Raw genomic sequence first — 70,645 nt, forward strand, 5'->3', positions numbered from 1 at the left:
CACTCACTGTGTCACCTACTCCACCCTAACGGCCTTCAGTCGCCTTTTCCTCTCCAGTTTCTGAAGCAGCAGCTCACTGGGTAGAGGCCGGAAGCTGTGCTGTGGTTTCTTTGAAACCTGTTAAAGTTTCACGTGGCCCTGCTGACTTACTCCTACAGGCAACATTGCCCCCTTCATCCATCATCTTATCTTTGTCCCTCTGTCCCTTCCAAGTTTCCTCCGTCTGTCTTCACAGCCATGTGGGTCCTATCTTTATGTTGGGTACTGTGGAAATGATGGTAGTTTCACACGGGACAGTTTGAAAATCTGCCTGGCACTCACTTTCCCAGGACCTTTATAATCTAAATATCAAGAAAAAAATAGAGATTGTTTTATTTCATGGGTATGAGTGTTTTGCCCGCATGTATGTCTGTGTCTGAGAAACAGACTCAATCATCTACGAGAGTACTCTTAACTTCTGAGCAGTTCCTCCAGCCCATCTACAGACCTTTTCCTGACTCAGCAAAGGTCCCCTCAAGAGCAGGTTTTGTTTACATTTAGTGTCTCCATTGAGGTAGAGTGGGGCCAGCAGTCTAAAGAGAGAAGAACCAGGTCTTACTGTGAAATTTAGTCAAAAGAAACGAAGAAACCACAAGTTCAGCTGTTGAGATAATTGGCTGCTGATCGTGATCCCTGAATCTGGATGTCTCCATCCTTCAAAAAAGAACACAGCTCCCAGGGTAGGGGGTGTCCTCTGTGAGATGGGAGCAAGGAAATGCAATGGAACAAACCACCTGGCTCACACAGGAAGGAGATTCAGCTCGCCTATGGCTCTGTTCCAAAGTCCTGGAATGATACTAAACTTGGCCAAGCTCCATTCTGCCCACCTACCCTGGGCCTCCTGGGCTTTGAAAGAACTAGTTCTTCTAAATAAGGTGGGTTTTTTTTTTTTTATCTTCCTAGCCTGGAAAGTGCCATTTTCCTCAGTGAGGAAGAAAGATCATTCTTCAGAAGTGAGGGCTACTTCTCAGACGAGGATGCCCGGCGGCTCCTGAGCAGGACATCGGGCACAGATGTGTGCACCACATGCAGCCTGGGTAGGTATAGGGGGTGTGGCACCTCTAGGCTCTCTGTGAGCTGTAGAGACAAGATTGTGCTGGCAAAGTCATTTTAACCTAGAGTCTTCCCTGGGCAGACTCCTGGAAGAGCAGAAACTGGGATGAAGGATGTGGGCCAAATGCTTTGCAACTAGGTAGAGTCCAGTGGGCTGGTGAAGGCCACACGCGACTGTCAGACTGCCCTCCTTGCCAGCACTGGTTTGATATACTACTGCCTTAGTCCCAAGAGTGTTGGATGCTGGTTAGATGCTTCTTTCCAAGCTCCCCAGGAACCCTCTCTTCCCCTCCCTTTCCAACTATGCAGTCTCCCTCAGGCCATCCCCCCAAAGAAGCAGTGAAAGCCCCACCAGGGATCAGGGAAAGGCAAGCCACAAGTGTGTCCTCAGCATCCGGTGCAGACAACCAGGCTCAGAATCCAAAGACATCAGGGATTGGTGACTCGAGAAAGTAATTCTGAGGCCCTGGGTGTGGAATGGGCCTATCTCCTGTCACCAAGCACCAGATGTAGATACACTGGGCTCTCAGCTTCTGTGGATAGAAAGACCTGCAGCCCTATTGTGAACTGATAGCACCCTTACCAGAACTGAGGCTGGTCCTTCTGCCTGTGCTGGTCAGATTCACTTCTCCCAACCCCAGACAGAACCAGCTCCATGGCTGTTGGTTGGCCTCTAGAATTCCAGGACCAAGAACTTCCAAAGGCGGTGGTGCAATTCATCTCCTGACAGCACACCTCAAAACTTTGTCTACTGTTGGTAACTTCCTGTTCTTTACATGTCTGCTTAGGCTCCTTTCCTCATTCGGTTGCTATGGCAACCCAGCAGGCAGTTAGTACTCACCCAAGTAAGTGGGAATGAGGTTCAAGAGGCACCCTGGCTGAAGAGCAACCCACAAAAGTAACTCAAACCCACTTTGTTCTGTGCCTCTGCTTGCCATGAAGCTGACAAGGGTCACGGGCATCCTCAGTAGGAGTGTGGGGGGCACCAGAGGTAGACATGTGCTCCATCCTTGCCTGGAGACATCTGAGAACATGGGTTCTCTGCCCTGGTCATCGTAGGTGCTAGTGACTAACAGAGCTTGCAGTCACCTGGCCACATGAGGCAAGAGACGGGTAACAAGTAGAAGTGACCATTTCCCTTTTCCCTTTCCTAGACTGCTTAGAAGAAGCTGAGGCTGAACAGCTGGAACAACAAGGTAGGTGTGGCCCTGCGGCTCAGGTCCTCTTCTCGAGTCCCGGGTATGAACTGAGGTTCACTATGTGAACACAAGACAGAGGCAGGAGCATTGGAAGCCACGGTTACTGGCAATTGAATGCCACACCTCTGCAGGGTATAAAGGATGAGTGGCCTGGAGCTGCTCTATTGCAACTGTTGAAAGGTTTGGGAACCTAGACCCCCTCCTTAACAGGACCTCCCAAGAAGGCAGAGTCCCTTCCCCTGCACGCTGCTGTGTGCTCCTTTTTAAGACAGATGTAACTATCCAGATTTCCCACACTAGGCCTGACTACACTACTAGGGGAGTGTAGCAGCTGGATTTAGGACTTGGAGAGAGAGCCCCTTACCCTAACTTAATCTTTGAGGTCCCTCCCGCTTAGGCTCCATTCCAGAATACCCTTTCCATCTTCCTCTGCAGCTGTCTCCTTCCCCAGAGGGTCTAAACAGGGGATCTGAAAATGTAAGCCCCTGAGAGGACTGGGATAATCCCTGGGAATACACCCATTTAAGTTTAACCGGGATTCAAGAAAGAGGGCCAGGAGGAGGCTGGCATGGCTGGGAAGGGTCCCAGCCTCCTGATCTGGGTGTAATGAACAGAGGAAGATGAGGATGGAATGGCTTTCTCCTGGGTGGCCCATCCTCTGCCCAGGTCCTGACAGAGGCCCCAGGGTTCCTCCATCTGTCCAGTCAGGAAGGCCTTTGTGGCTGGGGATTTCTGGACCAGTCTAATAGGCTCAGGTCTGTTGTAAGGCTTTACAGAATAATAAATAGTAAAGATAGATTTTTTTTAAAAAATTAGACCCTGGATGGCCTCAAACATGCCAGGTAGTGAGGGAGGGTCCTGAACATTTGATTTACCTTATGCTTCTCATGTGCTGGGACCATAAGTGTGTGACCCTACATCTGGCTTCAGATTGTCTGAAGCATTTTTATTTATTTATTTTTATTCTATATGTATATCTGCCCACTGTCTATGGAGGCCTGAAGAGGGCATTGGATCTGCAGTGGAACTGGGTGTGAGATACTAAGAGTTCAAGGAATCAAGCTTATATCCTCTGGAAGAGCAAATTTTAACACTCACACTTCAGACAAAGAGGCTGTTTGATCCCAAAGAATGATTATTCAGAGCCCTTCTCAGTTAGGCCTGTGTTGTCCCATGGGAAATACATGTCTGCTTACTCTGCCCTCATGAAGGAGTTTGGCTTTGCGTCTGCATCTGTCTGAGGCCAAGGTCCCATTAGCATGTAGTGATAGTTGGTGCTCAATGGCCAATCTATAAACCGCCCCTGAGATCACTCCCCAAGGAAACTACTACAACTTTCCCATGATATGGCTGAGGCCAATGACTACAACAAACATCCCTGTCATTATCTGTCTGCCTTCTGCCTTCATTTTGTTTCTCTCTCTCTCTCTCTCTCTCTCTCTCTCTGTGTGTGTGTGTGTGTGTTGCTGAGTGCACACTAGGTACCTTTTCTGTCACTGAGCTATGCTCCCCATATGTCTGGCCTCCACAGACACCAGGCACACAGGTCATGCAGATAAACATGATGCTTAACTTTGTTTTATGTGGCAGCCTTTGAGCCCATGCTGACTAGTTGTGCCAACCAGCTGTTGGTAATTTCCTGGTTTCTAGAGTCTGAGGGGCCTGTGGAGTCACACGGACTGTCACTGTGAGCCAGATGGTTAAGTGGCTTTCAGTTCTTTCTAAAGAGAAACTGTCAGCAAGCCATCCCGTTGCTCCAACATTCGGGGTCTCTGGAAACTCTGGGCAGGAAGGTTGACAAGAGAAATCAGGACTGACTGATTCAGATTCTAGTGTTGTGGAATCAGAAAGTATCATCCAGAAAGTGGGGGAGCAGGAACATGCAGCTAGTGGAACAGTGGGTGGGGGACAGTGGTGGGGGACACGACACAGATCAAGTTGGGACTCAGGTCCACAGCTGATCCAACCTTTTCTTCTGTGACTTCTAGAAATGTCCCCGCCTCTCCTGAACCCAGAACCACATGAGAGTTTGCACATGGTAAAGAACATCTTGGAAAAGTGCAAGGCCTGCCCTGACCACCCCGAAGTATCCTGGAGCCTTAGAGCAGTGTCCAACAGAGTGAGTTCACCAGGCCTTGAGGAGCCTCCCTTCTGCCTGGATCCTGAGGATGACTGGACAGACCCCGAGCCTTTGGACTCACTGCTGCAGGTCCTGAATGCCCCTGGTTATGCCGCCCAGTTCGGGAGTCTATACGATATCTCACTTCCCTGGCTGAACACTGTACTCTGTGGCTTTGATGATGAAGAGGAATTGGCCGAACGCTTGGCACAGGCCCGAGGAGTTGCCAAGAAAGTCGATTTGGGCATGGCCCTGGCCAGGCTCTGCCTCCTGCTGGGGCGGCTGTGTGCCCGAAAGCTCAAACTATCCCAGGCCCGGGTGTACTTTGAAGAGGCACTGGGGGCTCTGGAGGGGAGTTTTGGGGACCTCTCCCTGGTAGCTGCAGTGTATACCAGCCTGGCTACTGTGTATCTGAAGCAGAAGAACGGGGAGAAGTGTGTGCAGGTAGCACCCAAAGCTGCAGCGCTGCTCCTGGGAACACCCGGCCATGCCTGCAGCACAGATGCGGAGCTCCTGAAGTATGCACTGCGCAGGGTCATCTGTGGCCTCAGCCCACAGGCCGAAGCCCGGGCCTGCTTTCTGCTGGCCAGGCACTACACCCACCTTAAACAGCCCGAGGAGGCACTGCCGTATTTGGAGAGACTGCTTCGCCTCAACAGGGATGTGGGGACCCCGCAGGCCTCATGGTCTGAAGACTGTTACCTGCTTCTGGCAGACATCTATGGCCGAAAGTGCCTGCCCCACCTGGCGTTGAGCTGCCTCAGGGTGTCCTCACTGTGGACTAGGTGCTCTCTGGCTGGCTCTTTGAGGAGTGTGGATCTGGTACTTCAGAATGCTCCTGGGCCAAACAGCCAAAGGAGGACAGGTCATAGCCTTCCCTCCCAGATTGCTTTCTACCTCAGACAGGCATTGGCCTCTCTGGCTCCGGGCATGGGACAGACACTGCGAGGGCCGCTCTATGCCAGCCTGGCTCACCTGTACAGTCACCACCAGCAGTACAGCCAGGCCATTGCTTTCATGTCTCAGGCTGCAGAAGCTGACACTGCAGTCGGGGTCCACCCTGTCGTGGACCGCTTGGTGGCGCTCGCCTGGCTGCACATGCTTTGTGGGAGAAGCTTAGTAGCCATGGACATCCTCAAGTGCATCTCAGACGCAGCTGTGGCCAACAAGGACCAGGAATGTGTTATGATGAACATGGTGGCCATTGGCCTGAAGAGGATGGGCAGGACCCGGCAGGCTGCTGAAGGCTACTTCCGGGCTCTGCACATGGCCTACAGCCAGGGCCACCTGCAGAGCCAGGCAGTGGTCCTGGCTAACTTTGGGGCCTTGTGCCTGCAAGCTGGTGCACGCAGCTTGGCCCAGCACTACCTGCGTGAGGCTGTGGGGCTCTTCTCCCAGCTGCCCAGTGGTGTGTGTGGCCGGGACTTCACCCAGGTGCTCCTGTGGTTGGGCCAACTGTGCACCCGCCGGGCCCTCTCCCAGCAGGCCAAGTGCTACTACGAGTGGGCCTTTCTGGTGGCTGTGGAGACAGACCATCTGGAGAGTAAGTACTGAGCTTGTTCCCCCTCCACTCCTCCTCCTGGGGTCTGCATGTGTCATGCCGGCTTCTGAGAAAGCATATCATTCCCTTCCCAGAACACCCTGGCTGGGAGGCAGAGGGCAGAGACTGCCCACTGAGTAGTGGAAACCTTTTTCCACCTCTTCCTGTGCTGGGCTAGATATGAGGTGGAGGATGTGCTGAGGGTACCTAGCTGTAGGACAGTGGTTCTCAACCTGTGGATCTCGACCCTGAAAGGAAAAGATGACGGGGCACCAATGAAAGGAAAAGTCACTGAAAGGAAAAGTCACAGGGCACCAATGTTGTGAAAAGATGATGTCCTGGGTTTTAGCACCAATGTTAGGGGAAGGATGAAGAGAGTGGGGGGGGGGGGGCATATGGCCCATGGAGGTGTGGCAAGGCCTGGGGGCAAGGGAAATGCCTCTGAGGGGCCCATGTTGGGAATCCCTTCCCTGAGGGACCAGCCGCAGAACGGTATAGTTCAGAATAGAGTTTATTCAGGTCATGGGAGAGTTAAGAGGGTGGTAGAGGCAGAGAGGGAGGTATAGAGGAGTAGAGGAATAGAGAAGAGGCCGGCCATAAGCATGTGGAAGGAGAAGGGGAAGGGAAAGGGAAGAGGAAGGGTAAGGGTGGGAGAGCAAGAGAGCCAGGAGGCAAGAGAGAGAGGAGGGGGCAAGCAGCCCCTTTTATAGTGTCAGGTCACTGGGGTGGAACATACCTGGCTACCGCCAGGTAATTGAGGGGTGGGGTTTACAGAATCCCAACAGACCCCCTTGGGGAGGGGTGGAATGACCCTTTCACAGGTGTCGCCTAAGACCATCACAAAACAGATATTTATGTTACAATTCACAACAGTAGCAAAATACAGTTCGGAAATAGCAACAAAAATAATTTTGTGGTGGTGGGGGGGTCACCAAGACATGGAGAAGTCTTTTAAAAGGTCACATCATTAGGAAGGTTGAGAACCACTGTTCTAAGGACTTCACAACCCCTCCTAACTGCCCCATACTGAGATGGAGTCATCCTAGTAACACTGAGATTTGGGGTCCCACTGAGCTAACGCAAAACTCTGAGGTTGATCTCTAGTTCTGACTTCTGCATCCCTGACCACCTCACATGGCCTGTTCATAGGAGTCATCATTAGGAACCCTAGCCTCTGGTTTACCCCTTTTCCCAAGAGGACTGGAGACCCATCAAGTCTATAGGGCACCCGCTCACTGTGGCTGTGGAGATGGAGAAGAGGTGGGTCTGGTTGGAGTCTGGTCTCCAGCAGAGAACCTAACACACACTTGAGGTTTCATGATGTGGACGGAGCCAGGGTGGAAATCCCTCAAGGACTGTGTGCTGGGTCCAGCAGGAACGGTCTTGGCAGGATAGACTCTGGCATGAAAGGAACCCAGGAAGCCTCAGGTTACATCCTGACTCCGAGGACCGGACTTTTACAGCCTCAGCAACCTGACCACATAGCTGCCAGCCCATCCCTCCCCGGATGCAAAGCTTCAGACAGAATCAGCCAAGGACCTAGCTATACGTGTCTCCCCTCCACTGGGGAGACTGAGGGATGACCCCAGGGCCACAGGCCAGCTCACCAGTGAGTTTGGTGCAGTGTGTGATTCTGGAAAGTGTTCTGATGTGTTGATGGGCAATCAATCGTTCATGGTCATTTCCATGGGACTTCCAGCAACACACCCCCTCTCTTCTGGTTTTAGAAGTTCACAGCCTCTTTCTCCTGGTCAGGCTGGTGGAAGGTTTATAGTTCTGTAAGTGTTTTCAAAGCCCCAGACCTGACCTTTGTGGGTTTCCTCTTCAGCCATTTTATTGCCTCTCATCAGCATCACAGTTGATCCTTTGTAGTTCAGTAAGACAGAAGTTGAGGTCTGGGGGTTTTCTTCCTCCCTTCCCCTCCTCCCATCTCCTACCTACCTCCCCCAACACTACTCTCCCATTTCTCCTGTCTCACCTCCTTTCCTCCCTCTCTCCTCCTCCCTCCCATGTTCATCAAAAGGTATCAGTTTCCTCCTCAGTCCTGCTCTTCAGCATCCCTTAAATTTCTATTACCATCATCTTGTGTATGCGAGTGTTTTGCCTTAGTGTAGACTTGTGTACCACATGTGTGCCTGGTGCCAGCCTAGGTGTCAGGTCCCCACTTCAGGTGCCCTAGGCCTGGGGTTACAAGCGGTTGTGAGCTGCCATGTGGGTGCTAGGAATCAAACCCAGGTCTTCTGCAAGAGAAGCCAGTGCTCTTGGCCTTTGAGTCATGTCTCTAACCTGGTTAACCCTTAAACGTCTATGCTCTGTTTCCTCTGTGTGTCTTCCTTTAGCCTCTGGCTATTCAGAAATGGGCAGCTTAACTTTCATATACCTGTGAACTTAGCAAATTTTCTACTGTTCCTGATTTCTGTTTATCCATCTGTTTGGTTAGCAGGAGTAAACAAACCATCCTAGGGCAGTACACGTGCCAGACATAAATGGCTCTGTAACCTTTTCTGTATTCCCAGTCTTTGAGATAAGACCTTGCTAGTTGTACTACCTGGCCCTGAACTCATTCCGTAGTTCTGTTTTGCTGCCTTGTAGCCAAAGAACTCGTTCCCTATGACTTCCATCATTTTGCATTCCCTGAGACTTGCTCAGTGGCCTGGGGTGTGTCTTTAGAGACTTCCCTATGGGCCCTTGAGAAGACCTGAACCCTCGAGATCTTATGGCATGGCTAAGCCTTCTACCTTTGTGTTGATTTCCAAATTGTCATCACATTTGGGGATGCCTCCTGGCTCCCAGCCCTCTGGCTTTTGGGATAGTTCAGTGAGCCATGGTTTGGAGGCTTGCCTCCTGGTTGGGGCACAGGCTTATGGGTGGAGCACAGCCTGAAGTAGGCTGAATCCGTTGTCCTATGTGGCAGGCGCCAGGAAAGATGCTGGCTATGGACTGTCTGTGTGCCCAACTATATTGAGCTGCCATTTCCTTGGCCATCAAGACCGGGGTGGAGATAAGGAAAGCATGTTAAGACAGAAACAAAAAGTGTAGACAGGGCAAAAGCCTGGGCAGGACCCTCCCCTGGTCCCACTGATCATCACTATCTATAAGCTTCCTTGGTTTGTCCGTCGATGGTAATCTCAGGTTGTGCTACTCTACAGACCACAGAGCCTGGCTCTGCGCTTGGGATGTCCTTTTGTTGAGGACCCCACGTGGAAGTGAAGAAGAGGGAGTCATACAGTGGGGCCTTCAACCCTTCTACATGGAGGCATTGGGGTGCCTCCAAGGTGATTGAAATCAGGAGGGTGACACATCCTCCCTCTGTCCCCACCCAGGTCAGTTACAGGCTGTGCAAAAACTGTGCCACTTCTACAGCAAGGTCATGCCCAACGAGGTTCGATGTGTCATCTACCATGAGTTCCAGCTGGCACTGGCACGCAAGACCGCTGACAAGGTGCTGGAGGGGCAGCTCCTGGAGGCCATCAGCCAGCTTTACCTGTCACTGGGCACTGAGCGGTAAGGGCAGCAGCGTAGGGAGAGGACACAGAAACCCTTGGGAGCCCCTCTCTCAGGAACCAGCCAAGCCCCAATTCTCCAGGGCTTAGGGTCATTGCATTCACTGTTCATGACATAGGAGTCCCAGCATGGCCCCTGCTCTGATGTGGGAGCCATGTTTTTTTGGTTAAACAGTGGTCATCACTGTGGCCATTTCAAACTACCCATGCCATGGTTGCTGTTGTGAGATGACCTCCTACCTGCCCCTGTCTTTAGTTATCAGCCAGTTGGGTGTCCTTTACCTGCCTGATGGTGGCCACGTGTTCTCAGGCTTCTCACCACAGAGGACAAAGCCAACTACCCCGGAGCCGGGTCTCAGGGTCATGTTTGAGGTGTGACCCTCATTGAAGCTCTGGCTAGCCTGCCAGTTGGCAAAATCCTCAACATGACACCCCTCCGGGAGCAGGGAAGATCCTGTTAGGAAACAGGAGAGACCCCTGTCCTAGCACAGAACTCACAGCAGGAACAGTGGCTTGGAGTCAGGCTTCTTGGATATGTCCCTGGGCTGCTGTCCATCTCTCTTGGAAATGTGTTGAAGGTGCTCAGCCCTACCCAGGCCTCAGGGACAGCCGCTGCTGAGAGAAGTCCATGGTAACACTGCAAGTATATACAAGTTTCAGAAGTCCTAGCTTACACTCTGAATTCAGCCATATGCCAGAGCCTCGTCTCCCGGACTGTGTATTAGTTAGGGTTTCTACACCATGACCAGAAATAACTTGAGGGAAGAGAGGGTTTGTTTTCATCTCCATTTTCACATCATGGGTCATCACTGAGAAAAGTAAGGGTGGGAACTCAAAGCACAGCAGGAAGCTGGAAGCAGGGGCTGATGTGGAGGCCATGGAGGAATGCTGCTTACCGGCTTGCTCAGCCTGCTTTCTTATTGTGCCCAGGACCACTAGACTAGACGTATCTCTGCTTACAGTAAGCTGGCCCTAATGTCAACTAAGAAAACACACTGTGGGCTTGCCCCCAGGCCAGTCTGGTGGAGACATTTTCTCAAATGAGATCCCCCTTTCCCAAATGACTCTAGCGTATGTCAAGTTGACATACAACTAGCCATTACTGTCTGGATTCAGCATGCTAGGGTTTGATAGCACGCGGAGGGCTCCTTACACGTAGCTGCCTGTCTTCCCTCTGAAGAACTGTCTTTGTCTTTCCATGCTGTGACGGGGTGCCTGGGGCAGTACATGATGATGTCCACAGAGGATTCCTTCAGGTCCTGACCTTCCAGACCATTCTGTAGGCAGATCCTCCTCTGATGTCTGTGTCTGACCCCAGGGCCTACAAGTCGGCTCTAGATTACACTAAACGGAGCCTGGGAATCTTCATCGACCTGCAGCAGAAGGAGAAGGAGGCGCGTGCCTGGCTGCAGGCCGGGAAGATCTACTACATCCTGCGCCAGAATGAACTGGTGGACCTGTACATCCAGGTGCGTTCAGAGCTGGCAGGGTGCACTGGCTCCCCACCACCACTCAGCCCACCTATCTACCTACCCACTGCCCTGTCTGTGCCCACCTGCCCATCCTCCTCACTTACCCTACCTACCCAACTACCCACTCACCCATTTATCTGCCCTCTCGCCTAGCCATCCATCTACCCATCCATCCATCCTTTCAGCCGCCTACCCACCCATCCATTTACTACATCTCCCTGTTCACTCACACGTTCATTTGTCCACCCACCCACCTGTGCACCCCCCCCAGTCCACCCATCTATCCACCCACTTGTTCTCGCCCATCCATCACTGCCAAGTACCGCTGTTGAGTATCTTCCCACTCTGGCTCCCTCAATTTCCCTCCACGCCCAGCCTCTCTGATAACCATCTGAGCTCCCTGGGCAGAAGGTGGACCCCGCATAGTACCCACCTCTTGTTAGTACATAGCAAGCGCTCAGTGTATGTGGGAATGCTGTGTCTATTCAGTGTGCACACAGAAGAAACGTGGTATGTTTACTTCCAAACATGTTTATCTACCGCAGGAGCGGTGATGCTTCCCAAACACGGTGAGATCTAGACAGATGAGGAGCACAGGAATGGTGGACTGAGGATCTAGGGTCCAGGAGCCCAGGGCTCAAAGAGCATGGGGAAGGCCAGTTGAGTCTGAAATCAAGCAGCTTTGAGTCAGGGTGGGGAGCTAGCGCCACCTGCTGGAAGAGAACATCAAGGTCCAGCCTAGAACCTGGAGTGTGGTTGTATTTATTTTATTATCTCATTACTGAACAGATGTTGTTGGGCACCTACCATATACCAGGCAGGGATCCCTGGACACAGCAGAGAAGCCACAGCCTCGGGCCCTGTCTTTGGTACTAATGGAAGAAAAGTGGGTATGGATGGGACAGGACGGAATAGGGTATGGTGCAGCCAGCCGTGATTAGAATATAGCAGGCAGGTCGGAAGCCAGGCCCAGGTTCTTCCCTGCTTACCCAGGCAGCCCACACCTACTCAGCTCCAGGAAAGCAGATGGACTGACACTTCCTAGCTCTCTGGTCCTGAAAGCTCCTCTCCTTGGAACCACAAACTCACAGGAACAGAAGAGAAGTTGGTGTCTCCAAGTGTGAGACCACACTTCTTAGAGACATAGCCTCTCTGGGAGGTACAGTCACCAGAGAACTTCTGGTTCTTGCAGGTGGCACAGAATGCAGCCCTGTATACTGGGGACCCCAAGCTGGGGCTGGAACTGTTTGAGGCAGCTGGGGACATTTTCTTCAATGGGACCTGGGAGCGGGAGAAAGCTGTGTCCTTCTACCGGGTGAGTGGCCACTATATGTGGGAGTAACCCCAGCTCCTAGCCTGGGGTGTCGGGACAGAACTAACCCCTGTCCCATGGAAAGACCATACAAAGGGAGATGACAGTTCCTTGCACATATATTAGCTCAGGAGGTGTCTTGCATGGTAGGGACTGCAAAAAGCCTAACCTCAATGTATGGACAGGACCGGGCACTGCCCCTGGCTGTGACTGTAGGAAACCAAGAAGTGGAGCTGCGCCTGTGTAACAAGCTAGTGGCTCTTCTGTCTGCACTGGAGGCACCCCAGGAAGGCCTAGAGTTTGCCCATGAGGCTCTAGCACTCAGCATCACCCTAGGTAAGTCCTCAGACCTGCCCTGCTCTGCGCCGCATCCTACTAGGCCTCCAGTCCCAGGTCTGTGGAGCAGACATTGCTTGGCTTCTTCCACCTCCTGTGGAGGCTGACTGAGGCCCCCAGCAGCTCTGAGCACAGGGAAGGCAGGGACTTGAGGAGAGACAGCAAAGCTCATGGGCCTTCTCTGCTTCTTTCTCTTGCTGGACCACATGCAGGCCAGCTTGCCACACCAATGGACTTGTATATACTGTCTTCTCCCACCTCCCTTTCTTGCCTCTTCTGGCCTCACCCACTGAATGTGGCCTGTTACTTATGCTGAGATACCTGCTGTCCAGCACTGAACCACTGACTGGGAGTGTCTCTGTTCCTGTTCCTCCTGGGAGAGAGCCCTGAGTGGGCTGGCTGGGACCTCAGGCCTGCAGGAGATGTGCAACTGGATTCAAAGCGCTGAGTATAGGCTCCTTAAATTGGCACTTGAGCCCACCCCTGCAAGTTGCCTGTTTGCAGGGGAAAGCCTAGAGTTCTGGTGAGCATGGCTCCCTAAGGTGATAGACTGTGCTGAGCCTACAAGGCAGCAGCCACAGTCAGTCCCTGTGTGAACCCCTGTGCCTGGGAATGCATAGGTCATGGGCTAAAGTGAAGGCATTGCCAGGCAGCCCCGTGCAGACATGAAGTGGGGGCATTATGAGCCTGAAGCTTTGCCTGATCTGGAAGTAGAAGGAAGATATTTTGTAGATGAGAAAGTATGTCCGGGTCAGAAGAGGACTGGCTAGAGTTGCCTGGGCTAAGGCTGTGAATGTCCACAGCTGCTTGGCTTGGTGCTGTATTTGCATGCTTGCTTCTCATTGGCTCATGCCCTGCTGGGTGGTGTCCTCACAGCTGCCCCTTCACCTGCACCCCTAGGTGACCGCCTGAATGAGAGAGTGGCCTACCACAGGCTAGCCACCCTGCACCACCGGCTGGGCCACGGGGAACTGGCTGAGCACTTCTTCCTCAAGGCTCTGTCGCTCTGCAGCTCACCCCTGGAATTCGATGAGGAGACCCTGTACTATGTGAAGGTCTACCTGGTGCTGGGTGACATCATCTTCTATGAACTGAAGGTGGGCAAAAAGGGTGGGGGGCTCAGTCTGGGTTAGAGTCATTGCTCTGCCTGAGTGTGGGATCCCAATGTAGCCATAGCTTCCCAGCAATGGCCTCATGTTCTCTTGGAGTGAGGCCTGGCTGTGAGAAGCCAGAGAGGTCAGCAGACAGGTCTACCCTCTCGTGCTGGTCATACTTGGTCCTCTCATGTAACAAACAGAGGGCACAGGGTACCATATACCAGCAGTGGGGAAGTCATTAGGGAGCTTCCCGAATGTGGTGATTCTCCCAAAAGAACATAAAGGGACACGAACATGTGTGGACATTGACCACTCACATTGCACGATCCAGCCCATGCCATGGTGCTTCTTTCAGGACACCCAGCCAGGATGTCAGCCTTTCCACAATTCCTTACTGGAGTTCCGTGGCATTGCCTTTCCTGGTCACCTAGGAAGGATGGATGAAAATATTACCACCCTGCCTCACAGGGAAGAAAACTGAGGTTCAGGAAGGGGTATGCTGATCCCAGGCTGCCTCTCTGAATCCTTGATGGTCCCAGCTCAGGCACATGAGTGAGTCCAAGCAGCCACACGGTACATACAGAAGCACACACTCTGGCTGTGGTGTCCATGTAGCTGAGGACCTTCTTCTCCAGAACTTCTACCCCTCAAGGTTCCGGGTACCTCCCATGCTTCCTCACGTCACAGAGTTAGCCAGGGAGAGATGGCCTTGAACCCAGGGTGAAGAGTACCCACCATCTGCTGTATGTGGGAATTTTGTTCTTGAGTCCTACCTCCTTGGGGCTGGTACAGAGAAGACATTGTTAAATCTTAGACTTTGTTGCCAGCTGAGAGAGCTGTCCCGGATGTGGACCAGGCTGGGTGGGGTCATAAGAAGCCCTTCAGTCACTCTTGTGGGAAAAGACCTCTCTAGAAGCTAAGGTGGGAGACTGCTGTGGGGTGTGTCCAAGGGCCATTTGCATCCTACTGGGATACTGAGTTTGAGGCAAAGATGCACTTGACCTGGGAGTGGCTGGGGGAGGAGGTGCCACACCTCATCTTAGGTCCCAATGATGGGGACCACTTGTACAATCACTAAACAACAGGGGGCCAGGATGTCCCCAGAGCTAGGGAGGCCCCACAGTTCCAGGAGACCCACCTCCTCCTGGGAAGGCATCATATACTCCTAGGATGAGTAGAGTTTACTTATAGACAGCAGAGAGCTCAGGAGAGAAAAAGCAGAGGCCATGACAGGTCAAGGCCTTAGGCTCTGGGTTCTGGGAGGAAGAAGGGAGATTCAGGAAAGAAAGGGACTCATATGTGTACACAGGAAGGACCTGAGGGGTAGCCACAATGCTGTTCCAGGTCACCTGGGTCTCAGGATCACACTTGGGTTGGGCTTGGAGCTGCTCTGAGCCAGCACCCAAGCTGGCATACTCTTGGTGATGGGTATGAAAACAACGATGTCCAGCTGGGTGGTGGTGGTGCACGCCTTTAATGCTAGCACCCAGGAGACAAAATCAGGCAGACCTCTGAGTTCAGGGACAGCCTAGTCTAAAGAGTTCCAGAACAGCCAGGGCTACACAGAGAAACCCTGTGTCCAAAAACCAACAAAAGAACAAAACCCAACAACAACAACAAAAGGTATCCAAACACAAAGACCAGGAGGCTCCAGCCATGTTGGGAAAAGAGGCTAAGCTGTGTCTGTGACCAATCAAGAAGGGATGTCCCCGTAGTGTCCTGGTGTGGCCCTGTTGTTCAGCCATCATGGTTGGGGTGCTTGAGAGGGATCCTGGGATCATGTAGCCCTCAGGGGTCACTCAAGGTATTTCCATCCCCAGCCCTGCCCATTATGGGTAGATATATCGAAGTGACCCTGGGATTGTGTAGTCCTTGGGGGTATACTCCAGGCATCCCCCCACTCCAGTGAGTCGGCTTACTCAGTCCGACACATCTACCCACAGGACCCCTTTGATGCAGCTGGGTATTACCAGCTGGCGCTGGCGGCAGCCGTGGACCTGGGCCACAAGAAGGCTCAGCTGAAGATCTACACACGCCTGGCCACCATCTACCACCACTTCCTCATGGACCGTGAGATGTCCCTCTTCTTCTACCAAAAAGCAAGGACCTTTGCCTCAGAACTGAACCTCCGCAGGAACAACCTGGTGCCCCATCACTTCTGTGGCCGGGCACCCTGGCTGGCCCCCAGCCACCCATCCTGACAACCTGAGAAGGGACATGTACAAGAGGACTCTTCCTCTTCTTGGGGTGTGGGCAACTTATTATTACTATTATTATTGTTATTGTTATTATTATTATTATTATTTTGCTGAGGGTTGGGGGGAAACTGAAGGACCAAACAGTAAATATTTTTCAGCAACTGTGGTGTCATCTAGGTGTGTGATACGCCCCTCCCCCCCAGGAGCCCAGACTCTGCCCCTTTTCAGCCCCCTGACCCATCCTTTTCCTGAACCTACACTGCAGCCCAGGCCCACCTTGTTTGCAGTGACAACTGAATCCAGCAGCTGTTGGCAAGGCTTCCTGCTGTCTCCCTTATGGTGTGGCCTTGACAAATCACTTACCTCCGGTACTCCATCCCCTTGACTATCAAAAGGTAAGGTGGTGGGAGTCCCTCAGCAGGACCTGAGGTGACCTGTCCTCTCTGCTCTCTCGTGTATGACACAAGCCTGCATCGCTCATCCTCACAGTACCTGCCTGAGAGTTCAGCATCTGATGGCCTCTGTTGGCTGTAAGGGATGTGGGAACCCAGGTTATCCATTACCATTACCACAGGAGGAAACTGAGCCCCAGAGCCAACCACATACAGTGACCTTCCTGCCAGCCTGCCTGAAGAAAATGGCACTTTATACCTTGTATAAGAGCATCTTGTGAACCTCTTCATCACTGATGATGTCAGGAGAGCCACAGGCCTGGTAAATGTGGTGGCCTCATGGTCACTCTCCCCAGCCCTGGGATTGCCTGCTCCCCTCTGGCCTCTGCCCAAGACCTTTGGAGTCTCCAGCCCAGGAAATGCGATTCAGATAATTTCTTTATTAAGCAGGGACACCATGGCTTAGGGGAGGCTAGGCTGTAAGTGGCCTGCAGTGCTCCAAGCCCCTCCTCCAGTCATGTTTAAATAAGTGAAATTTCTCACTTTAATGGCTTCTGATGGCACTGAGTGTCACAGTGTCCCGAAGCCCCCGTGTACCCCAGAACACCATACTCTCCCCAAGTCCCTCTTTAGACAAATACTACAGGCAGGAAGTAGGGTGTCCACTGCACACAACCTTACTGAACACCAAGGAGTCTTGTGAACCTCTCGAAGCCCTCCTGAAGCAGATGTCTTCCCACCAGGGATCATCAGAGAACTTTCCAAAACCGGTTCTTCCCTCCACCCAAGCCCTTTTGCCAGCTGCTGACAGTCCCATTCTTGGGTAGGTTGGGCCACCACGGGGATTTTGTGTGTGTGGGGTGTGTGTGTGTGTGTGTGTGTGTGTGCTGAAGAGAAAAGGTAGTGGTGACCTCCTCTGGGTTCAGCTAGAGTTGTCATGGTAACTAAGGACACTTGGGTGAGTCATCACCTGCCTGTCAGTCCTCAAGTTATCAGCCACTAGGTGTCCTCAGTGGCCAGCTACCTCAGGTTGCAGGGCCTTTCGGTGGTAGATCTCTGAGCCCAGGTAGATCAGCGTTGAAACAAAGCAGCTGCCTTGGGACTGAGGTGAGACTTGGGTAGCAGGGTGCTCAAGAGCTTTATGGTGGTCCCTGGGCTGGCCCTGCCCCAGTACTGTTTCCTATTAGGATGCTCATGAGCCCAGGGCATCCCAACAGCCTTATATCGATGTACTAAGGCTAAGTAACAAAGGACACTGTCTTGACGTCTCAGACCTTCTGTCCCATTGTCTGTAACCAAAGAAGCCCAACCTTGAGTTTCTGTGAATGACAGGAGGAAGACAACATGGTGACAGAGCCCCCTGAAAAATCTCTGCTGAGGCAGGAGTGGGTGGTAGAGGCTGGGGCCTGGTGCATTCCTTACTGCTGTCCCAGTAGCATGGGTCTAGGATATCCTGTGGCCTGTTGAAGGCTACAGCAGCCTGCAGGCCCATTGCCCAGAAGCCAGGCTTTGGAAGGAGGCCAGTGTCTCCCAAGTCTATACAACTACCCTCTTTCACACCACACATGGCTTGACTTTGAGGCCATGAGCCCCACCCAGTTGGGCTGTATTCACTCTCTTGGGAGCAGATTTACTCTGTCCCAGTTTTGTACCAAAACAGATAGTTGCAGGTGCTGAGGAAGCTGAGAAGCTTGGGGGTCAGGATCACAGAGACCCTCTGACCCAGGTCAGAGCTTCAGGTTGCTTAAGTGGACAAACAACATCCACTCGGCCCTTACTACCCACTGTGACATCTCCACAAAGCCAGTCCTTTTGGTCAGACTAGGGTTGAAAGCCTGTGTCCTGGGGAGGTTTATATCTCTAGAGAGCTGAGGCAATGTCTTCTGGAGGTCAAGGATGCCTCGGTGACCCAGTCAGCATGGTGAGAACATCTCTGTGGGGACCTATCAGCCTGGCAGCCTCAGTGGGAGGGGGGACTTCGTCTGTCTTCAGACAGAGACAGGCTCGCCCTAGGAGGAGGGTAGTGGGTATTGACTCCTTGGCCGTGTTTTCCCATTTCCAGAACTGCCTTAGTTCCTCTCACTTTCCCATCATGCCTGCCTGGGGGGGGGGGTTAGAAAAGGACCAGTGAGCAATGAACTCGCTCTAGATGAACACTTCTAGACCAGAGCCCAGCATAAAGGCTCCACCACAGTCATATTCAGAGATGACTGTAGACACACCCGTTCCCAGAAAGACCTGGGTTGGGGCCAAGAGAGGCTAGTCTAGCCCTGACCTCAGCAGTTGAGGATTCCCTTTCCCCTTTAGGGAATGGGGATCAGGAACTCTGGGGGTACAGATCAAACAAGCACCAGAGAGGACTCAGGTCCATGTTGGCTCCCAGCCATCCACGGAGATGCAGTCACGTGAGCTGAGAATTCTACCATTGACGCAGGGCATCAGAAAAACAACACTTAAGGCAGATCGGGTGCAGTCACCCCACCTCCCAGCAGTGCCACCTTGGGAACCATGGCATCAGCGTGCAGGTCTTTTAGGGTGTGGCAACATCCAATTCACATGACTCTAAGCAAGTCAGCCTCCCCTGGGTCCTGGTCCTTCTCTGGAACACCAAGGCACATCTCAGACATGATCTTGGGAACTGTAGAGGGTGTGGTCCTCCGATATCTGTATTCCTGTCATGTGTATTTTACTGCCATAAATTTAATGGAGACACTACCACACAGGGCCATGAGCAGCTCACGCTCCTGGGTTTATGAGCTCCTACCTACCCGACATGACCTCATGCCAATAGCTACTTCATAAGCTTGCCCTGCTCTCTACCCCTCTTGTTTACTCTCTTCTTCCTGAACACCCCATATGAGCAGCAATCATGGGGGGCTCTCTGCATACCTCTCTTCTGGCTCTTTTCTCACTTAGGCTTCGGGTAGGTCTCAAGTACCACCCCCCCCCCCCGTGATGGCTCAGAGAAGCCCAATCTTTGCAGAGGCGATCTGTGAGGAGGTCAGGAGGCTCCCAGAGGCAGGGGGTGAGGGATGTTCCAATATGGTGGGGAACAGGCCCTGGGAGCTCAGAAGGGAGGTGGCTGGGAAGGGCAGAGCATCCTAGCACAAACTTCTGCACCATGCCCATAGCAAACCCAAGCAGGAGCACTCGTGAGGCCAGGGGATTGTGCCGTGCACACCAGCTCTCGAGGGGTCCAGCCACTTGGCAGTATCATCCAGGTCCCTGCATCCTTCCAGTCATGTCACGTTCAATGTGTGGGGTGGAGGGGTGTCTCACTCCATCAAGAACACAGGAAGGCAGATGGGGCCACTTGAATATCCCAGACCACCACCCACATGGGAGTCTGCCCTGCTCTCAAAGACAGGCTTGGTAAGGATCCCATTTGGTGCCTTGGCATCTCTGGGGTCACCCTGGATTTCTGACTGGGTGACTCCAGGCAGAGGGGGTAGAAGGGGAATGTTAAAACACGGATGGGGAAGTGGGGCAGGGTAGAGGCAGAGCTTGTCAGCAAGGTGATGGGTGACTCAGACGCTGTAAAGGAGTGAACTGGGGTATGGGACATGGGCTAGAGGGGTTATTCACTTTGCAGAGTCCACAGGGTCCTGTAGGTCCCAGGCACAGGCAGTGTCTAGAAACGGATTTCCCTTTGACAGATGCCTCAAGGCAACTCCCTCTCTTCACCCCTGCACCCCGAGCTTCTGTGTGCCCACAATACACATGGTCAGGATCCACTGAGTCATGGGGGAGCCACTGTGTCCCCTGTGTGCCCCCAGGGTCTTACGTCATCATCTGATATATGTGGAGAGGCTCCTCTGAGTACTGTCACAGCCTCTTGATGACAGTGTGGTACCGGATACTTCAGATCCCTCCTCTGAGACTTCAGAAAAACCCAGGGAGCAATGGGTCACCAGGCATTTCTGAGGACCTGGCCAAACAGGGTCTCTTCCAACCAGTAGCCCCCAGCTCACCCACCAAAGTGCCAGCCCCTTGTCTGATAGGATGAGTCCAACTCAGATAAGGATATGATAAAAGTAAACATTGAAACCCAAATAGATCAGACAAGGGAACCCCAAGGTTTCCTCTCAGGTCCTTTCCTAGTGTGTCACAGGCTCAGATGATGTATCGAAAAGGGAAGGACGAGATAGATGCCGTCAGAGAAGCTGTGTGGCAGATTCCTATGTTTTCCCCTAAACCCAGCCCTAACATCCCATCTTCTTGTTCCTGGCACGCATAGTCAAAGTGCCTCCCACTTCTCAGCAGCATATACATCTTTTCAGCTCTGTGCAGTCAGCCTCACCAACACCTTCTACAGAGGATACTGCTAGTCACACAGCTGTGGCTGCCCAGACTCTGGCGTAGAGGTTTCATTCCAGAGGGGACCAGTCTACCTCTCTTCACCAGCAGGTAGTCATGGCTAGAGCCCTAGGGAGTTCCCAACTGCCTCTTATAGACCTCCCATGTTCTGACTCCCAGGCCCCATGTAGCTACCCAACCCCTGCATGTCTTCCTGAGCTACTCAGGCTCCTGGGTCAACTTTCTGCCAGCTATCTAAGGTTGCAGCTAGGAACAGGGTGCACGGTGGATACATGCATGCACGAGTGTGTGTGTGTGTGTGTGTGTGTGTGTGTACCTGTGCATGTGTATGTTAGTGTGTGGAGGGAGCAGTTCTTTTCCTTTCTGATCCTCCCCTGATTGTCTAGGCCCTCTGATGACCCCACCCACCCACTTCTCTGTTTAAATATCCACACTATTCTACCGTGTGAGAATCCCATCTTGTCCATTGTGGCTGCCGTGACCCAGGTCTGTAATCCGAATGGCTAATAAACAACAGGCTCTTCTGTCTGTCTGTAGGACAAAGAGTGAGCAAGGCTTTCTGTGTCCCGTATCATTTACCCTATAGACCTGCTCCAGTCCCAAGTACCCTTCCTGTTTGGTACCCTCAATTCAAGGGGTCAGGATTGCAACAGATCATTTGAAGCAATGCCTGTCAGCCCTATAACCAGGGTCTTCCATATTGAACCATGACACCAGGATCAATTCCTTCTGACCAGTCACGGCAGCCACATGAACACCAGCCATTCTCTCTACCTGACACACAAGAGGGAGGAGATTCCCAACCTCCATAAGGCTTTTTATACAACCACAGGCTCTTCAGGCTGGAAGGCCAACACACCCTTGACAGTTTGTAGACTGACCAGGCACTCTGCGTTTGGCCAGGCAGGCTGCCTTCCTCTCTGAGCGTTTGGTTACTCACCTGTAAAATCCCAGTCTGTAAACAGAAGTGTCTTCCAAAAGTATACAGTACTCTCTGGGGGTACTTGTATCACTTTGTAGCAATTCAGGGAAAGCTCCCAGTCTGTTGACACAGCCCAGTTTTAGGCCCGAGTGTCTAGGGTTGTGCACAGTAACTGAAATGCTGGTGTGGAAGACAGAACACCTTCCACTCAGACAACAGAGCATGGGGCACAGAGGGAGCCACAGAAGAAGCTGCAACTTAGTGAGGACTTCAAATGCATTGGGTGTTTAGATGTACCCACTTCCCTGAAGACCTCAGGTCTTTGGTTCCGTTTACATATCCCCCAGGACTCGGGATGTGCTTGAGGGAGTCAGGAGTGAACGGATGGAGGAGCAAGCAGGCAAGAGATTCCAGACCGAGCCAGTAACCTCTGGCTGACCCTGAGTCTCAGGGCGTGCCCGAGCAATGGGCTTCGAGAAGGGATTGATTAAACGGCTGCCAGATGGATGGGTTTGGAGCGTGAGCACATGCGGGCCAGTCGTGAGGGAGGGTAAGAGTCATGCTGATGGAGTAGCAGGAGTTTCCCTGGCCATGGCCTCAGTGTGTGTCCCGTCCAGCACCATGATCAGCAGGGAGATGAAATGTCAAAATTCCTTTTAAGATAACATTCAATATGTAGAGGAAGCACCAAGATGGCACCTACAGGAAGAATAGAGCGAGAAGTGAGGGGCGTAAAGACTTCATGTTCACTGACTGGTGACACCCCCTCCCCATTTGCTGTAGTCTGGGAGCTTCCTCTCTGCTGTTGTCTTCCTTGGTTCAGCCTGGGAGAGCCCTGGAGCCAGCTGGGGGCCAGCCGGGGGCTAGCGGGGGCTGGGGGGGGCAGCCGGGGTCAGCCGGAGGTCAGCGGGGGGGGGGGCAGCCAGGAAAATACCAGGCAAGCTTCTCCTGTTCCTCCCCCAGGGTTCTAGTTCCAGCCATGAACCTCTGCCTCAGGCTCCACTTCCCTGAGCCCCTGAGCCCTGGGGCACACAGCTCCCAGCTCAGGCACTTGAGTCTTTCTGTCCCCCAGGTGGCAGCCACCGAGACTCCATTCATTGCCTGTCTTTGTCATCTCTGGGGTGGCATTCATCTTCAAATCAGGACCACTTTAGAGAGGTCCTGCATGCCCTTCTCCCAGCATCCCTTAAGATCACATGCTTCATAACTGAGTATAGTAGGGCCACCAAGTTGCTGGCCTAGTACTAATGTCTGTGGCCCTATGTTATCCTGTTTCAGTAGATTCCTGTGGCCACCATAACAGAGAGACAGGTCTGGCAGCCAAATGCCTCTGGCCATCCCTGGCAGCCTTGGGACTGTTGCCACCATTTCAGGCAATGCACCAGGATGACACACACACTTTTCTCACTGCAACCATACATCCATCCCAGGCTTGTGGGGGCCAGTGACGCTCCTCTTCCTGCCAACGGCAGCCATAGTCTGTGGCTTGCTGGGGACAGACTGTGGCTGCTTCAGCCTTAGTTTGGCACAGTTAGCAAGTTTTCAGTGGTTATGAATGGATGTGCTGTGGGCCACCCTGTCCCAGCCGTCATGTGGAGAAACTGCTGGCGTGAATGGCTGGGATTCAGCACACAGGCCACAAGGTGAGAGCTAGCCTTTAAGAAGTCTGTGAACCATTTCCTGACATTTTGCATTCTCTGAAAGGATTTTGTTTATGATTGTGATGTGCATGCGTGTGTGTGTGTGTGTGTGTGTGTGTGTGTGAAGTTGTCAGTGTTTTCTTTTGTCACCCATTTTATTTACTGAGTCAGAGCCTTATACGTGGGCCCAGAGCCCACTGATTGGGCAAGTCTCCCCAGCCAGCTTCATTCAGGCAACCTTTGTCTCCACATCAGGAGCACAGGAACTCCTCCCTGACTTTTTATGTGGATGCTGATACTCTGATATTCACACTTCCTTGGCAAGCACTCTACCTACCAAATCATCTTCCTGATGCCTCGTGAGGATTTTTAACAAAAATCAAAATGAGAAGAAAAACAGAACTGGCTCTTGCTTTGGGGTGGTATTAGATGTAGTCATTGTTCCTTGTGTCTCTAGCTCTGAATCTTCCAGTTTCTGTGAAATAAGCACTACGTATTTTGCAATCAGAGAGAAGCAACTCTCTAAAGAGCATGTGATAAGGTGAGAAGATTATCAGGGAATCAAATTTTTTAAAGGCTAAGACACCGTAGATCTTTCAGTCAACACACGTGCGCACGCGCGTGCACACACACACACACACACACACACACACACACACACACACCATCCTATAAGACACCTTTCTATAACCCTCCTGCAGGACCCTTCCCTTGACCTCTCATATAGGACCCTCTCATCAGACCCTTGCAGGATAAATTGTCCCCTTCCCTAGTCCCCTGCTGGGTGCATAACCTCCTTCCCCCTTTTGCAAGGAGCTGACACTGCTTAAGAGAGCAGCTCTGTCCCAGAGGAAGGATGACATCATCACAAAGGTATTTCCCCAGCACATGGGGACAGCTAAGGGAGCCAGTGGGGACAGAAATGGGAAGGCCTAGCCTGTCTTCAACTCTTAGGAAGCTGGCTTCATCTCCCATTATACAGCTGAGGTGACACTGGGTTGCTGTGATTCTCACAGTTGGGGGGTGATCTGGTTGTGACGTCAATGAGGTGTGTGGGCTCAGCTGTAGAACATTTTACAAAGTTGACAGTTCTGAATGCAGACCAGAAAACATGTCCCTCTCTGTGGAGGCTTGACTAGGAATGGCCCCCATAGACTCATGTGTTTGAATGCTTGGCTCAAAGGGAGTGGTACTATTAGAGGTTGGGGCCTTGTCAGAGTGGGTGTGGCCTTGTTGGAGGAAGTGTGTGTCACTATGGAGGCAGACTTCGAGGTCTCATTTGCTCAAGCTAAGCCTAGTGTGACACTTTCCTTCAGCTACCTTCAGATCAAGATGCGGGACTCTCAGCCCCTTTTCCAGCACTATGTCTGTTTGCAAGCTGCCATGTTTCCTGCTATGCTGATCATAAACTAAACCCAATAAGTGTTTTTCCTCTATAAGAGTTGCCATGGTCATGGTGTCCCTTCACAGCTGGTGTATGCTGTGGTCCTCCCCTTGACTGTGAGGAAAGGACCTACTATAGGGAGACCCCAAGAGCCACAATGGAGCTGCAGGACAAGCTGTCCCTCCTAGGGTTAGGGAGGCAATAACCAGTGGTTGGCTGAAGGTCTGACCTGGATCATAGCCCAGAGCCCTGCCCGCCATAGTCAACTTCAGTTCAGATATTGTGCAAGCTCCAGAGAGGCACACTGATGCTTGGGGTGCCTGCTGTCTATCCTCACAGCATCCCAGCCAGAAAAACCCCAGCCTGCCTACTGTCTTGAAAGCTAAGAGCACCTGTAGGCAGTGTAGGGTTCCTTCCAATTCAATGGGGTCACATTTGTGTCATATAAGAAGCCCTGCTCCTTGGCTCTCTGCCATCACCCCCAGTCCTACTCTCCCTACATCCCCCAACCCCAGTACGCAGTTTTCTCCACAACACCTCCCAGATGCCACAGTGAGAGGACCTAGTGTATTCTGCACTCACACCCCAGTTCCTCTACCTTCGCCCCACTCAGGAACAGCCGCTCTGCTGCCTCATAAGCCACAGGACGACGTGTCCCGAGTTCTGAATCACCAGAGTTGGGGACATGCCATCGGAGGGAGGGTTGCAAATATATACGCATACAGATAGAGGTTCACTGACAGTGGGGCTGTGGTGGCTAGAACAATGCAGATCACAGCTGACCTGACTTCTTCAGGGGAGGCCAGGGCCATGTGGGTCCAGAGGCAATGTCTGTCACTGGGAGGGAATCACTACCAAGACCAAGTCATGAAGTCCCAAGTAAAGACAGTGAAGGATATCACACAAGAGCAAAGGACCCTCATGGAGCCAGGAAGTAGAGACTAGGCACTAGGGAGCCATAGCAGACACAGAGCAAGATTCTGTGAACAAGATCTCAGCTAAGGTTCCCAGAGGCTTCAGAGATTGTCCACAGCATGAACCAGTCATGGGGACCCCAGTTGGGGCTTGTGGGAGGAGATGCCTTTAAGGTGATGTCACCCACAGCCTGTGCTGTGTCTGCACATAGCTACCGTGAGGTCCTGTGGTGACCCCAGCCAGAGCCCACAGCAGCTGTGTGGCTGGAGCTTCCTGCCCACTGAACATGAAAATTACAGGCCGAGGCTGACAGGGGCCTCACAGTCCCCGCCACTGCCAGCACAGTCTGCTGGTGGGAGCAAGTGCCCCTCCATGTCACAGCCTTCGGAGTCTGTCATTGACCACATCATGCTGGGGCACATAAGGACAGTAGGGCACTAGGTCTGAAGCTCCAGATGCCACCAAAGCATCCCTGGGGATGACTGTGGGAGAGGGCACTGCCAAATGGCATGCCCTCAAGAGCATGCCCACATCAACCTCTTTCAGAAGTAGGCATTCTACCATGGCCCATGCTGAAAGTTGGGCTGTCCACCTAACTCCCCCACAAACCCCTGACTGGGCCTAGGAAGAGAACCCTAGAGCCTCTTGAGACAGCCCAGCCTAGCCCTTGGCTCTTAGGCAGGAGTCTAAATCCTGGGAGGAGTCAGCTTGGTCCCCACTGACCCTGAGTGGAGGCAGGAGGCTGACTTCCTTGATTTTCAATTCTCTCTGTTCAGGCTCCATGTGTCTGGCCTGCAGGATAAAGTATTCAGGGTAGGGAAGAGGGCAGTCAGTCCATTCCCTACTCTCTCCTATCCCACAGGAGGAGCCCCTTCTGACACAAACAGTGAACAGCTCTGTGGCAGAGGCCTTAGTTACAGCAAGCCGTGCTCAGTCCAGACTGGGTTCCAGATTAAGCCTGTCTGACCCCTCACTTTATTTCAGCCCCTGGCACCACAGAAGCAGGCCCGAGTTGGCCTTTGACCGCCGTCACTGGGAGTGTGAGAGGCCGTGCTCTTAGGACTAATGCTAACAGGGCACAAGAGGGGTGGGCCTGGAGTTCTGAGATACACCGAGACTGGCATGTGTGAGAGAGGGAAAGGGTGGGGGAGGGCTGGAGGGAGATGACTTAATGCACACTCAGACACTGCAGCCGAACACAGGACAGTGGCCACATGTATTCGGCTGGTTGGTTCCCAGCACCAGAGGCTAGAGCTTCAAAGGTGTGCCCGAGGTGTTTGTTGGTGGCTACTGAGGCCTTGTGCTGTGCTCTGATGTGGTACTGGGAACGGCACGATGAGTCTGAGCAAACCTACTGGCTCAGGACCCTTCCCCTCCGCTTGGCAGGCCACTAATGCTGTCCAAAGGCCCCATCCTCATGAGGGCATCAGTTCCCAGTCTCCTTCCAAAGGCGCAGCCTCCTCATCCTACCCATCGGACTTAAGGAATGAAGTTTCCAATGTGTGAAATTGAAAAGGGCAGTCTGGGCACTGTGACAAAGGACCAAGCAGAGGACCCAGGATGCTCAGCAGAGGGACATTTTCTTTGGGTTATTGGTTCAGCTTTTGAAAAACTGTGCAATGAACCCAGAATGAAGAGTCTGGAACACAGCCACATCCCTGGGGAAGGTGCAAGGCGGGAGGCTTGCATGCAGCCTTGGAAATGGCAGAGAAGCGAAGTGGGCTGGAGAGGGGACAGCCACATAGAATGGCTGTGAGCGTAGCAAAGCTTAGACCAGATCCCCATCCCAGAAGAGACAGTGCAGTGAAGGCTGGAGCTTCTGCAGCTGCATAGAGCAGATGAGACAGCCCTCCTGAGTTCTGGGATTAAACATCTGAGTCACCATACTTATCAATGAATATGAAAGAGACATCTCTCCCAGACAGAGACTCGAGTGGACAAAGGCATACAGAAGACATGTGATGTCGTCTGCTGCCCAGAAAATGTAAATCAAAACCACAAGGAGACCCCATGTTATAGCTACTAGAATGGCAACAAAAGATTTGTTTCGTTGTCTTTTTTAATGGAAAATACCAAGAGTTGTTGAGGGTTTGGGGTAAATGGAACCTCATGGTTTGGGTGGAAAGTGGTACAGATGTGGGAAACCCTGGTGGCTCCTTAAATAATTAAGTGTGATGTCACTACATGGCTTAGTCACTCAGCTCCTAGGTACACTCTTAAGGGAATCAAAAACATAAGCCCACGTAATGTCACATGGCATTCACACAGGAATGTCCATGGCAGCATTTTCTCGTGGTGATTGAAAAGTGAAGGGAAAAATCCATCTGTTGGCAGAAGAATGTACAACAAACATATGTGGTCTAGACATGCAATGGAATATTATTCAGCCATGCAAAGGAATGTACACATACTGATTCCTGTACCCACAGTGCTGATGAACCTGGAAATATTAGTCTCAGGGAGAGGAGGCAGACAGAAAACCACAGGTCACATGATCCCACTCATGGGAAAGACTCAGAGCAGCTAGCTAATTAACAGAGATAAGACCAGGAACTGGGAGAAGGAGGCGGCCAGTGTCAGCTTGCAGGTCTGGGGTCCTGTCATAATGAGAATATTCTAAAATTAATTGTAACTGTAGTTGTATGTTTCTATGAAGATGTCCAAAATGACCAGTCACACACTTTAAAAGGGGGAATTGTATTTGCAAATAGGTACATATGTACTAAGGGTTAAATGCTTAACCAGGGATGAGATGAGGTGGGGAAGGATGGGGCAAGAAAAATGGAGAGAGGATGAGTGGGCAGGGTTAACCAAAACTAAGGAGATAGGAGAAATCACTATGGAAACCTGCTACTTTGAAAGCTCATTTTAAATACATTTTTAAAAATTTGAATGGGGGTTTCCTGAAGCGGTGGACAACGGTACTCTTAGAAGATACAGATTATCAAATGAAAGTGTCAGCACCAGGTGTGAGATATCTCCCTGTAAATTGTTAGCCAGGGAGGCCCCAGAGGCTCTCAAAGTAGCACAGAGATTGCATTGTTCTTGAGTTCCTACCACCATTGAATGGTAAGACCCTGTTGCTAGAGACACCATACATTTAGGGTATAGGATATAAGGAAATCAACCTGGAATTGACTAGAAAACTTCCTCCCTGCTGACTAGCTTTCAGAATGCTACAAGGTAGCGTTCAGGTTGCTGGGGCGAGGTGGGGTGGGGTGGGGGCCATAGATGGTCTTACCATGAAAATCTCCTGCATGCTGTAATACTGACCAGCCAGACAAGGCAAACTCACAGGTGCAACTGTGGCATGACCGTTATGGGAATTACCAGCTGTTTCTGATCTGATCTGAAGCCTGTTCCACTAGAGGGAATTCATGCCTGATACTGTAAACTTGGTCAAAAGTCCATGGTTGGAGCATCCATTGACTCTAGATTGTTTTGTTGAATGGGTGTATTGTAAAACTGCCTTCTAAATACTTATGTTTATAACCATACATTAGTGCAGCTCTCACTTGAAGCTTCTTTTTTGCAGTGGAAAGCAGTTCTTATAGAGACTCAGCATGATGAACCATCCTGACTCCATCTTAGGCTTAAAAGCCATCTTATAGTAAAGACAAAACACCTTATAGTAAAGACAAAATCCCATTTATGATTAAACCACCATTTCTTAAGGATTGGACTAGGCCCACCTGGAACCTTAACTACAAATGACTCTGCACTGCCTGTTCCAGGAATGATAATTGTGTCTTTGTGTCAAAAAGTAGTAAAGACCATCTTGCAACCCTACCTTTGTTTCAAAATGTTGCTATGACTGCTTTGTTATGACAATCTTCTCCTGACCACCTTGTTACATTCCGCTTCTGTAAGCCCGCCTGTTTTGCCTGGAAAATCCTTCATTTGGAAACCCCTACCCATGGGCTATAAAAACCTAATTTTCCTCATGCCCAAAGCTGACCTCTTGAACCCCACCTTTAGGGGGGTGACATCCCATGTCCATGAGTTTAAAAGCCTGTTCTAATCAATTATTTGCTTTACTTAATTAGGTAAATAGTAAGGGTTTGGGTCTGTGGTCTTTCTCCTCTCATCTTTGGGAGTAACAGTAACTGGTCACAGATGATCACACTCATCCTTCATAGAGCTCCTAGGAACAGCTAGCAGCTACTCCCACCCTTTTCAGCACCCCCATGAGGGAGTTCCCAAAGGAGGGGCTGTAGACAATGTCTTATATCATCATCCCAGCAGGACCCACCCTCTGAGTCACCCACCAACATAGGCAAAAGAACCTTATCACATGCCAGGTGTGGCCAGGGATGATCTTCGAGGTCCCCAAAGCCATGTTAACTATGACCTCATCTGACATGACTCTGGGCTGCAGCAAGAGTCAGGCATAAGGGTCTGGAAGCCAAAGTCTGGCTATGTTGTTCCGCTGTGGCCAATTAGGAGGGACAGTCTGGGATGCTCAGGAGGGAGGCAGACCCTGGTTCACCCTGGCTGCAACCAGCTCTATTCTGGTCCATGGTAAAGAACTACAGCACCTGAAGGTGAAAAGCAAAGGCTGGATGGGTCAAGTCAACCACCCACCAAAGTTGGAGAGAGGGCATCAGGGAAGAGCCAGTCCAGAGCCCACTCACACTGTTGGATGACCGAGGCTGTCAAATGCCTGGTGCCTCTATCTGTCCTAAGAGTAGGAAGAGCTGCTCCTACCCTAGAGGACAACAGAGGAGATGCCAGGCCCTTGGAGGTCAGAGGCCTGGGGTCACTCAGACTCTAGAGAAAGTCCCAAGGTGTCCCTGTGACCGAGTGAGAAACTGTAAAAGGGTAAGGCAGCAGGGGGAGCCACTGCCCTGCCTTTGTGGAAGACTCCTTAGAAGCTTCCAGAACAAAGGCAGGGCCTGGAATGGACTTCTTCTGAGAAGACAGGCTACAGTTGGACTCAAGACAAAGTGGATGTGAGTGCAGCCTGTAGCCCACTGTCTTTTTCCAGCCTCAATCTGAGCCTCCCATACCCACCCCAGGGGCAGGAGGCCACAGGGAGTCTAATTAAACATGGCGAACAGCTTGCCATGACCATTTATACACTGCAGATTGTATAATGATTGCGAACGCTTGCTTGCATCATTTCCCCATCTTCATAAGAGAAGTCTGGAGGGAGACCTGGCCTCCACTTCTGTGAGGAGACAGTAATGCCCCCTACACACACACACACACACACACACACACACACACACACACACTCACGTACGCACGCACATACACACCACCACCACCACTACCAGGTACTTGCTCACACCTAGAACTCCACTTCCTTTCTTCCCAAACAATTCGGTCTGATTAAGCCGCTCTGCTGCCTGGCCACTGGGCACTGCGCAGACCGGAAGACAGGAGAGTTCCCAGGAACCAGACTGCTCCCCAGTCCTCTACTCACAGCCATCCAAAGGACCTGTGGCTTCATCAACCCATGGAAGCAGAGGTGTTCCCATACCACACCATACCTTCCAGTGCTACCTGTTCCTGGTGCTGTTGGGAAACTCCAGCAGGTAACAGCTTCCTGCCAGGGCGCTCTGCTCTGCTTTCTTTCCCTCCAGTGTTGCACGCCAGGTTCTCCATCCTCTGGAGTTATGCATTCATCCAGTCTAGAATCACCTCCTGGGGAGGCTCTGTTGGGTCCTCTGACTCCTAAAGCTCCAACTGCTAACAACTTGACATCCGGCACCCTGCTACCTGGCCTGGGTCTGAAAGCTTGTGAATGCATAAGGAGGTGCTGGGGAGAGTTGAGGAGGTGCTGTCTGCTCCTGCACTGCCTGGTACTTCCAAGGACTGAGGTAGGAGGTGCCCCTTACTCCTCATGAAGAAACTAAGGAACAACAGGCAGCAACCAACCAGAGTTCTAGATCTGGGAGAGCCCAGAATAGACCCCTGATCCAAGGCAAATGGGCCCCCTCCCTAGCTGGGGGCACACCTTCCAACTGAAGATGGGAGGAAAGGGACCCCCAGATGCTTTCTAAAGTATCTGCTCCAATGTCCCCAGAGTGAAGCAGCAGGAGGTGTCTGGGTTTGGGGCCTTGCTGAGCCTGGCTGCTCAGGATAGTAGAGGTACCTCTGTGGAGGAGAGCTGGGGACAGAAAGTGGACTTCTTCATGTCTCTGGGGTTGTGGTTAGGTCCCTGGCTAGGACTGGGGTATTCCGCACGCAGCAGCTCCTCTGCCCCAGTTCCTCATCCTGGGTCGCCAGACCTGTCACCCAAAGTGCACACCAGGCAAGCGGGAGCAGGAAGCGCCCGGGTGGGTCCCCACCAGCCGGGGCGGGGTCCCGTGGGGCAGGGGCGGGGCTGGCGGCGGGCAGGGCCGCCCCTTCCAAGGAGGGCGGACTGCCTTGGCCTTTAAGCGCCTGCTGACGTTCGGCTGAGAGAGGCCCGGGTCAGAGCCCACACCATGCCCATTTTGCTCTCCCGGCTAGAGTGAACCTGAGCCGTCTGGGCCTCGGTGTCCCCGCGGGTCTTGAGCCGCCGCCTCTCCGTGATGCAGGCGTGCGCGCTGCTCCCCGCCACGCTGGCCACGCTGGCTATGCTGGCTGTGTTGGCGCTAGCCCGGGAGCTCCCGGCGGCGCCGTGTCCTGCACGCTGCGACGTGTCGCGCTGTCCGAGCCCTCGCTGCCCTGGGGGCTATGTGCCGGACCTCTGCAACTGCTGCCTGGTGTGCGCCGCCAGCGAGGGCGAGCCCTGCGGCCGCCCCCTGGACTCGCCGTGCGGGGACAGTCTGGAGTGCGTGCGCGGTGTGTGCCGCTGCCGTTGGACTCACACCGTGTGTGGCACAGACGGGCACACTTATGCCGACGTGTGCGCGCTGCAGGCTGCCAGCCGTCGCGCGTTGCAGATCTCCGGGACTCCGGTGCGCCAGCTGCAGAAGGGTGCCTGCCCCTCTGGTAAGCTTCACTGGGAATCCAAAAAGCTTTACTCTGAGGAAACTGAGGCCCACCCAGGGGAATCTTCCCACTTCCACTGGGCAGCCTTTTAAGTATAGTTCAGACAACCCTCTGGCTTTCTAGATGAGGCCCCAAGAGGTAGATGAGATGTTGTCCTCCAAGTCACAAACAAGTTAGAATTAAAGCCTAGTGCGGCACCCTGGTAGCCTCTGGTGGGCTGTGAGGCTCTAACCCAGACACACTCCTGCTTCTTAGAGTCCTCCGGTGACTTAAAAGGGAATGAGCGACAATCCATCTTTTCTGGTCTCTGTGTCTCTGTCTGCCTGCCCCCGCCCCCAGGGTGTGCTGGGTGCTGGTTCTGTGTACCCATCTTGGGCCTTATGTCTGAGAGGCAGAGGGTTCAGGGTGGCCAGGCACCTGCACTACCCTGCTCCTTTCTTGGTTGTGTGCGGTGTACCATTCTCTGGTCTCCCATGTGACAGATACTATTAGCTTCAGGCTCTGGGCAGAGATAAGCAGGGATGGAGATAAAGTGGGGTTTTTTTTTTTTTTGTTTTTTGTTTTTTGTTTTTGTTTTTGTTTTTTGGGGTTTTTTTTTGTTGGTTTTTTTTTTTGTTGTTGTTTTTTTTTGGGGGGGGTTGGTTTTGTTGTTGTTGTTGTTTTTCCTTCACAGATTGAGCCTTTTGTTTTAAATCCTTTCTGTTCCTGACTGTCCCCTAATTGGAAATAGTGCATAGCATGAAACAGATCTCCTGGTACCCTTGAAACTTCTAACTGTGGAGGGAACAGAGCTGTGGAGAGAGAGGGGAAAGTCAGCTTGAGGATCAGACAGATATCCATCCCTAAGAATGGCAGAACTCCTGTGGATGTTGGCAGGACCCATCTCATAGACCCACTGTCCCCGGTTGATTGCTTCATTGTGTTCTGATAATCTGGGAGAGACCCCAGAAGAAATATTGAGGCCCAGGACAATGCATGCCGAGTCTCAGTGTTACTTCCTGTGCTGGGTATACAGTTGCTGCTTCAGGATGAGGTCCCCCAAGAGAGGTGTTGAGTTGAGACAGTAAATGGGGCTCCCTGGCAAGGAAGAGGGAGAATGAAGAGGCCTGGGTAGAGCAGAGACCAAGATCTGATCTAGAGTACTGGCCACCATCGAAGTTCAAGCTGCCAAGGAGTTGCTGGATACTGAAGCCAAAGAGGAAGGTCACAGTACCAGAGATGTTAACAAGCCAGAGTCTGCCATCCATCCTCACAGGGCCAAGTGAAGCAATGTGGCCACATGGGAAAAGGAGAGAAGGTGTCCAGTGACAGCCTCCTCCCAGGTCCATCTAGGGATCCCCACATGAGATTTAGGTTTAAATAGAGGGACAGAGGTATAGCTGACCAAGCATTCCACCCATCCTTGACCATCCCCGCAGCTTCCTGCCTCCTCCCAGCATGAGATTCCTGGGGAAAACCCAATTTCTCAGGACTCATTCCTGTCTCAGTAGTCTGATAGCCAGAGGGATGGACACATGTGTCCTTCACAATGTCATCATTCAGTCTCGTCAGGATGGTTACAGCTGGACAGAGCCAGTAACCTTGAACCTGACACCTGTCCACTGCCCACTTTGACCTGGACGTTCCAGGGGCATCATTCACACAGGCTGCCTTCTCCCAGTGCTCAGAAGCTTCGCACCCCAGTGTGAGTGTCAGGTTCACCCCATGCAGATGGAGACTGGCCCAGTTCCTTGTTGTTAAATACTGCCCAGAGATGGCCCAACTGTCTCTAACTCTTCCGGGTCAGCTGTCAGCACTGCCCTAGGACACTCAGGTCTCAGCCTCTGTCACCACACACCTGTCATTGCCTCCTAGATGTTCTGAACTCATGTATGTGCTGGGCACAAGGAGGCGGGGTCTGTGCAGGAGGGGTCTGAGCGGGGAGGGGGGTCTGAGAGGGAGAGTGCTGCAGGTCTCAGATCCGGTTGGATAGCAGAGGGAGGCCAAGCCAACACTGACTGTTGATGGCTTCTACATTCTTATCCTCCTGCATCAGTTCACCTGGCAGCCAGGTGACCCTGGTCAATCTGTCCTACATGTTACCAACAAGACCCCGTCCATATTCCCACTGCACTCACCTGGACCGGCAGGCCCTGTTTCTACCAACACATACCTCCACTACCATCTTCTGCGACCTTCTCATCCTCTGGACACCGTATTGCTTTCCCTCCCTCCTACCTCAGTGCCTTTGCACATGCTCTGCCCATTGGCCACAGTTGCCCCCTCATCCTTCACTTAGCAGGGTTCCTCTTCCTGGGCTCAGGTGTCCTACCACCCTGAGCTGGCTTCCTTAACCATTGTGCATTGTTGCTAAATCTGTCCCCCTGTCCATTGACCTGCCCTCTCTGCTTCTTGTTCACTCTGGGCCTCGTGGCAGGGGTGTATGCAGCACCTGGTTAAACACAGTAGGTGATGTTATATGAACGTTTGGGCCCATGGGTCCCTGTAACTCTCCTGGACCCTATTAGGTGGTTCCTTGGGAGTGATGGAAGCTGTTTGGTTTCGCCTGCATGTTAGAAAAGCATTCTCAAGAGAAGGGTCCTTTTGCTAGTGTGATCTGCACTCAAACGAATCATTTACAGGTGGCTAGCTGCCTTCTGGCTCCCTGCAGTCAATGTCCCATGGCCCCTGTGTGGTGGTAGACACCCCCATGTTACTGGAGCTCAGTGCTGGGAGCCCTGGGAAATCCCCACAAAGATTTAATAGGCAGTTTTTAATGCGTTTATTTAAGAGCTTTGGATGGCTTTTGTGTTCCCTCCTCTTAACAGCTTCTAGGGGCTCGGAATTGAGCATTTGAGACTAACCAGGCATGAAGAAATGTCCTGTATCTGTCCCTCTGCCTGTTGGGACAGCAGAACTGGTCGGTGGTATGGCCGTGCGTGGGGACTGGTAGGGTTCCCATGGCTTCATACGTTTACTTGATGCTGGAGAGGATTGTGTGTCTTCTTAGCCTTGTACAGGGAGGAGCGCCATGACCTGTGAGTTCAGAAGCTCTGTCCAAGCCAGATCCCTTTCTTTATCCACCTCCAGGGCCTGCAGAGATGGCCATGGGGCTCTGTGAGGATAATGCTACCTATGATTAACACCCATGCCCTACACCATCAAGAGTCTGTGTGTGCTCACTGGCCTGTAGGAGCTCTGGAGACAGTCAGGCAGGCAGCCTTCCTAGCCTTCACTGTAGGTCCTAGACCTATGGCAGATGTCACAGTAGACTGGGCAGGACATCTACAGCCTGGAGCTTTGAGGGAGGTGGCCACCAGAGTTCCTAGGGTCAGGTGTCTCAGACTCCTCCCACAACTTCTGAAGCCCTTGGGAGTTCGTCATAGGGAATAATATTGGAGGTGCCTTATACATACAGGTTCTGATGCTTTAGTGTGCCACCCTAGGACTCTCAAAGTGAGGGAGAGCTTGCCCCAAGCCCTGGTCCCATTGATTCCCTATTGCTGGTCTGATACACCATAGTACTTGAGCCCCATGAGAAGGTGGTCACCCTGGAGGACACTGGCGAATAAGTTATGAGAAACAGTTCAGTCACAAGAGCCTGTTCCAGGGCCCGCAGCAGCATGGCCAGACACATACCTCAACTGTATGCACGACAGGCCTGGTGCCAGCGTGACCTACAAGCCACCTCCACTGAGGCTCTTGGACCTGAATATCCAGATCCTGTATACAGAGTCCTTACCTCCCGTGTCCCAGCTCCAGTCCCAGACTCTTGTACCCAGCGTCACTTGCCTTTGCACCCACAGAGTCCCTTTGTCATATGCGCCAATCCTCCGTTCCTCAAGGCCTAGGCCAAAAGTCACACTTGTTCCCTCACAGAGGGCCTCTCTAGAGCAGTGCTTCTCAACCTTTCTAATGCTGTGACCCTTTAATACAGTTCCTCATGTTGTGGTCACACACACACACACACACACTATAACATTATTTTTGTTGCTACTTCATAACCATAAGGATTTGTTATGAACCATACGGAAACATTATAGATCATAGCGTTGATATCTGATATGCAAGATATCTAATATGTGATTCCCAAGAAGGTCACGACCCATAGGTTGAGAACCACTGCTCTAGAGTATCCCCAGTACTTGGGTACCCAGGATGGTCTGGCTCTGGAAGTAAGCAAAGAAAGTGGGGACACAGCCCCTAAAGCTTCAGCCCTGCTACAGCTTGCCTGCCTAGGTGGCCGATCAGCTCGCTGATTTTCCTTCTTTTAAAAGCTTTCCTGTCCCTAAGTGACCCATATCTCCTGGTCACATGCGTTTGCTTAAGATCCATCGTACCCAAGACCATGCAGTCTGTGGCCCTCACACCAGCCTGCAGCATACATACCACACACCACTCTTCTTCACAGCCACAGTGCAGGGCACCAGCCCAGGTACAAGGCACCTTGCACAGCACCCGAGGCATACATAGGGCACCAGGCCCAGAGTCAGCCTCACTGAGCTCTCTAAGACTGATACAGTGGTTGTTGTCTAGGTTGGGAAACAAGGCTTAGAGAGACCATGTGGTCTGTCCAAGGCACACAGCCTCAACTTAGGCACATCCTAGCTCCGTGTTGTTCCTTGGGACTTTATAACAGTTGGTTAACATCCAGGAGATCCCAGCCTTTACCTGTGTTTGGCTTGGGGCCAGCCAGGCACCTCTGGCTGTGAAATTTCAGGCTCTGCTAGCTGAGCCAACTTCTGGAGGAGGTGCTACGTACTCATGGCTGTGTTATAAGGCCATTCTTACTCCCAGAGATTCCCAGCTGCCCTTATGGAATACCCTTCCACCTGTGACCAAGTGAGGAGGGCAATACACCTGGCCCATGTGGGACATTTGATGTTGCCTTCAGTCTCCCAGTCTGCACAGGAAACACGTGCAATGTTTTACTTGTCGTTTCCCCGCTAGGCCTCACACTATACCAAACGTGCACATTCATAATCTCAGCTGGCCGATGACCCAGGGAAAGATGCCACAGCTGTCCCCAGTAAGAAAACCCAGGCATGCAGTGAACTCGGGAGACTTGTGGGGTCTTTCTGTTAAGGAGTGGCTGAGCTGAGGGACCCCATTGAAGAGTCAGACATGGGGATCAGAACCAGGCTCCTATGTGTGTCAAGTGTGCTGGCTGGGCTCATGCATTCGGGGACATATAGGTATGGATCCCTGTTAATCACGGTGATGGAGCTGCGCAGCGACCAGTCTCAGGGGTGGTGTAGGGTACCCCTGTGGTGTGTCTTGGTGGTTCCTTTTTCTCATTTTGTGCTTTGTTTCCCCATCTCTTCCATGGCAGCTGTGATTGTCCAGAGATAGCACATCACCATGCTTAAGGGTCATCCACTGTCAGGGCATGCATGTTGGAGATGGAGCCCTAAGGTCACATTCCTTCCCACATTGCCTCTTACAGCCTGCCTTTCTTCTCGAAGCCCTAGACACCTGGCCTTGATGGCTGTCCTCTGGACAAAACTTCCGGGCCTTCAGATTCCGTTTATTTTTTGAAAAACTACAAGAAAAAAAAGCATAGATTCAACAGCTGGGTGTGCTGAGACTCTGGCCTTCAGAACTTGGCTCGGCCTGGCATGGGGGTGGGGCTGTTAAGAAACCCCAAATAAACAGAGCTGTTTCCTGGCCCTGCCAGGCCAGTTTATGTGGGAAGCCTGTGGTGGGGGTTTGGGGCCCTCTATGTGACTCATGGTGACTCATCTGAGACTGGGGCCAGATTAAAGGGCCATGCCTGTCACTCCTCAGGTTCCCTGACCTGCAGCAGGCAGGGCTAGGCCGGCCATTCTAGGGTGGCATTCATACCCAGTTTTCTGGGCCATGGCTGTTGCTCTGGGGTAGCGGTTTCAAGCTGATGACTGGGCTGAACAGGTTCTGGCTGGTGGCTGCATCATCTTTTCTCTTTCCAGGGAGCCCATGGGGGCTGCCTGCGTGTGCCGTCACTACTGGGCTTTGGAGTAAGCCAAGCTTGCCTGTGGTCTGAGTCGACAGTGCTGGGGGATGGGGTCATGTATAGTATCTCTTCTGCCGTCCTGAGCAAGCAGAGCCAGCTGAAAGCAGGGTGTGCTACTCTGGGCCCTTGCTGCAGGTCTTGACGTCTCCCCAGTTGCCCACCATGCATAGTCCTGGCTGACTAGGTCCTGAAGGTCCTCTGGAATGACAAGTGGCTGACTGGCTGGAGCGTCCAGGTCAAAGCCCGCTCAACCTAGGGACACAGGGATTTCTCTATCAGGCCTATACTCCTGCCTCAGTTCTACCCATAGTGGGCCAGGTGGGCAGAGCCTCGGGAAGGTTCTGTGGGACCTGGAAGTGCTGATCCTGGGGTGCAGTCTGCAGTAAAGCAGACAGGGTGATTTGTTCTCCATGCCGTCTGCAAGGACAGAGTTCCCTCCTCCTGGGTCACAGACAGACTGGGCCCAGGTCTCAATGCACTTAGGCAGCCTCTCTGATCACCAGTCAGTGGCAGCAGATGGCTTTCCTGGACAAGGAGTCCTCTTCATGTCCCATCGCACCCCAGGTTCCATCTGTCCCAATCCTGTTGTTCACACTTCTCCATCCCTGCCAGTGGACACCGGGGCTGGACCCACAGAGGCTGTGGGCTGGTGTGCCTGGGGAAACTTCACTCGGTTGGAATTGATCCATAAACCTCAGTTTCCCTACCTTTGCTGCTGAAGCTTCATTTCCCGGAGGCTGCCACCCTGGGAGTCAGGGACACTGACAGGTTGTGTGTGGGGACAACACTAGCCCACGGCTGGTACAGGGCTGAGCTCTGTACCCCTCTTACGATTGCTGCTGTGGGAGTGTTTTCCTGGGACAGGAAATATCACCATTCACATTCGTATTGGTTCACCCAGGCCCCACGAGGGGTCACCTTCAGTCCCACTTGTTAGATGGGAAAGTCAAGGCCCAGAGAGGGTAACTGACTTGTTACAGGCCACACAGCTAAAGGCAGCAGGTCCAGCTGGGCCCAGTTGTGTATAGCTCCTAGTCCAGGGCTCATTTCAGACCCCAGGAACCTCTCATAAGCACCGCCGAGCAGTGCGGTGTCAGAGACCGAGGCCTGGCAACCTCAGTACAGGCTCATGTCACCCACATGCCTCAGGCCTGTGGTCCTGGCAAGCCACAGCCCTGCTGCTGATGACAGCAGAAATCCGAGCCAATGATGAAGGTTGTGGGGACGTTCATGTGCTGCCTAGCAAGTAGGCCTGGGCTATGGCCAAGTTGGACAAAGGTGGTGCTCTGTCCACTCGGGAGTCTATAGCCCAGCCAATGAGGAAGGGCCTCACAGAGCCAGATGGGATGGCTCAGGACAGGAGGCCTCGGGCCTTTTCACTGTGCCTTTATCTATCAGCACACGAGCCCTGAGGTACAGAGAGCCCGATGGTTTTCTCCCCAACATACCGCTGGTTCATGGGATTAGGCAAGGGCCTACTGGCGCTGTTCCCAACATCAGTTCTGTGCTTCCCAGAGCAAAGATCTAAATTTCTCTAAGATTCCTGCCCAGCCCTGAGGAGTCCAGTGTGTGTGGGGTGAATATGCAGAGTCTCAAATCTCATGTCTGGGTACCCATGCACTTCTGAGAGATGGGGTACAGAGCACGCTAACATTGGCTCTGAGTCCAGACATGGGTCCCCAGCAGGGGCTCTTCCACTCTGGGCCTAGGGGCTGCTGGAAACCAGCAGGTCTCACTGACACCCTTGGTCCTTGCTGCCAGCGCAGGTCTCCACCAGCTGACCAGTCCGCGGTACAAGTTCAACTTCATCGCCGATGTGGTGGAGAAGATCGCACCAGCCGTGGTCCATATAGAGCTCTTTCTGAGGTGGGTGGGACCCCCTCCCCTACCCCCCCCCATCCCAGTTGCTCTGCAGCTTCCCAGTGATTCCCAGTTGCCTGCTGCCATCCAAACTAGATCTGAATCTAGCAACCAGGAGTATAGTAAGGGAGGGGGTGGGGTGAACAACAGCTGTTGAGAGTTGGGGTACCTGGGGGCTAAAAGTTAGCCTGAAGTGAGTGCCTAGGAGTCTAGGACTTAGAAACAGGGGACAGTCAGGACAACTGTGTCTAGATCAGGCATGGGGGAGGATGTGCCAATTCGAGGTGGAGGGGAGGGAGGGCTGAGTGGAGGTGGGTAAACAGGGAAGCAGGTTTGTCCATGGGAGAGAAAGCCCACTGTGTGGTGTGTGTTCTAGCCTTCTGGAAGGATCTGTCTTTACAGACAGGGGTGGAGACTCCCTCCTTCCTCCCACACCCCGGAATCTGTCCCAGAGATGTCTGTGCTGGATGAGGAGGCCTGCCTTCTAGACACACCAGCCAAGGTCCCATCACTCACGTCCGGTCCCGAGGTCTCAATTTAGACCCCCCAGAGAGAGGCTGGTTATGGCAGGAGCCTCAGATCTCCAGACACAACAGTCTCCACCCTTCTCGCCCTGCAGCTGAGAGGAGAGGGCTGCTGGGACGGTGGAGCCAGACAGGAGCCTACCTGATAGAGATCAGGGAAGCTGGTGACCCACTTATTAGTCTGGCTCTGGTATGGAGTCGGCTGCTGTCAATCACCTTCCCCCTCCCCGTGCTCTAAGGCCAGCAAAGGGTCAGACTACTCAACCTCCTGCACACTAACTCACAGTGCCCACAGCCTCACAGTGGCAAGAGGGGGTGAGGTCTGCAGCAGGGGAGGAGGATGAGGGCTACTCATCCAGGGCCTAGCCTGAGCTCTAGAGCAAGTCATCCTGGGGCTCCTGCTCTGGGAGAAAGGAGCCACATGTTTTGGGACTCAGCACCCATGGGACTGTGAGATCTTTCTGCTTGTTGGATCCCTGCTGTGATTAACAGCTTTTAAACCTATGCACCTCAAGGATTTTCCTGTAAACTTGTTCATGGTACTTTTCCATGAGCCCAGAAGGCAGTCCAGAAGTCTCGTTGTCTTTAGAAGGAAGTAGGAACAGAGAACTAAATTGAACACACACACACACACACACACACACACACACACACACACATACACTACATATACCACCCCCCCATATACACACACAAAACATACACCACACACTCACACACCCTGGGGAAAAATCTGAAGCTGTCGTTGAGAAAATTACCAATGGATGAACTAAGGGACTCTCTCAGCAGAAAGGGTCTAAGGAGGTACTGTGTGCCTCTAAAGGGCCTGGGGCACATACACACAACCCCTGAGCTCACTAATCACAGGCTAAGGTAGCTGGACAGTATTGACATCTGACTGGAGAAGCCAAAACCTCATAGGTGGGTAGGGCAGATAGCACAGAGCCTTCCAGTCATTAGCCTTGACCTGTGGGGTCTAGGTAGAGGCTCTCTCGGGCCCTGTCTGCAGTTTTGAGAGGAGCTGGGACGACTTCTCAGAGAGACATGGCTGGTGGATGGGAACTAGCCACAGACACTGCGGGTATCAAGCGGGAAGCTAAGCAGCCCGCCACGGTGTGAGCCCTGCTCTGCCCTGCCTCTTCCTGCCTGACCCCAGCAAGTAGTCCTGCATGTTGGGGCCTCACTCTCCTCTGAGAACTTTGTACAGCAGTCTTACCTAGGACTAAGTCACAGAGCCCCACAGACCAGAAGCTTAAATAATGGGACACGTTGCCCCACAGCCCTGGGGTTTGTCATCCAAGGTCAGGTGTCAGCAGGACACCACTTCCTGATCCTGGGCTCCCTCTTAAATTCTAGTGGTTCTGGGTGTCCTCGGGTTGGAGGGTCTCCTCCCCACCTGTTTCCCATGGTCCCCCTTGTGTCTCTTCCAGCTTCCTATCTTCTCAAGACACTGATGATTGGACATAGGGCCCCACTCCAAGAGAATGTCACAACCCTGTCCCACCCGCAGAGACCCACTTCCAAATGTGGTCACATCACAGAGCTGTGATTTGATCACATCTGTCTGGGAGACACCGACCCACAAGTCTCCCATGAACTTGGAATGAACTTGTCCCTGGTTCCAGGGGGCACTTTAGGCCATTTGTTATTTTCCCTGGTCTTGCCAGGCTGAGGGAACATTTTTGAAAAGACTGACACCGTGCTCAAAGGTGCCAGATACTTTGTGCTCCTTCATCTGCTTAGTGCCCTCAAGGCCCATGTGCTTTTCTGTCTCACCCCCAACGAGGAAGGTCCCAAGTTGCACCAACCTTCTGCCCCATCCTATACTGAAAGTAAAGGCGCCTTAAGCAGACAACCCATTTTCTAGATGGGAAGACTGAGTCTCAGAGGACTTACAGAGTCTGCCTGAGGGCAGCTCAGCTAGGTTGGATTGGCAGTTAGACACCTGACTGTCTCTAGGGCCCTGCTATCAGGCATTGGCGCCACCGTGGGCTGTTATATATGCTGACACCAGTGGTACTTTGTCTCACTGCAGCAAAGTGCAGATCAGAGATGACGGTCACATCTTTATGGCCATGAACTGGATCCGACTTCAGTGTTGGCGAGGCCACACCCATACGTGGTAGCCTCAGTTCAAACCCAGGTGGAGGAGGGAGTGGCTACCCCAAAACCTGTGTGTTCTTTCACCCCACATGGTCTGCGCCCTTTACTGTGTTGACTCTGTCATGCTGAATGTCCTGTGCTTTCCTACGCAGACACCCTCTATTTGGCCGAAATGTGCCGCTGTCCAGTGGTTCGGGCTTCATCATGTCAGAAGCCGGTTTGATCATCACCAACGCCCACGTGGTCTCCAGTTCCAGCACCGCCTCAGGCCGGCAGCAGCTGAAGGTGCAACTGCAGAACGGGGATGCTTATGAGGCCACCATCCAGGACATCGACAAGAAGTCGGACATCGCCACTATTGTAATCCACCCCAAGGTGAGTGGGATGACACACCCCTGCCTCTGCCAGCAGCACCTCCTAGTCCAGCCTTCCCAGGGGATAGCAGGGACCCCAGGGCCACTGGCCACATCAGATAAGCAGTTCCTGAACTGCCTTGTCCAAGGTGCCAACATCAGGAGAAAACAGGACCCAAGAAGGAGGGGACAGCATCCCACACCTTCCTACCTCTTTACTGTTCTAGGCAGATCCACATGCCTATGGGCTGACAGGCCAGGGAGGCCAGCCCCACCTTTAACCTCTGTGCCCACACTTACTCTGGCTACCAAGGCAGACTTGTGTCAGGGCCACAGGACCCAATATGGTCACTGGCAGCTTCTAGAAATCCAGGTGGTATTGCTTCTTCCTGTTTGTGGCAGAGCCCTGGGAGGAAGGACCTAATCAATGCATCGCTTAGAATCATAAAGGGAGAAATGGGGCCTTGGGGGGAGATTAGAATCTCAGCACTTATAATCTGAGGGGAAACTGCAGCTCAGCAACGATTGATCACACACCCAGCTAACAGTGCCAGGGTCAGGCTGCCAGGCCTAGATGCAAGCCTTCCTCAAACTGGTTTTTATTGCATCTGGCGGTACCTTTGTGCATCTCTGGGATGGTTATGGGGATTTCCTGTATCCCTTGCACTCACCATCAAATATGCCACTGTGCCTTGAGCTGGGGTCAGGCTCACAGTTTCTTTTAGATGTCTGTGAGTCGGATGGTGTGGCTGAGCGGAGCCTAGCCCCTCCTGGATGTAGCTTCTCGGTGTCCTTGATGACAGGTGTTTGCACTACCAAGACAGAGTTCATTACCAAGTAGAAGATCCATAATGGACTATCCTAATGCAGTCCCTCTATAGTTCTGAGCCTTGTCCCTTCTTCAGGATAACACCGAAACAGTATAGGAGCAGGAGACAGACTAGAGGGCTGTAGCAACAGGAACTCTTCACGCTATGGAGGTGCAACTTCTTTGTGAGCAGCCTGTAGTTCTGCTGTGCTCAGGAGATCCAGGCTAGGGGGGGCTCTACGCTCAACCACATGCAGATGCAGGACGCTGTAGGGCAGTGAAGGATGCCGCAGCTCTAACACGGCTTCCATGGTGCTAAGAGCAAAAACCATTGCTTCGGAGCCAGACCAAACAGATTGCCCTGAGTAACTGGAAGAGCATGCCTGTCTTTCATTGGCAACACAAGCATTGTGTGCCTTAATCCCCCCCCCACACACACACCCACGCCTACCTCCAGAACCTGTGCTCTGTTGCTCCCAAAAGAGATGTGCACACACCCTCTTCAAGACGACAAAGCATAAGGGCCAGGTAGTTGAGCCCACAGACAGATGGGTTCTGCTAATCCTGTGGGAAACAGTGTTTAGGTACCTCATTTGCCAGAGATGGCCTCGGTTTCCCTGTGTATTTATAGTGAGGGGTCAAGGATTCCAAACTAGGGTTCCCAGGTCCTTGACAGGGCTCCAGGGAACTACATACCAGTCCATGGAGTGACTCTATTGGGTGCAGCACACCAAACCTGGTGGTAGCCGTAGCTTTCAGCCAGCTCACGGAGCTAACTGTCAACACTAAATGTCAGGCTTAGCTGAGTGGTAGCACAGGCCTTTAACCCCAGCACTCGGAAGACAGAGACAGGTGGATCTCTGTGAGTCTGAGGCCAGCCTGATGCATATGGTGAGTTCTAGGTTAGCTAGGGCTACATAGAGAGACCGTGTGTGGGAAAATAAATCCCTGGGCTTGAGGGTTTCAGAGGCCAGGCCCAGCCTGGATGCTTTGTACCTTCTCGTGACAGACGTTTCTGGCCTCCTAAGATGACTCTTGGTTCTGCAGAAGCAGTTCCAGTCTCAGCCAGCTGCTGGCCTGGCCTCAGGACTCCTTCCTCTCCAGAAACCAGCCTGCCAGGATCCCTCTCTGTGGTCTAAGCCTCTGTCCTCTCTCACACCCTTCGTCTGCTTCCAGAAAAAGCTTCCTGTGTTACTGCTGGGTCACTCGGCAGACCTGCGGCCCGGCGAGTTTGTGGTGGCCATCGGCAGCCCCTTTGCCCTGCAGAACACCGTGACAACCGGCATTGTCAGCACCGCCCAGCGGGATGGCAAGGAACTGGGCCTCCGGGACTCGGACATGGACTATATCCAGACAGACGCCATCATCAATGTGAGTTCTGTGGGCAAGGCCGACCTCGGTCACTTCTGACCTGCTTGTTCCCTGTCCTGTCAGACAACACACCACTATGTAGGAAGGCCTTTTGTTATCTCATGTAGAGCACTCACCCGGTGACTGCCTCCCAGAGATGGGCCACCTCGGACAGCTTCAGAGATGAGGTGACCCAGTCATACCCAGCGTGTCACTTAACTAAGGTTAAGGTTACATTGGGTGGCACCACTACATTCTCACAGCTCTAAGCCTGGGTGCCTTGGTACATACCCCTGCGCCTGCCATGGCTGGTCGCTGAAGCCATCCATATCTGTAGAGACTACCAAACCTCTAACACTGCCTGTCCTGCAAGTACCTAGCAGCAACCGGCGAGTTGTGCGAACATGGAAGCACATAGTTTGTGCAGACACCTGGAGGGTCAGTGTGATGGCTGCCTGCCGCCGTCTTTGGGTTCAGCATCAAGACAGGGGAAGTCAGTTCTGGTGACCCATCTTGTCACTGACTGTACTCAGTGGTGGGGAAAGAGCTTGGGGACCATCAGCAGTGAGACGAGGGGAGGAGGGTTCATGGCACAGCTAACACTGGTTTTCTCCTTTGCAGTATGGGAACTCAGGAGGACCCCTGGTGAACCTGGTAAGTGTCCCCTAAAGTGTAGTGTCTGGTTTTCTAGGCTTTGCTCACACAGAGGTACAGGCTGGAGATAGGGAGAAACCCCACACAGCCCTAGGAACTGCATGTCCAGAGGTCAGTGGTGTGGCTGTTTTGGAAGGTCAGGAAGACCTGAGCCCTAGGTCCATGCTGCCTGGAGTCCTCAAGGACAATTGAGAACAGTTGCCAGGCTGGGGCCATGTGCTCCCCATGGCATTGGGCAGTGAGGACACAAATCAGGCTATCACTGCCCTGGGCTTTGCTGTCCTCAGTTATAATCTAAGGTGAGAGGAGAGACCACACCCATGAATTCTGTTACCCACACCCCTTCCAGAGTCAGGCTCAGCATCACCCTGGCTGAGATTTTTCCAGAACAGGGCAGGAGTTTCAGCTGGTATCCCAGGCTCTGGGGACTCAGTGAAGCCTGCCCCAATGGAACGTAGCCATAGAGTGGGTAGGACCCACACATGATGGGCCCTCATGAGGGATGCTCTGAAGAGACAGGGGTGTCAGCACTGAGACAGACCAGGAGCTGGGAGCATTTAGTGAGGGCGCGGAGATGAAGGGTTAGGTGGACCATAGCACATGAGAGCACTGCCGGGGTTGGAGAAGGCAGCCATGGGACAGCCCATGAGTTGGGACAGTGTCCCCCTGGCACTCGGGTGACATCCACAAGCGTCTGTCCTCCACACTCACGATTTTCCAGGCAAGGCTGCTGATGGAGAGGTTCATGTGGTAGGGCCTGCACTTGATTCTTAACTTTTTGTCCAAGGCCCCAGAGAAGTTCCCTGACATGCTAGTAGTGCCCTGGCTGAGTTGTCTAGGGCAAGCATCCTGTACCCCTTCCATGGCCAGGCTTCTGGGAGGGGTCCTGCCCAGGAGCGGGTCCCATTGACTGGGGCAGCTCCTGATCTGACAGCATTGGCTCCGTGAAGAAGGGCAGGGTGGAAACTGGGCTCAAAACAGATCATGAGCTGCTGCCCTGGCCCTGCTCACTGGTCTCTGCTTTCATAAGAAAGGGATAGAAGGGGTCCAGGTCTCTGATGGGGACAGATGGTGAACACTGCCTCCTAGGGCAGAAGGGATGGAACTGGGGAGGCAGAAGCAACCCCATAACTTTTCTAGAAGCCTTTTCCAGGGGTAGAACAGAGGGATCCCCTGGATTTGGTGGTACACTGGGTATGTGTGGGAGATCACTGACCCTGATGTGACCCAGAGAGCCAATATTTACAGAATAGCTGGGGCTGCTTGGGGCATCTCGGTGGAGCACTGACAGCCAGCTCTGACTGGAAAGAGTGATCTTACACCAGGCTCGGCAGCAGTCTATGGTTTGCTTGCACTCCACCAAGAAACCCCACACTCTGTTCTTTCTGCCCAGGATGGTGAAGTCATCGGCATCAACACGCTAAAGGTTGCAGCTGGCATCTCCTTTGCCATCCCCTCGGATCGCATCACACGCTTCCTCTCCGAGTTCCAAAACAAGCATGTGAAAGGTAAAGAACTCTCCAGAGGGGCAGGTAATGCAGGGTCTCCCAGGATGAGGCCTAGCTCCACACAAGTTAGCAAGGGCCCAGCTGCAGGAACTAGATATGACGTGTTTACTCATAACTAGGTCTTTTACCCTCCCCACACCAGGAGACCCCAGGGCATCTCATTTCCAGCGTCTCTTAAGGCCTTCTTCCACGAGTCTCAGCTCATGAACGCAATCACCCTCTGCTCCCTCACACAGTTTTTTTTTCCAGGTCCCACCATCCAAGTTTGGATTCCTGGGACTCCGCTTAGGTGGCAGAAAATTATGTTTCATTCCTTCCACCCACCTGTCCACACTCCCTCCAGCCACCATTCTTCTACCTACACACCCAATCCTTCATCTATACTTTCATCTGTTCATCCACTCCTCAATCTAACCATTCTCTGTATGCCAACCCACACATCCATTCTATTACCACTCCATCCACTCCACCCATTTACCTACTTGTTCACTCAAGTTCCCATTCATCTATTCACCCACCAATTCATCCACCCACTCATCCACCCACTCATCCACCCACCCATCTACCCACCCACCCACACACTCATCCATGCATCCACCCATCCACCCACCCACACACTCATCCATACATCCATCTATCCATTCATCCACCCACCCACTCAACCATCTATCCATCCATCCACCCACCCATCCATCCACCCATCCATCCATCCACCCACCCATCCATCCACCCATCCATCCATCTATCCACCCACCCAGCCATCTATCTATCTATCCATCCATCCATCCATTAATCTAGCAACCACTCTACTCTCTCATCTATATATTTACTCACCTTCCCATTCATCTGCCATATATCCATCCATCCATTTATACTTATATTTATTTATTTATTTATTTATTTATTTATTTATTTATCCATCCATTTAACACTCACTCATTCATTTATCAATCCATCTATTCATCTATTTATCTATCCCCATTCACTGATTCACTAATCCACCAATCTACCCATTCATCTATCCATCCTTACATCCACTTATCCATCCTCCCATCTATTTAAATGCCCACTCCTCCATTTCTGCCTCAATCTGCCCACCCATCAGACCATCCATTCATCTGCCCACCCATTTCTCTTACCCTTCATCTATCTACTCAGCTACTTGTACAAACACCCAGTCATTTATCCACTGTCTCACTCATCTACCCATCCATTCATGCATCCATCAATCCACCCATCCATGATTCATCCACTTACTCATCCACCTATCCTCCTTCCTCCCATCCATTCATGCTCCACCCATCCATCTACCCATCCCTAAGTACCCTTCTCAGCCTATGAGTCATATAGTCAGCCCAGCAAAATAGCCTCTGTTCCATGGGAGCAATGTCTAAGAACCCCATCCGTGAGAGTCACCTCCTGCTAGCCCCTTTCCCTTCACCCCAGTCTAATCAGGGATTTCCAGTTCCTCTTGCCCCGACTCTACACGATGGGTGGCCATCTGCATCCCTCTAGGAAGAAAGCTCGCCAAGCATGCTAATCTTTTCAGTTGGCCACTGTCCAGTAGAGAGCCCCATTTCTGGTCTCAGGCCTCTGGGGGCCCCCATCTACCCATTTCCAGCCCAGTGAACTGCCAATTACTATGTGCCTCCCACACCCACCTCCTGGCCAGCGCCCAGGTCTGATCGCACCTCACTGCTCATACCCTCACACTGCCTCCCTGTCTCCTCCCAGCCCTCTCACCAGCACTGCACTGAGAGCAGGGGCCTTCCTCCTGCTCGCCTCCTCCATTGCGGCCCTGTCAGCCACACACAAGGATCCCAGTACAGCCAAGACCGGTCCCAGGAAGAACTGCAACCGAGGAGCCTCATTCTGTTCCAAGTGGCCCTATATGAAGATGACAGGAACAGGCAGAGCCTGTCTCTCCCAGGAACCTGAGGCACTTTCTGGTGAATGGTGGGAACTAGCTACCTTTTCTTTTGGATAGTAGGAAGCTCAGAACTAGACCAGGGTTCCTAGCCCATTGGTAGTATTGGCCCTCTGTCTAGTGACTAGAACTTTCCAGTTTAGCTTGTTTAAGGGATCAAAACTCCACCCACATAAACTCTCCTGTGGGTGACTGCTGTGCTGGAAATGGGTCAGTGACCTCCTGTCCCCTAGTTGCCTCTCCTAATCTCAGACAAGAACTCCCTGGGGGTAGGATTTGCTCCTCTGTTGCAGAGCAACTGTCCCAGTCACCGGGTCCTGGTAACTAAGCCTGGGCTCTGAAGAAATGATACCCCCCCATCCCGGAGCTACATTACCACTCAAGGATAGTGCCTACCTACTACCAGAGGGTCTGACGAGGCTTAGCTAAGTGGGGTCCATTGACTTAAAGTCCTTCTGAAATTTGTGCTTATTTATGCTTTTCCATTTTTAAATAAAAACATCAGATGACCTGAACCCTGCTAATCTAAGTTCTTTAACGCATCCCTTTTGTTAAATCAGGGAGGCATTGAGAGCATCTCTCTTCTCATCCAGGGGTTGGTACAGATTCTGGAGTGACCGGAGCAGTACTGGTCAGGGGAGCTGTCCCCTTGGCTATTAGCTGGGAGCTTTGGGATAACAAGAGAGGCAGGTGGCAGGCAGGGCACACCCCTGCTTCCTGGGGTCTCAGATTCCCTTTGAAGAACTCCTGTGCCTAGTAGTTCAGAGCTGAGGAGGTGGGTGGGCCTAGGGAGTACACAGTGCCTGCCACAGAAGCAGGGTGTGGAGCAGGAGCTTGAGCTGGGCCCTGAGCAGAGCAGTGGTTCAGCTGAGCCTCTCTGCATCCTTCAGGGGACAGCTCTAGGAACCATGGCTACGGACGATTGCACTAGCCTTGGACCAGAGGTCTGACCTAGCCTCTGCTCCTTCCCAAGACTGCACAAGCGTATGATTAGCTGAGCTGCCTTGTCCTCTCCTAAGCTATGGCCTTAGAGCCTTCCCTCTGGTGGGGGAGGGAGACCCAGAGGACCTTGGAATCGTGACGTCTGAATGATGGGTCTGGACAGGAGAGAAGGAACAGAGGAGCTCAGGCAATGGGGATGTGCCTAACCCAGCTGTGGGCACTGCAGGATAGCCCAACATCACAGAAGACCAGTGAGGGGTGGGATTGAGGACACTCTCAGAGCAGGAGACCTACATGGGCTTAGGTTTTGTGAGACACTGGGGAAGGGGTGATGGTAAGATGGTAAGTAGGATGTGTTGGCTGCCGGGCAGAGGTTGGTGGCTGAGTGGGGAGGCAATGAGATGTTAGGGCATAGCTACCTTCTCATGGTTGAATGGGGCTTTGGTTAAAGACTGAGGCATAGGGGTTTATCAAAAGGCAAGAGGCAGTATGGGAGTGGGGGGGCAGTGATGTGCTGTAAACGGTGGTTGTTACGGAAGGGTCAACCAGAAGCTGAGGTGCTGTCACAGACAGCTGTCTGGGGTTCCTTTGCCCTGACCTGAGAGAAATCCCAGACAGGCAAAGGGCAGCTGCTAAGGTCCGAGTGACTGCTCCAGAGCGCTGGTGTTGGGGACCCTTTGCTCCTCTCCTTACTGTTCTCCACGCCCACAGACCGGGAGTCTCTGCTCTCTCTGGGCTCTTCATGGTTGTTCCATGTGAAGTAATGTTTCTCGGCCATCTTCTTTCAGAGTCTATCCTCTGTTGATCTCTGGGACTCTTCCAAGCTTCTGGTGTCAGACGCTGTACCTCTCTCTCAGTGCCTCTCTGAAATACTCAGCTTCCTCTTGGGGATACAGCTCTGAGCACTGGGTACCAGGGTCTACAGCTCTCGGCGGCACTCCAGAACTCTCAGTTGCCTCTTTGCTGCTGCCAGCCAGGCTGGAACTTTTGTCTTTATACTTTTGTCTGCTTCTTGTGCAACCAGTTCAACCCAGTACTTGAGGTAAAGACCAGAAGTAGGCAAAAAGACCAGTCAGAAAAAAAAGCCTATATAGAGACTGTAGGGATGTGTCCTTATATAGTTAGAAAGAGCGCGCTAAGGTTCTACCAATTACAGCGCAGCTTCCTGCCTGCCAATCGCAAGCCTCTCACAAGCACTGCCCACTTTCTGCCAGTCACATGCAGTTTGGGGATTGACAGCTCCCACAGTCACTGGGGAGGTGCCCCACCCCCCAGCTGGTTGAAGATGGCTGTGGCCAGGGCTGAAGCATCCGTGGACAGGGTTGTCTGGAGGTCACCAGGGCTTCTCAAGGCTGGGGTGAGGTGTCCCAGAACTGTCTGGAGCTGGCCTGGATACAGTGACCTCCTGGCTCCGGTGGCAGCTGTTGCTGCAGAGGTTCTTGCAGCTGGAGTGGAGCTCCCCCTGAGGACTGTGGAGTGTGCACAACAGCCAAGCTGGCTGCCAAAGAAGAGTTTGCTTGGCTTACACACCCTCTCCCACCCCCACCCCATTGCCACTCAAAGCTGTGAGGCAGAAGGGCCTGTCATGCCATTGAGGGAGTCAAATGGCCTGCTCAAAAAATAAAATAAAACAAAACAAAATAGGCCTTACCCCATTTAAAGAAGAAACCTACCCAGAAAAACCAGATTCTGCTTAAACTAAGAAACCTATATGGGAATAATGTCCCTAGTGTTCCCTGCTCACCCTGAGAGGCAGGCACCCCTCTAACCTGCCTCAGAAGGAATCCTCAAATGTGTGAAGCCCTGGCTGGGGCTTAGCTCAGGACACTGGAGGTGTGTGTGAAGCCGGCAAGCATGGCTCAGTGGCAGTTACCGTAGCCACTGCCCTCTAGGTCTAGAACATTCTCAGGTCCCAGCTGTCTCGGTTCTTTAAGGTGACCTCCCATCACCTGTCTGGTCATTCCGTCACTGATACTCTGATGCTCACGAAAGTGGAGATACTTGGGAGCAAGGTGACGATTCCTATCTGCTAGTCTCTTTCCAAATGGGCTGCATGTGTTTACAGAGGTAATTTCCCCACAGAGATAGTGACAGGATAAGAGTTGACAGTTACAACTGCACTAACCTCCAGAGTCCAGACAGCCATACCTCTGCTCTATTCCTCCCCTCAGCAGCGTGTCTAAAGGATCCAGCCTTGGGCTGAGGCCAGGTTACTGCCAGGTGACCTGCAGTGATGGTCTCCCATCTAAAGATGTCCCTGAAGTCCCTTGGCCAGTAAGGCACCCCTCACAGAAAGTGGATAAGGCCCTGCTCCCCACACTTATGGGAAGCTGTGCTTTTTAAAAGATGGCCTTGGGCTACAGGCCAAGTGGAGGTGTCAAAGGAGAAGGTATCCTGGACACCAAAGCTTAGGACTCAGGCTTCATTGTGTCCTGATCCAGGTTTCTGGATTTGCGTAGCATCTGCAGTGATTCCCCACCTCTGCTCCCAGCCTCTCCCTGCATGAGCTGGATGGACAAATGCTTATGGGACATCATATGAATATCAGGGCACTGTACCCGCACCCCATCTGCTGAGCACTACATTAAAGGAACCCCCTCATTCTCCCCAAGTCCTATACCCTTCTGCCCTCCATCTGCAAGTCACTAGGCTCTGCCTACTGAAGAGATCTACATTGGCTTCACCACTACTCCATCCTAGCTCACTGTGGTGCTTCTCCTGACACACCACAGACCTCCCACAATCCTCAGAACTAGAGCCCAAGTATGTCTGTGATTCAAGTAGAATCTTGAGCTATCTATGGCCAACTCAGCTCCTCTAGGCATTGCAGCTACTCAGTCATCATTTGCCTTAGATAATGGATTGTTCTGGTACCACTTGCTCAAAGGATGCTCCTTTCTCCACCTTAGTGATTTCCCAGCTTTACCACAAAATTGAGTAACTCAGTTCTTCTATGACATTCAAGTGCCACATGGCTGTGCCTTCCGATCACCTAGGAAGATGTGGTCTCTTAGGAAGATCAAGAAGTCTGAACCCTCCCCTCTCCTCGCCCTCATCGTCTCTGCTCTCTGAGCCCTTTGGTTTCAGACACCGCTATTCTATTTCTATGGAAGAAAATCAAAAATCTGCAGTGTATCTGTCGAAGAATCTGGGGTGAGGGTTTGGTATTTTAACCGTGTTGCACCCTCAGATCCGGGATCACATCTGGCTTTCTTCAGCCTATGTTATACTGAGTGTGCAGTCTGTGGGCCAATTTCTGACGGCCTGCTACCAGAATCTACAAGCAAACTTGACTTTGGTACGTTGAATACTTGATAACCTACGGGTTCTAGTAGCTTCTTGATAGATTTCCCTGGATTTTCTGTGTAGATCATTTTATGGTCTATACATAGAAACAGTCCTCTCCTTTTCCATCTGAATGGCCCACCCTTATCACCAATATTGAATAAAATGTTGAATGAAGGTTTGGGGAATGGGCTCCCTTGTCCTTGTAGGAACAAGATTCAGTCCTTTACCATTAGGCATACTGACAGTCATATCCAGTCCCATGGAGGTGTCTGCAGAACCTGTGTTATTTCTTCCTTAAACTGCTGGTTTTCACAGTGACATCTTCTGGGTCTGAGCTCTTTCTGGGAAGACTTTTAACCACTCACCAACCTCTTTACTAGATGGAGGGCTTTGTTTGGGTCATTCCTTCCTTCTTGAATAGACACAAGTGCTTGGGGCTTTCCAGACCCTCAGTGGGGGGATGCATGGTCACCAGCAGTGGGTAGCTCTCCTAGCAGCCTTGTGACGTCTGAAGGCCTGCAGCGACACCTCTCTATAATTCTTGACATTGAAGATGTCATCTAACAATGTCAGTTCATCGACATTGACAACTGTCTGTCTTTTCCTCACGATCATCCTGTCTAATGATTTATCTATTTTATTAATTTCAGAAGGATGGCTTTTGATTCACTTCTTTGATGGGTTATTTTATGGCTTGTTGACTCATTCGCATCTTCTGCTTCCTTTGAGCTCCATGTGGCCACCTTTCTCTTGTTTTTTTAAGAGGAATCTGAGGCCACTGATTTGAGACTTTCCTCTTAAATTAATATACATGTATATATATATGTATATGTGTATGTGTATGTGTATGTGTATGTGTATGTGTATGTATATGTATATGTATATGTATGTATATGTATGTATATGTATATGTATTATTGGGGCTGGAGAGATGGCACAGCAGTTAAGAGAAGTTGCTGATCTCACTGAGAGCCTGGGTTCAGTTCCCAGCACCCATATGGCAACTCTAAATCCAGTTTCAGAGGATCTGATGCCCACTTCAGGTCTCCACAGGCACTGCATGTATGTGGTGCACATACATACAGACAAAAGACTTGCGTACATAAAATAAAAACAAATAAATCTCTTTAAAATGTCTATTGTTTCTGAGGGAAGGAGATGTGTATCATGCCATTCATGTAGAGGCTTACAGGACAACTTTGTGGAGTAGTCTCTCTCTCCTCTCTCTCTCTCTCTCTCTCTCTCTCTCTCTCTCTCTCTCTCTCTCTCTCTCTCTCTCTCTCTCTCTCCCCACCTTTCTGTGGGTTCTGGGATAAGGCTCAAGTTGTCAGGCTTGTACCACATACATTCTCACCTGCTGAGCCCTCTCGCCTGTCTGAGTCCTTTTTTGTTTTTAATGACACGGGTGCTAACTTATGTTTTTTGCTTCTAAGAACAGCTGCTGTGCCCTGAAAGTCCTGGTTCAGAATAAGCTCATTTATGTAGTTGAAACTATTATCTCTTTTTTCTTTTTTCTTTCCTCTCTAAGGATGATTGATTATCACATACTTCACGGGCAATCTGGGTTTCAGAGACTCTTGGTGTTATTGATTGCTGGTTTAAACCCACTATGTTCAGGGAATTTTAGGGAAATGAAAAAAAAAGAAAAAGAAAGAAATTTGTCAAGCCTGCTTTGTGTTGAGAACCTGTCCCCATTACCAAAGCATCCAGGGGTGGGCTGCTGGTCCCAGGCCCTGCTGGGTCTCCTCTGGGTTCCCTTCTTAAGGGCAGTGACCAAGTATCCTCACTGAACCACTGTGTTCCATTTCCAGACTGGAAGAAGCGCTTCATTGGCATCCGGATGCGGACCATCACACCAAGGTGAATGATGTTCCCCTGTCCTCCCATGAACCCCTTCCACATGCTGACCACTATGCCTAGCTACTGGCCCACCACCACTGCCTTATGGATTCCTTTTGCTTCTTCCAACTCCATCCAGATGCCCCTCCTCTAGGAAGCCTCTAGAATTGCTCCCCGGGTTTCTCACAATAAGTAATTAAAACTAGTTGGCTCAGAACAACCAAAACATACTACTTGAGAGTTCTGGAGGCCAGAGACTGAAATCAAGTGTCCACAGGTCTCACACTCTGAGATTCCAGTCTTAACTCTTCTGGGGTCTCCCTACTCCTCCTGGCTGTGAGCACCCCTCGGTAGGCTGCCTTAGCATTCACCCCTGCCCATCTCCACACAGCCTCCTCCACCCTGTGTCTGAGCCCCAAACTGCCAGTCACTGGAAGTGAGAGCTTCCCAAGCCCATGACTTCATCTGAAGATCCCTGACCAACTAGAGTGGCAAAGACCTTGTTTCCAAACATGGTTATGTTCTGAGATCCTACTGGCTATTTCCCCATTTCCACAGGCCACTCATGTAAGAGAGCCTCCCCCTGTTTGCACACCCTTTAGCACAGAAGTCACCCACAGTGCTCAAATGGCTGTCAGGCATCCTTACACTCCGCCGGCCACCTTGACTGGGAGTTCCGGGGAGATGGCTGGGTTCCCACTCACCTCTGGGGGAGGTTCCAAACAGAGCAGCTGTCTGGAAATAAAGGATGGAGTAATAAAGAAGTGGGTAGACAGGAGGAAGGGGGAGAAGGAAAGTCCAGCTCAGGGTTGTGAAGGAAGTTACTACATGGTAAGGCTCTGGGGATAACTCAGAGATATTGACCAACCACCCCCCTGACTCCCTCTTCTTGCATCTGTAGCTGTCAGTCTAGGGAGCAAAATTTAAGCAGTCTGCAGTTAGTACCAGTATGCCAATTCATCTTTTAAGTTGTGTGCTTCCCCACCCACCCATTCACCCACCCACCCACCCAACCATCCATCCATCCATCCACCCACCCACCCAACCATCCATCCACCCACCCATCCACCCACCCACCCACCCACCCATCCATTCATCCATCCACCCATCCACCCACCCACCCATCCATCTATCCACCCACCCACCCATCCACCAACCCACCCATCCATCCACCCACCCACCCATCCATCCATCCATCCATCCATCCATCCATCCATCCATCCATCCACCATCCATCCATCCACCGACCATCTGTCCAGTCTTCTCAGTTTGTTCTGTGATTGAACCCATTCTCCATCTCTCCACCCAGTGCCTTCTGTCCACCCACCCACCCATCTGTCCTCCTTCAGCTACCCTTTGTAACCTTCCCCCTCTCCGCACTTGTAGCCAGTTGTGGCCATTAGGAAGTTCCATCTCATGGGGCTCAGGGTTCTCTGAGAGCTCACAAGAGGTTATTTGTCCAGCTTGGGTGGTGACAGGAAGGGGCAGCCACATGCCAGGGAGCTGGGCTAGAGGCAGAGAGACTGACACAGAACTGCTTTTCCAGTTTGGTGGAGGAACTGAAGGCGGCCAACCCAGACTTTCCAACGGTCAGCAGTGGAATATATGTTCAAGAGGTTGTTGCCAACTCACCTTCTCAAAGGTATGCTCCTCGGGCAGAGGCAGGGCTGCTGACAGTCAGACATGGGGGGAGGATGTTCTGGGGCCTGGACTGGGCCTCCTTCCCGACCTTATGTGACCCCCCACCCCGCCAAGCCTCCTGGCAAGGAGCTGTGCAGTCTGGCCACTCCTCTGACCAACTGGATGAACTGTCCCTCAGAGCACTGGCCACGCCTGTCCTTGGCACAGGGGGATCTTCCCTTTGAGAAGCAGAGGCTGAAGAGTTCCTGACTGGGCCAAGACAGGAACTCCAAGCCTCCTTCTGTCCAGAAAGAAATGGGGCCTCAGTTTTCTTTTCGGTAGAGAGAATATCATGGTTCTGCTGACCCTCCATCCTAGAGACTTTGTCATGGTGAAACGAGATGAAGGCTTTGGTTTTTAACACATTAAGAGCTACAGAAATGTTAGGTACAGGCCTGGTATAGTGGCACAGGCCTGTACCCTTAACACATGGGAGACAGAATAGGAAGGACTGAGTGTTCAAGACCAGGCTCAGCTAGAAGGGACCAAGCCTAAGCCATATGAGACCCTGTTTCAAAACACCAAACAAACAAACAAAGCAATGTTGAGTAGTGGGACACCACCAGTTGAGGCCATGTGTCTCATGTGACCATGCCCTGGCACCCTGACCTTTCCTGCATCCAGGTCACAGTGGTTTTGAACTGAGGCTCTGGAAACTGGAGGGGCCCCATTGCCGTGTACTCTGTAGTCTGAAAATCACAGGCCACCATGTGCCACTTTGTCAAAATCCTCTTGTTAAACTGCTGCTGCTGAGCCCAGGTGAGCCCTGACTTAGCCCTGACAGTACACGTGTGCTGAGGGTCTTTCTCCTGCTTGGCAGAGGAGGCATCCAAGATGGCGACATCATCGTCAAAGTCAATGGACGTCCCCTGGTAGATTCCAGTGAGCTGCAGGAGGCAGTCCTGAATGAGTCCTCACTCCTGTTGGAGGTGCGGCGGGGGAACGATGACCTCCTCTTCAGCATCACGCCTGAGGTGGTGATGTGAGGCTGCTCTCCTCCAGCGCCATGCCAAAGCCTACAGAAGGCGGGGTTCTGGCCTTCACAAAATCAGGACGAAGAGGCTGCTGCGGGCCTCGGTGGGATCAGCAGTCGCCTCTCTGAGTCCAGTGCTGAGTGCTTGGACCAAATGCTTAGGTTCAGTGCTTGGACCTAAATATAGGGGTCTGGATCTCAGCCTTGACTCTTAATTCAAGTTCCAGTAGAGGAAGCAAACTGTCCCCGGGACCAGATGCTTCTAATGTTACAGTCTGCATCCTCTGGACCTAGAAGCTCCTAGAAACCTCCCTGGGACTCTGCTCACCCCAGCTTTCTCTCTGCCCTCAGGAAGGCCCACCCAGCTCCCATCCCACCTCCTCTCCCTCGTATCCTAGTGACTCGACCTCTCCCTGTCCCAGGTATTTTCCTGATCCCACCAGGCTTCCTTCCACCTCAGCACACATACCCTCCCCATGGTAAGACAGGGGCTGCTCGCCCTGCTATCTGGTATCCCTGGAGGGCAGGCCCTGTAGCTGTCCCCTGGAGAAGCCAGGGTCCTGACCTGGAGCAGGTTAACACCCCTCACTGCTGAGCTGAGCCCTGTACTGGCCCAGGCGGGCAGAAATCAGAGTGTCATCATGATCCCATGGTCTCCAACCCTGACAGCTCATTTTCCCAAGGTGACCCCGTGGTGGCCAAAGAGGAGTGGGCACCTGCCTGAGGTGCAAGGACTGAGCCACTTCACCTCCACATGCAGTTCTGGGTGCCACAGCCATCTCTGAAGACGGCCACCCAGCAGCCAGCAGGCTCCCGGGAGCACCTTTGTTCTCGCTAGTGTTTCTAGTGTCTTTGTGAGCTTTGCTGTAAAGTTTCTCCCGCTACCCTTGGCTACCCTTGTTGCTTGTACTGTATGTTTCTCTACTGTATGAAATTAAAGTTTACAAGCACATAGCTGTCACCAGAGAGGTGTTGTCCCCCACTGCCTGGGGTCTTTCCCTGTGTAGTGCATCACTGGAGTCATTCTGAGACCTGTAAGTGGCCTTTCCAGGTTGATAGTGTCATGTGTATGAAACACACCAGATCCCAGGGCTGCCTGATGCTATGAGCACCCTTATGTCAGGCTGCTGGGTACAGTTCCTTCACGTCCGACTCGAGGTCTTACCCCTCCCTCTTAACACTACCCAACTCCTAGTTGCTATGGGAAACAAGGTCATTCTGGCTAAGCAGCCAAAAGGGCATGTGGCTCCCGGTGAGTACCGGAGCCCTTCTATGCACACATGGCCATGTGGCTCAGTTCTGTCTCTGCTTACCTCTCAGTCCATCCATCTGTCCATCCATCCATCTATCCATCCATCCATCCATCCATCCATCTATCCATCATCCATCCATCCATCATCTATCCATCCATCCATCATCCATCCATCCATCCATCATCCATCCATCCACCCACCCATCCATCCATCCATCATCCATCCATCCATCCATCATCCATCCATCCACCCACCCATCCATCCATCCATCATCCATCCATCCATCCATCCATCCATCCATCCATCATCCATCCATCCATTCACCTACCCATCTATCCATCCATCCATCCATCATTCATCCATCATCCATCTATCTATCTATCTATCTATCTATCTATCTATCTATCTATCTATCTATCTATATCTCTCTTTTTTCTTTTCACAAACCCTGTCCACATCCCATAGTGGCTGGAAGCAGACACTGCCCAAAATTTCCAAGAGAACATTCTCATAAGGACTTGGTGGGGGGCTTTGGAGATGATGATCCACGTTCATGCTGCTCTGTGCCATAGAGTTCAGAAGGATCTGGGACCTTCTTGCACAATCTGTGCACAGAGGCAGGGTCTGCACAGCTGCATGAGCCAGACTCCTTCTCCAGAATAAACTGCAGGCATTCTGAGTGACCCACTCTAGGGCTACTGTTCCCCAGCCTCAAACACTCAGGGCAGCATCAGTGTCTCCTACTGGAGTCCTCTGGAGACAGGTGTCCTAATTTTGGCAGCTGTGAAGAGTAGGTGGCTGTGTGCTGTGTGGCTAACTAGAAGGGGAGATGGGTGTGTGCTTCAGTGCCCAGGCAGAAATGACTAGAAAGGGTCACCATGTAGTTTCCAAAGGAGGGTGCCTGGTAACCCATTTGCTACTCTCTCAGCTTAGAGCTGCAGGCATAGGTTACCAAGGCATGAATATACCAACATTCTGCCCTAGTCACCCAATGGCTACCAACTTCTGGCCACTCCTTTTCCCCATATGCTCACCACTAGCATCTTATTAAAGACCAGACCTGCCTGCAGCACCTGGTACAGTTCACATGAGCACATCACATAAGCATTTCAGATGCAGGTCTTTGTTGTCCATACCAATGTCAGTGCTTTTCACGTAGACAGAGGCTTGACTGACTCAACGTTCATCCCCACCCCTGCTGGGGCAGGCTTTGCCACCCCAGCTAAGTCCTCCTTCCTAGGCCCCTGTCCATCTCATAGCAGGTGAAATACAGGGGTTCACAGACCTCCTCCCCCCATCACCAATTCATCCAGCTAGGTCTGTCTGGACCCAGCACTGGGACCCAGCTACTGGCTCTAGCACTAGGATTCTACAGGTCCCCCTAGGCTTCCCCACCAGTTTGACCCAGTACAGAGTGATGTGGCTATTTTAGTTTCCCCAGTTGTAAAACGAAGTCAATAATATTTTTCTGAATTGAATGGCACACTGGGGTGACTGGGCTCCAAAGTGCTCCCAACTGTCTCCTCTCTTCCTGTTCCTACCCCCACTCTCTTCTCTGGCCTCTGGTTGACTTTATATGACATAGAAGGCTGAAGGTGGAGCCTCTGAGCTCAGAGGTTCCGACTGTCTGGGTTCTGACCCATTAGCCTTCAGCTCTGAGAGGTCATGGACACATAACTCATACCCCTAGAGATGGCCAGGGGTTCTCAGAGAGAGTTTTCCATATGTCAGGGACTGATCCCCATACACAGGGCACTGTGTGTATATCCACAACATCCCCATCCTCTCCCAGCCTTGGGAGAGTGGTCCCTAACCACTCCCAGCTAAGGGGGCTGACCCTCAGCTGCTCAGCCAGCTGCAGTCCATGAAAAACAACTTTTTCAGAGTCGGCCAGCTGCTGCCAGAGCGTTGTGCAACTCTTTTGGGTTCCCACGAAGCCCCAACAGCTAAGTTCCTACCCACCCTCCACGGTGTGTGTCATGGGGACTGTAAACAAGAGAGTTCACAAGGCCTATCTGATCCAACTCAGAACTCCATTCACAAATAGTCTCTACCCAGCTTTCCAATACCCTGGTGGATTTGGTGGAAACTGGGACCCTGAGAGGAAGAGGATTGTTTCAGGTCATACATTAACTGGTGGCTGATCACTGGATGACCTGCCCATCCCTCAGGTTTCTAGCCATGGAATCCTTATGACAAATTGCTCCTCAGTAAGGAGCGCAGGGTGGCCTTGTACCAGCAACTGACTCTCGGGACACATCATGTCCTCCCTGTCACATGGGTGACCAAAGATGAAAATTCTGGAATAAGACCCAACTGAGGAGAGTGGGGCCTTGGACGGTGCTTCCCCAACAGCTGGGCAGTGCACACTTGACACCTAACCACACGCTCCTCATCTTACCTACTGTCACCCTCCTTTCTCACACAGCCGTGGGGCTCTTGGTTTTTTTCTGGGATCCAGCTGTTGCTCTTTTCCAGTCTTGGCCTTTGTCCAGTGACTCCCTTGGCTGGAACCTTCTCCAAGGCCTCTGGGAGTAGGACAAAGACAATCCTCTCGAGTCCATCTTCCAATGTGGCCACATTGAATAAATCTCCCCTTTCCTGCTTTCCACTATTACTTTGGCTCTGAATTGGTGATGAGTGGCTAACCCTGGTTTGGGGCACAGGCTGTGACCCCACATTCAGTAACACCAGCAGTGACAGCTGTGAAGACAGCACCCCACCTCCATCTCTGGAGAAGCCCAGAATGTTCATTTCGGATCCTCTGTGCCTTTGTTGGGCGTGTGGAGGATGCAGATTTTTCTCCCCAAACCTGATGTGCCTCTTGAACTCCATGAGCCCGTATGCTCAGGTATTTTCCCGGACAGGTTGCCTGTCATCAGAATTCTGAATTGTTCAAGAATTCTGCCTTAGATGGTTCCCAACTCCCTTTCTTAGGACAGGCGTGCAGGGAGCCATTGGTGGCTTTCACATTTCTTCAGAGGTCATTTAAAAGAAAGAAAAAGAATGTGCTGGCAAGATGGTTCAGCAGGTAAAAGTACTTTCCACCTCATGACCGGAGTTTAATCCCCAGGACCCATATGATGGAAGGGGAGAAATGACTATGAGCTGCCTCTGGTCTCCATATAACTATCATTGCCATGTGTCATATCACACACACACACACACACACACACACACGCAGATATACACAACTGTGCACACACACTTACCTATGCTATGCCCCTAAATATACCACATGTTCAGAGTCACACACTCTGCAGAGCTCCAGGCACCACAGACATGGCTCATGCAGGTGCTTAGAGACATCTGTTGATCTGCTGGACGTCGACCATGAACAAACTTTACTTGAATTCTCTCCATAGTAGCTGACAGATTCCCTGAGAGAGTCACAAAAACCACTTCCTGGAAACAGGATAGATCCATGGCAGATGGCTGGAAAAACAAGAGCTGGCCAGGCCCACGATGTATTCATCCTGTCATGGTCTGGCTGTGAAATGTCCCCCACATGCTTGTGCTTTGAATGCTGGGTCCACAGCTGGTGGTGGTATTTTGGGAGATGGTGCTTTGCTGGAGAAAGTGGGTTATAGAGCCACATCCTTAGAGGTTCTTGCCATCCCCCTCCTCCCCTCTTCCCAGTCTCTCCCTCCCTCCCTCCCTCCCTCCCTCCCTCCCTCCCCCTCCCTCCTCTCTCTCTCTCCCTCCCTCCCTCCCTCCCCCTCCCTCCTCTCTCTCTCTCTCTCTCTCTCTCTCTCTCTCTCTCTCTCTCTCTCTCTCTCTCTCTCTCTCTCATTTCTTTCTCCTTCTTCCAGTCAAGAGATGACCACATGCTCATAGCAAGTACTTTGGAATGTCACTGAACATTGCCTTTAAAATGGTGAATAAGACATTTCATGTTATATAGTTTGTTTGTTTGTTTTACCACAATTCTAAGGAGGAAAAGAAGCCATTCCTGACACAGTGGCCCAGCCTTTATGCAGACAACATGAGGACAGGAGACTGTGTAGTCCAAGTGTGAGGCCAATATAAGCAATCACTAGGGCATGTGCGCAAGGCGTGAGAGGCCTGGTCTTGAGTCCGGAGCTCATGATAGGGGGTGGGGCACAGCTTGAATCATGACCATGTGTGAGGACCAGGCCTCCAGGTCTGACAGCGTCCCGTGACAACGCACTTAAAGCACGGAAGATGAGTGCCTAGGTCACCCTGACCCTGGAACCTAAAACTGATTTCCTTCCACTTTGCATGGCCCATTCCTCTCTTGGGTGGGCCTTGGTGTCCTTCCCTGTAGAATGAAAGGCCACACTCACTCCCTCTCCTTCCTAGTTTTGTCTCTCAGACTTGACACACCAAGCCTGTCCCGAGGGAGTTGTCAGGACTGGACTCAAGGGACAGTTGAGAAGACCATACCCCATTTTTGGTGGTAAGGACTCATTGGTGGGAATGTTGTCTCTGTATGACCTCTCCTCCAACAGAGGAAACATCTAACTCAGCCAGGCAGACAGGATGCTCTGTGGAGTGACGTGTGAGCTGGCATTTGGATGAATGGAAGCAGTGGGCAGACTCAGAGCTGCGTTGGGGTTTTCCGAGTCTGTGAGACACTGCTGCTGTGATGCCTAGGACCTCAGGAGTGCATTCGGAAAAGGTTGTTTGCATTATGGTGGCCAGAAAGTGGGTGGGGTGAGGTGGGGCTGGGTCTCAGCTTCCTCTTCAAGGGCACACCTCCAATAATCTAATTTCCTCCCTTTAGGCTCTGATTCCTGAAGTTCTACCATTTCCCACAACCTGAGAACCAAGGACTTCTGGGGAACATTAAAGATCCAAACTATGACAGATTTAAATTCAGATCCTGCACAAATCCCCTTCTCTGATCTTAAATGTTCACGTCTATAAAATGGGCAGTGATACAAAGGGAAAGGGGGTATATATAAATCTCACCCGTGGAGGACAGGCGCTCAGACATTGAGAGCTATTAGAACTGTCATGCTAACATGGTCCAAAGGTCCTGCAAAACCCTCATACGATGACTGATGGCTACTAACTTAGTCATGGAACAACATCAAAGTGACTGAAACAAACTCACTTCAGCAAGCAGGACCCACCCACCCCCACACTTACCCCCATCCCTCCCCACCTCTGGCTTCTCTGCACCATTTCCCAGGCACCACGGCCACCTTGGTGGGTGGTTGTAGAGTTAGTGGGGTCCGGCGTCTGCTCCACTACAGGAAATGGTCACTCATGACACCCAGGCACCACTGTACGCTGCAGAAAAGCTGAGAGCAGAGTGAGGGCCCAAGGGGCAAAGAGGGAGCTCCAGCTGGTCCCCTGGGAGAGTCCTTGGCATGGCAGCTTGATGCTTGGGCGTGGTTGGTGGCAGCCGTGGCTGGGGGCACAGAGAAGACTTGTACAGGAGATTAGACAGCGGCTATGCAGGAGAAGGCCTTCTCCATGGCTCCCCATGGATCTCAATGAGAGGAGGCAGTCCATGGTTTTAAAACATTTATTGTCATGGCAGAAAGTCAATGAGTAAAACCGTACCCCATGTCTCAGGGTGGGCCTGGGATTAAATACCTTTTGAAGGGAGGAGTGTCAGGGAAGAAAAGTTCATTGGCTAAGCCTCCAGGCCTTTTGGTACCTTATTAAAATGGAGATCTGTTTTGAGCTTACAGTCCTCTACCTGTGGAAGGGCTTGGGGGCATTGCCATTACGTGACTGATGGCCACAAATCTATGGAGGGCTGTGACTAGTGACAGGAGCTTGGTTCCCCGGGAGTCTGGTGAAATGCCTACCGTCCCTTTAGGGTCATCGGGGTTTCTAGCATTAGCTCAACCAGGAACCAGGCTGCCTTTCATGGTCCCACAGGAGGTGAAAGGCATGAGGCAGTTCTCACTTTCAGAGCTTGGAAAATAAAGTGTTCCAACACTAACGCTTAGCCTATGGAAGCCCAGTTGTGGACACATGGGACACTCTTCCTCCCTGCTGGGAGTGCCCCATTAGCCTTGCAAAGCTTTCTGCACCTGTTCCTTTGGGTTTAGCACCCCTCTTTCTTGACCCTATCCCAAACCTGTTCATGGAAGCATGGAGAGCCATGAAGAACCATGACGGTGGGAGCCCCACGTCCCCAACTACTAACTGGGACCCTGCCCAGCTGGGCTCAGTTTCTGTGGAGAAGGTGACTTTAGAGAAGCCCGTTGTCCCTTCTGGCTCCTGTTTGGGGAGTCACATCCTACATGTTGTCCCTGCAGCCACCTCGCTGGAGCAGTCTGGAGCCATTGTGAGCACTGACCAGGCACACAGCCCCACTATGCGCAGTCTGGAGCCATTGTGAGCACTGGCCAGGCACACAGCCCCACTATGCACAGTCTGGAGCCATTGTGAGCACTGACCAGGCACACAGCCCCACTATGCGCATTCTGGAGCCATTGTGAGCACTGGCCAGGCACACAGCCCCACTATGCTCTGCATGGACCACACCGACCACCTCATGTCTGCAGCCTCAACTAGTTTCTAGCTGAGACTGCACCTGGTGTGGCAGCTGCCTCATTGTCTCCTCCCAACTGGGAAAGGAAACACTCAGCTGCCAACCAGCTGTGCCCGAACACCTCCACTCAAACAGAACGGCTATGTTTACTTCGGCAGTGGAGACCAAGGCTAACACATACAGGATACCCTAGACACTCTTAATCCCACCTCTGGGACCTTCTGGCTGCCTCTTCAGCACAGTAATCTAGCACTCTTTGCTTCAGGAGGCAAATTCTGGGCACAAGGAGCTCAACTAACTGCTGTTACCATGGCAACGCCTGTGTTGACCACTTACATGTGGAAGGCATTGTACTGAACACTGGTGTCCATGATATCATCAAATCCTCAAGTGACCCAGGAGCCATATTTGTCTCCCACTTTTACAAAGGGGGGAGACACATCCAGGCACAGAGACAGTCCTGAGGGCACAGCACAAAGACGGCAGAGCCGAAACGGGAGCCTCAGTCTATGGCCGTCCAAAGCTGGAGTTGTATTGGCCATACCTGTCCTCTGCCCTGGCCTTCTAGGGAGGATTCTCTCTACAGCTGGAGCTTCTGGGCCTTTGCCAGCTTCGGGCTGGCTCTGCTTTAAGTGCGGCCAGATGTACAAATCCGTGTTAAATAAATGAATGGATGCTTTTGCCATCTTCAGGACTAGGAGGAGCTGGCACATATCTCCCCAACTCCACATTCTTCTTCAAACTTCCCCTGCTCTGGGCCTAAAGAGAAAAGTTGGATGGCCTCATCCACCAACCCGCTCCCAGGCTCCTCACCTGGGAGGAGCATTGGGGCATTCACCAAATGCTGCCTTTCTATAGGGTGTTGGGTACAGCTCAGTGTCCCTGAGGGCCAGAGGAAGAGGTGCAAGACTTAGGTTTCTGAGTCCCCGGGAAGTGCAAGCTCACTGTGCACACTTCTTCCCATCCAGCTGTGGATATAGGACCAGCCTGGGCTATGTCGTTTGATCAGGAGGCTGTGCCTATGATTGGCTATCTGTTACAGTTGAACAACGACAGAGGCAGCTTCCTTGTTTCTCCCGTGGCCACTGCAGGCGTATCCCACACAGTGTGCAGAGAGACCTTGGTACATTGTGTGTGACTGGACCTTTCTACCCGGAGACACTTCTCTCCCAACCAGGGCTTCCTGAGATCATCTTGTCCCTGTTCAGCTTTTCGGGGATAGCTCTTAGCCTATCCCAGAACTAGGAAGCAACAGAAAAGCCACCCGGACTCATGTCCAGCCCACCCCCCCTTCCTTCATGGGGCTTCCCTTCCAGGGAAAAGCAACCCAGGAACTCGGGTTGGAAGGTTTGTGAAGGAGCAAGCTTTCTGGGCTCAGTAAGTAAGAGGTGGTTTGGGAGGGGGTGGCACTTGAGACCCAGGTGGTGATGGCTGAGCAAAGTGTAGTCAGAGAGCCTGCACACCCTGGGCCTCCCTGCTGAAGGCTTTGCAGACGGGTCTGACTCTGAGACACTGCAGTAGAAATTCTTAACAATCTCTGTTCCATCGTTTATCTTATAACCATTTTAAAATAAAGGACCCCAGCTGGATAAATAATCCCCCCAACCCATCTAAGCCGTGGAAAATGGGAAGCTGCCCAGGCCTTCCATCTCCACAGATGAGAATCACAGAGAGGCCCGGACCCCAGGCCACCTCCCTGTCAGAACTCTGGACAGGAGGGGCTGCCAGACTCCAGGAAGAAGACGTGTGGCAGCCGCCTCAGTGACACTCCTGGGCCTCATCCAGGCCACTCTGAAAAGACTCAGCTGCTAAAATCATCTGCCTGGACCCTCTTGGGCCTGCTTTCTGCTCTTTCCCTTTTTTAATTTTTTTCCTTAAAAGCATTTACTACTCTTCTCAAATGTTAAAAGTAACACATGTTCATAGCATACAAGTCATATAAACATAGAGAAAAAAAGTAGGACTGCTCATAATGCCACAAGTGACAGCATTGTACTGTCACACAGTGGGTCTGGCCACCTGAAAGCAGGCCTGCCTTGCCTGTTGTCTTGAGACAGGCATGTTAAGAACTTGCTGGGGGTTGGGCTGAGTTGGCCTTGAGCCTACAGGTAAAGGTGAGCAAGTTGCTGTTCTGATGACGTGTCTTTTTGTCCATGAACATGGGATACTTCTTCCTTCGCCGGCATCTTGACTTCTCGGTGTTTTGTCTACGCCTCCATGGAGCTGCACTGAGGATATCATCCAAACGGACTGCACCTGCTTTCTGTCCTAACTCCAGGTGCTAAACGTTGTTCGCTATGCCCAAACCCCCCATTACGTGCGGGCATTACAGTAACACAGATATTTGCCCCCCAACGTCGTATCCTCCAGTCCCACCGTGAAAGATGGGAACAGCACAGGCAGCCATCTTGTTCCCGAAAGTTCAAAACTGTGCGGTAAAAAGGGGGCTGGTAAGATGGCTCAAGGGTTAAAGGTGCTTGCTGTCCAACCTGACCTCCTGAGTTTGATTCCTCAAGTTCACAACGTGAGACCACCGGAGAGAACTGACTCTTGCAAGTTGTCATGGGACCAGTATACATGTGCTGTGGGCTCTATGCATGTACACTTGTGTAAACACACACACACACACACACACACACACAAATAAAATATGGTTGTTCATTTTTTTCAACCTCAGAAAATGGCTGGTGAATGCTCAACCAGCTACCACGTCACATGCACATGGTGCTGACTCAGTGTCATGGCTCAGAATTTGTGGGTGCCAGGCACTGGGGGACTTGAGTCCCAGGAGTCAGTGAAATGCATGAGGTTGTAGCAGCAGACCCTGGTGTCTGCGAAACACCAGCCTGAGGGCACAGAGCCTCCTCCTGGGGCAGGTCTGTTTTATCATGGTGATACACAGTGGGGCTTCTTTGTTTTTTTTTTTTTTGTTGTTGTTTGTTTGTTTTGTTTTGTTTTGTTTTGTTTTGTTTTTTGTTTTTGTTTTACTTATTCCTCAATGTCATCCTCAGAGCTCTGTTGGTAGATGCCCTGAGACCTGACAGCTCCTTTATCCTTGTTTGCCACTGTAATGGTGTACCTGGTTGTCAACCTGACTACATCTGGAAATAACTAAAACCCAAATGACTGGGCATGCCTGTGAGGCATTTTTTTCCTTCTTCTTCATTAAATCATTCAAAATGAGAAGATGCATTTTTAATCCAGATCTTTTGTGCTGGGAAGATCTGCTGTTAGTCTGGGCCACACCTTCTGCTGGCAGCCTATATAACAGGCACAGAAGAAGGAAGCTCCATCTCGTTGCCTGCTTGCTCTCACCCTTCCTAGCAGGTCCATTCCATCACTGGCACTGGAACTTATGTCTTTGGGAGACCAGCGTATACTGAAGACCAGCTGAAACATCCAGCCTTGTGGACTGAACCACTATTGAATTCTTGGCCTCTCTACTTAAGGCCAGCTATCGTTGGATTCGCTGGACTGCAGCCTGTAAGTCTTTCTAATAAATCCCCTTTCTGTACACAAAGACAGATCCATTTTATCAGTTCTGTTACTATAGAGAACCCTGACGAACACAGCTATGAATATTTTAGTAAGTCGTGGCTGACTGCAGCATACCCAGAGATGAGCACTGATCCCTGAGTAGTGCTGTGAACCAGAACAGATCACAAAGAGGGAAAAGCCCAAGGACTCCATCAAGATTCCTCAGAGCAGCAATGCACCCCAGGAAAAGCTTGGAGATGTCCAGAGGCATAGCTGGTTGTCAGATAATGATGCTGTTGGCATCTCATGAGAAGAGGTAACGTCAACTTCCTGCAGTTCATGGGATGGCCCTTCCCTGGGTTAGGCAGCCAAGCAGCTTAGACAGCCTAGGTCCAATTGAACCCACAAGTCTCAGGATACACTTCTGGAAGTGGGAAGCCCTAAGGTGGAGATCTCCTGGTCCTAGCTAGTCCTTTCTTCCTTCTTTCCTTCCTTCCTGTCTGTCTGTCTGTCTGTCTGTCTGTCTGTCTTGTTGGGGTCCAGAGGAACAGCATGGTGGGATGAGAGGTAATGACCTGGGAAACAGGATCTGCCTGGCATCTGAGGCCTATTAGGCAAGGGTCTCCCACCTTCAAATCCAAAGTCCTGCAGGGCACTGCTCAGCCCTGAACTGGTGCCCCTGTGTGTGAGAGAAAGCCTCATGATAGGACCTCTGAGAGCAGTGAGCTCCAGGCCCTCTGTACCTAGGAGGTGGCAGATGACGTAGCATACCTGGGTCAGAAAGTGATTTCCTGAAATCCTACAGTCTAGGGTCATGGGGGTCTTAGAATTTCAAGAAGAAGACTTTCCAGCCGGGACCCTCCTTCTGCAGCCTCACAATTGTCCCTGCTCAGTAGACACTTGCAGGTCCAGGTCACATGGTCACATGGCGTATACCTGGCTCTGTGGAAATGCCTCTCCTGTCTCTTCACTCTCTGTACTCTGTGGCAACACGGAGCAGTCTCTCGAATACACGCTATACACTATGCTCTTTACACACCCTGACGCCCACCTTGTTCAGCTATGGAAGATGGAAATAGGTTACTTTTAAAATAAAAACAAAGGAATTGTACCTAACTAAATGCTGCCCTGCCCTCCACACACACCAAAAATCAAAATCCTGCAGGTGAAACTTAGAAGCACAGTCAGACTCCTGGAACTTGACAGGTTTGACTTCAGAATCTTAGAGGAATACTGGGAGTGATGGATGGCTCACCTCCTCCATCTTGAAAAGGGCCTTGGTCTTCCAGGGCTCA

At 51.9% G+C, this 70,645-nt stretch overlaps 2 protein-coding genes across 3 annotated transcripts in view; both read left to right on the forward strand.

Moving 5' to 3' along the window:
* SH3TC1 (SH3 domain and tetratricopeptide repeats 1) overlaps positions 1 to 15,952 on the forward strand; it is a 33,082-nt gene extending 17,130 nt beyond the window's left edge. The window contains exons 10-18 of the mRNA XM_080932909.1: positions 943 to 1,076; positions 2,247 to 2,288; positions 4,280 to 5,953; positions 9,274 to 9,454; positions 10,772 to 10,922; positions 12,118 to 12,240; positions 12,423 to 12,573; positions 13,474 to 13,670; positions 15,614 to 15,952. Of these exons, the coding sequence (XP_080789035.1) occupies positions 943 to 1,076; positions 2,247 to 2,288; positions 4,280 to 5,953; positions 9,274 to 9,454; positions 10,772 to 10,922; positions 12,118 to 12,240; positions 12,423 to 12,573; positions 13,474 to 13,670; positions 15,614 to 15,871 (2,911 nt within the window). The 3' untranslated portion in view covers positions 15,872 to 15,952. The remainder of the gene's footprint in view (positions 1 to 942; positions 1,077 to 2,246; positions 2,289 to 4,279; positions 5,954 to 9,273; positions 9,455 to 10,771; positions 10,923 to 12,117; positions 12,241 to 12,422; positions 12,574 to 13,473; positions 13,671 to 15,613) is intronic.
* A 15,886-nt stretch (positions 15,953 to 31,838) lies between these two features.
* HTRA3 (HtrA serine peptidase 3) lies at positions 31,839 to 59,081 on the forward strand. Of its 2 annotated transcripts, XM_080909916.1 has the most exons (9): positions 31,839 to 32,362; positions 40,100 to 40,199; positions 42,973 to 43,195; positions 45,158 to 45,352; positions 45,953 to 45,985; positions 47,379 to 47,493; positions 55,462 to 55,510; positions 57,036 to 57,131; positions 57,990 to 59,081. In XM_080909916.1, exons 1-9 carry the CDS (start codon positions 31,960 to 31,962, stop codon positions 58,153 to 58,155), a joined length of 1,380 nt encoding a protein of 459 aa, XP_080766042.1. In that variant the 5' UTR covers positions 31,839 to 31,959; the 3' UTR covers positions 58,156 to 59,081. The 2 variants fall into 2 exon arrangements, with proteins under 2 accessions (XP_080766042.1, XP_080766043.1); XM_080909917.1 differs by lacking the exons at positions 55,462 to 55,510; positions 57,036 to 57,131; positions 57,990 to 59,081 and adding an exon at positions 49,228 to 49,881.
* The last annotated feature ends 11,564 nt before the right edge of the window (positions 59,082 to 70,645 follow it).

Source organism: Micromys minutus (genome assembly GCF_963924665.1).
Source record: "Micromys minutus genome assembly, chromosome: 1".
Taxonomy (NCBI): domain Eukaryota; kingdom Metazoa; phylum Chordata; class Mammalia; order Rodentia; family Muridae; genus Micromys; species Micromys minutus.

Excerpts from the sequence above, each read along its gene's own strand:
- HTRA3 (XM_080909916.1), top strand. The coding sequence starts at position 31,960 with ATGCAGGCGTGCGCGCTGCTCCCCGCCACGCTGGCCACGCTGGCTATG. Across the intron at positions 43,196-45,157 it reads CTATTGTAATCCACCCCAAG|AAAAAGCTTCCTGTGTTACT; the intron begins GTGAGTGGGATG and ends GTCTGCTTCCAG. Across the intron at positions 57,132-57,989 it reads GCCAACTCACCTTCTCAAAG|AGGAGGCATCCAAGATGGCG; the intron begins GTATGCTCCTCG and ends CCTGCTTGGCAG.